Source organism: Chelonus insularis, unplaced genomic scaffold, assembly GCF_013357705.1.
Source record: "Chelonus insularis isolate UGA/USDA-ARS -01 unplaced genomic scaffold, ASM1335770v1 contig_137_pilon, whole genome shotgun sequence".
NCBI lineage: Eukaryota > Metazoa > Arthropoda > Insecta > Hymenoptera > Braconidae > Chelonus > Chelonus insularis.
The window spans coordinates 1-70,288 of record NW_023276377.1 but is presented as its reverse complement, the minus strand read 5'-3'; the positions used below and the strand labels follow the sequence as shown (position 1 = coordinate 70,288).

The window sequence follows — 70,288 nt, the reverse complement described above, 5'->3', positions numbered from 1 at the left end:
CCCCCCCTCCCCCCCCCCTCTTGCCCGCGCCCCCCCCCCCCCCCCCCCCCCCCCCGGGGTGTCTTGTGGGGGATGTTTGTGGTGGTACTGAGCATAGAGACTAGGAGACTAGAGACTAGAGACTAGAGACAGAATATACAACTTCCTGTCTGGCACCGTTCCTACAAAGGAATCATATCACTGGAGCCATCTTACATCGGCAAGGCCGGTCTACAATAACGATAGTGTAATTAGTGTCAGTACTCCGGCTTTAAAACTGCACATCATTAATCTACGGAAGGCGTCATACAAGAAATCAGCGCACAGATGGGTCTACCCGACGCAACACGGTAATTCTAAAGCCAACAGAGAAAAGATAATTTACTGAACCTAATAGAAATATGCGGTACTTCAGATCGTTTCTCAACGTAATCACACGGATTCTACTCATAACCATGGCCGTTCTTCCACGAAAATCATATCACTACGATTTTCTACAACACGTGCATAGTTTACAAATAGATGAAAGTCTACTACGCTAGGTACGTTATGTTTTTATAAAGAAAATTGGTTTTCATAAAACCATAAAGAAATATTCCCATAGATGAATTCTCTTGAGATATTCTAACATCACCGAGAAACAATTCTGACCGTTTTTCGTATACTTTGCAGCGCTCGTGCTGCAGATTTTGCTCGCTTTCTTTTTGTCCTGTTATTGATGTTAGAGTTACAACGTAATTTCTTCTATATATGGTCATTAGGTGCGCAACTGCCCGGTTATCTGCACCCTTCTCGTCAGGTACACCTGCCAATTCCAAAATGTGGTACATTGATCGGAACAATGATCCTTGGCTATACGACACTGCGGATTTGTTGAGTCCGGCTGAAATAAATCAACATATATAATTTATTCCTTCAGAAAGAGTTCATTGATTATATATGTAAATAAATCGTAGTTATTAGGAAATATCCTTGACATACTACGAAAATATCTGTGATATACCCACCTCGTACTAAGTGTTTTCATCATGGATTCATCATGGAGCGCGTCTCGCTCTCATCATCTTCGTCCCCGCATCCTCTTCGTCGATGATTGTCACTAATGCCGACAGACGTCGTCCAGTCCAGGTCTCATGGAACGGTTCCTCCCCGTTCCATACTGCATCCCAGTTTTCCTATCCTGCCTAGTAGCTGTAACTTTGAGGCCTGGTCGACCACCTCCAAAAGCCCGCAGTCGCTGGGGGTACCCAGACAGCAGTCATGGTCGTACCAGTATCCTTCTCCGAGAAACTTGTGCACGTGAGTCCGCTGCAGAGTGCGCGTCCGTACCGAGGTTTTTTTTCCAAGGGTGTAGAGAGGGCAAGCCCTCTACTATTGACCCTACCGACACGAGACACCACTCCGGTACTACCGTACGGCATTGCTTCAGGGTGGCGCTCACGTTCGTCATTAGCAGACTCCTACATCCACGCCGACATTTCCCTACATCCCCCATCTCTCTTTATTTCAAGAGATTCGGGGTTCAGGATCTGCTTCTTCCTTCTTTCCGGACGGGTCTGATATCAATCCGCGTCGTCTCTCTCCTTCGTCGTCGACACTCTCCATTTCACGACGCTTCATCAGCGACACCGCAAATTTTACACCTGCTTCCCAGTTCTTCGGGGATCTCAACATTATCTTCACCATATTGTCCGGTGTGACATCCATCTCTCCAGTATCTTCTTTAAACTGGTTCACATAATCCATCGCTATTGGGCATCCAAAGGCTGCGTGCTCTGCATTATCGACTTCATACCCACAGAGGCTGCAGCTGGAATCTCTCCTTATCTTCATCCACTTCAAGTAATCATTAAATCCTCCGTGATTCGTCAATAATTGCGTGAGGTGGTACTCAACCTCTCCATGTCCTCTTTCCATCCATTCGCCGATACTCGGAATAAGCCGGGCCGTCCATTTGCCATCAGCTTTTTCTGCGTTCCATCGTTTCTTGTTGTAATCGTACGGTATCCGGAGATAACACGTAGCGCCACAGTACGCTGCGCGGATAATAGTTTCTCCACATATGTCTTCCGGTCTAGGATAGAACCCCACACTTCCACACCATACAACAACTGGGATTGCACCGCTATACTTATCACTCTCCTCTTGAATTGCCGTCCACCTCCAATGTTCGGCATCAGTCTTGCTAATGCAGCAGCCGTATTCCTTGCCTTGTCAGCAGTTTTCTCCATGTGACTTATAAATCTTAGCACACTATCAAAATGAACTCCGAGATACTTCAAGCTTTTCTTCCATTCCGCTTTGTGCCCTCCCACAGATACATCTGGTGGTATCCGCACCTGCTGGTTGGTGAGCAACATTGCCTCCGTCTTGTGAGCCACCAGGGTGAGGCCATTCTCCGTCATCCACGCACTCACCGCATCCAGTCCTCCTTGGACTCTCCATTGTAGGTCCTGGGTCCCTTTACAGTAGGCAACTAGGACCACGTCATCAGCAAATCCCACTAACTCCACTTGGTTAGGTATGACAAGATTAAGGAGCCTATCATACATGGCGTTCCACAAGAACGGACCTAACACCGAACCTTGCGGCACTCCTGCCGTCACCTGGTACTCTATCACTCCATTCTCCGTATTGTACAGCAGTGTCCTGTCTAACAAATAACTGCTAGTTATTCTCATCAGGTACTCAGGCACGTTCCTCTTTTTCAGGGCCTCTATTATCCTTTCCCAGCTGGCGCTGTTGAAGGCGTTTTTAACATCTAACGTAATTACCGCGTTGGCTCCTACAATCCTGCGTTTATTTTGCACCTTCGGCGCCGCCACATCCAACACATGCATCATGGCGTCAATGGTTGATCTACCTTTACGAAACCCATACTGTTTATAGGATAGGTCACCCGCCGAGCCGCAGTGATTCAGCAACCGGGTCAGAATTAAACGCTCCAGGAGCGTACCAGTAGTGTCTAAAAGGCATAACAGCCTATATGACGACGGGTTCTCCATATCTCCGTCCTTCTTTCTCAGCAAGACTAACTTTTGCCTCTTTCAGACTGCCGGGAAAATTCCTGCCTCCAGACATCCATTAAAGACCGTCAGAAGTAGTTCTGGGAATTCCTTCGCAATGATCTTCAATACCTCATTTGGAACGCCATCTGGGCCTGGTGCCTTCATTGTTGGGAGTCCTATTGCTGCTGCCTCCTCTAGGTCCTTCAAGGTCAACCTTGGAATTGCCTCCACCTCTACGACGAATTGCTGGGCTGATCTTGGATGGTGGCTTGGAGACAAAGTTTTCACAATGTTACCTATACGTTCAGGGTTCAGCAATCCTGGGATCGCTTTTGGAGGCCCGAGCTTCTTCATGACCAATTTATACGGATTCCCCCAAGGGTCCTGCTCCAGCTCTTTAATGAAGGCTAACCAGCACTCCCTTTTTGCTCTACTAATAGCTTTTTAACTTCCCAGTGGGAAGTTATAGTAATGGGTCCGATTTTGCGAATCGCTAATTTTGCGCCAACAAGCACGCGGTCGAGCACTTGTGGCGTCAGTTAGCTCCAGGCAAATCACGCGGTCATCTCTGTATGATTGTTCGCAGTCAAATCGCGGTTTTGTGCAGTCAGCTCACCTTTGGTAGTACCAAATACAGTCAAGTAGACTCAGACAACTTTCACGAACAAAAGTGAATCATCATCATTACTCTCATCAGTGCCAGTGGTCCAGTATAGTCAGTTGTAGTGTCTTTGGGCGCGAAGCTGAACTGGCGTCGACGCCATCAGACAATTCAAAAGTGTATAAACAATTAATGTACAGTCAACTCACATAAACTCAGTGATTATTAATTTCTATTGGTTAAGTTAAGTGTTATTGGTTAATAAAATCTATAAAACCCATACAATTTGGTGTTAATAAACTATTTTAAGGAACCTTCTAGCATCCAACCTTTTTCTTCATTCTGCTCTTAATTATTACAGTCCACTAGTTTTTAGTTTGCTCGTCCGGCCGACTCGAAGTCAGAACATTTGGTCCTTCGAGCCGGATGAGAACGGCTTGGATGCATGTCGAACAATTCTAGAAAGTTCTAGTGCTTCATAATTTTGTGAATATTTTGTGAAATGCTCTGTATAAAGTGCTTGGAATTTAGATAGACTCAAATAACTTTCAGTGTCAGTGTGTAAACAACCTTACAGACAAAAGGTGTTTACGCATTCCAGTGCCCAGTGACACTCATCTTTGTTGTGGTGCTCAGTCTGGCCAACTTGGACTTCTCTTTAGACGCTTGGCGCGCATTTTGGTCAGAGTCAAGATAACCTTGACGCAGTCAACTCACGTGTATATAAACATAGTTCGTGGTAATTATTTGGAAGTGGGGTCCACCCTATTTTTAGCTATAAAAAATCGAAAAATTGACATTTTTACATATTTTTTTTTTCCATTTAATGCGTTTTCACGGCGCATTTATGATAAAAATTGAGATAAGTACGAAAAATTAATATTTCAATAAGTTTTGAGCACTTGAAATCGTAAAAAAATTAAAACTTTCATGTTTTTCATGAAAATTTTAATTTTATCATTTTTTTAAATATTCTAAAAAACTACAGAAAAAAACAAACAATTATTAAAGTATTACAGTTTAAACATATTCCATCAAACAGAGAGCTTAGAGCTCTCTCTATAGGCACGATAAGTTACGTTCATCATGCCTGTGTTATATAAAATAATATAAAGATAAATTCAGAGCTAAAAAAAATCCTTTTTTTACTTGTTTTCAGAGAAATTGTGGGTATCATACGATTCAGAAGTCACACAGGTTGTGTTTGTTTTTCAGGAAAATTGTTGGTGTGACACAATGGAACGATTATACTAAAATCTAATTTCACCCACAATTTCCCTGAAAGACAAGCATCACCTGTCTAACTACTGAATCGTATTATACCCAGAATTTTCCTGAAAATGTCCTGAAGAATGAGCAACATTATAATTAGATAAAAAATAATACGGTGTTTATTTTTTAACAGTATAATAACTTAACAAAACAATGAGAAAATTATTTTTTAACAACAACGTAATTCATATGTTATTGAAAAACAAAAATACATTATTCACTTATAAGCTCATCATGAAATTCACGTAATGTAATAAAAAATTCATGAAGCCGATCACGGTGATCAATAATTTTTGATCGGAAGAACAATTCCGCTATGTAACCCGACATATTTTTTTCACGACGTCCATAATTAGGAATATGAGCTCTTGCGGTTCGCCATGTACGCTCAATATTCTGGGTGTAAGCGCCAGTGTCTGGATCGACGAAATTATGTTTGTGATTGACCCTAAGGTGTTTGAAGCCTAAAAACCAAATATTTTCTTTTATCTACTGTCACACATTTACAGATATTTTCACTCATTAACTTATTCACACACACTTTCACTCACTCACTTATTGACTCATTTACACACACTGTCACTCACTTACACATATTCTCACTTATTGACTCACTCACACACTCACTCCCTCACTCACACACATACATACTTAATTACATTTACTATACCTTCATCACTCAGACAATCGTATGCCTTCCAACAGTCGGACATGATCGTCGTATTAGGCCGGATTTTCCGCTTGATGATCGCGAGCAAAGTTTCTTTTGTACGGTTGGGAACAGCTTCTATAAAAAAAGTTTTACTTTCCCTTTCAAATCCGCCAAATAACCATTGGCCATCAATGATGCGCCCTTTATGGTATTTTCGTCGTCCAAACTTGGCCTTATCAATTTCAACAACCTTATTCCGCCCACCGATCTTTGCGGCTGAGTTTTTGAGTGCCCAATATTCCAACACTTCGCGAATAAACGACGACCAATCGCAATATGTACTAGAAGATAATTGCATATCACGCATTATAAATTCCTGGTGAGGCGGATTAAGGGGCAAATATTCTGCAATGAATTGGCAGCTTATTTCTGGATTTAAATGGGCATTGGCAAACCCACGAGCCTGTACGGAGGGACTGTTTAAAGTTGCATCTCTTCGTTTTCTTTTTCCGATTCTCCGAAAACGTAAATTGTTTACGACACTCCCATTTCATACTGTCGGTATTCAATTTGCAAAAATTATTACACGATTTACATTTTACCTCTGATTTTATTGCATCATGGCTCATTAAAAATTTTAATGATTCTTCTCTACTTTTAAAAATAGTAAATGCTGCAATTAAATCAAGAGAACATTGTTTACAAATCATTTTCAATAAAATTGTCAATAACAACACTAATAGCTATAATAATAACAACACAACACTAAGAACAATAACAATCACTATAGTAATGACACACTAATAACACGGTTAATAACAATAGTAATTGAACACTAATAAATTAACAATAACAATAAATAATTAATTAATTAATATTGTTAATCAAAATCATTAACATGTGAAACAATTTGATCACTGATAAGTATTGCAATTAATATAAGTATATATTTATATTAAAATATGAGCCAAAAAAGTCCCTCGTCCATTCTAAAAACATACAACTAGCACCAATCGATGAATTAGCATTCAACATTACCCATAACAACGAAAAATTAGCTAGAAACTCGGTTAATGGCGCTAGTATTCAAATTTGATATTAAAAGTTAAAACTTTTTTTTTATAACTTTGTAAATTATAATACCTACATTCTTGTTATAATTCTTTTGAAAAAAGTTCATTTTTCAATCTTTTAATTTAATTCCCGAGTAAAAATATATAGGCCCGAAAGAAGCCCAAAACACGCCCAAAATGAAAAATAAGCCCAATACAGGCCTGATTGAAGCCCATTACAGGCCTAAATTTTGGAAGAGCCCAATTGACGCCCAAAAACATTTTCTAGGCCCACAACACGCCCAATTCGAGCCCAAAAATATTGTCCAGGCCTAAAACGCGCTCAAATCAGGCCTAAAACTATTTTGCAGGCCTAAAACACGCCCAATTGAAGCCCAAAAATATTCTCTAGGCCTAAAACACGCCCGATTCAAGTCCATTTTCTAAGATCATATTCGACAATGATGACAATAAATCATTCCAAATGTAAATTTGTAGCACGAAAGTTAATTTGATGATACGTTTTTATGACAATTTTTTGTTTTTTTTTTAGATTTTTAAAATATTTTTGGGCCTGGATTGGGCGCGTTTTAGGCCGAGAAAATATTTTTGGGGTTGGATTGGGCGCATTATGGGCCTCAAAAATATTTTTGGGCTTCAATTGGGCGTGTTTTCGGTCTTGAGAATATTTTTGGGCTTCAATTAGGTGTGTTTTAGGCCTGCAAAATAGTTTTAGGCTTGATTTGGGCGCGTTGAGAGCCTAAAAATCATTTGGGCACGAATTGTGTCTCCTTTGAGCGCGCCCAAAAACTGATGATTTTTACTCGGGTTTTTAAAATTCAATAATTTGTAAAAATGGTTAGAATCATCATATTCAATTTTTTTTTTTTTTAAATTATTCGTTGTTTAGTGTACTTTTTGAAAAAAAATAACTCGATAATGTTAAAAAATTATATAATAGAAATTTTAGCTAAAAACATAAAACATTTGTCATTTTTTCAACTTTTGAGAACCAAAAACTGTTTTAAATTTTGTTTTTTCGATATAGCTCCATTTTTTATCATAAATGCGCCGTAAAAATGAATAAAATGAAAAAAAAAAAATTCCTATATCATAATTTTTTGATTTTTTATAGCTAAAAATAGGGTGGACCCCACTTCCGAATAATTACCGTTAGTTAATTTGTGTGATTCTTTTGGTGTTGAGACTTTATTGAAACCCCACCATTTGTATCAAGGTGACATTAGACAACTCTAGCAACATTTTTTGTGCATTTTCTTAGTGATAAGTGTAGCGTTAGTGACATTAGACAACTCACTCAACTGAACAATGGCAGACAAACGGTTAATTTCGCCTGCAAAGTCGGACTACGTAGATGTAGCCGAAGACAATGAGTCAGTTGAAGGGATTAGTGAGATATTAGAGCAAGTGAGTGTAAGCCAAGCGCCATCACCAGTTCCAGTCGACTCTCAGGCAGAAGGTATCAGTGGACCAACACTCAAGGTTCCCGAAAAAGCCACCACATCACGTGAGAGGTCGAAATCACCTCCTGCCCTGGCAAACACCACGCTGTTTAAGCTCACATCTCAAATGTCCAGGTATAAGCAGCTTCAATTCATGCAGCAAGATGTGGCTGACCTTGTGCGACAGCCTGCTCTCGTCACAATGTCTATGATCGAGGCTAAGCTATCCCAATTGAACGACCTCTGGACATACTTTGTAGTGGAGCATGAGGCATTAGGTGTAGGATGTCGGTTGACGCTTTTCAAGCACAAGTACATGACCGATAGAGTGTACGAAAGTGCTTGAAGGCTTCATTATCATATTGAGTCAACTCTCCATCGTGTTAAATCAGAACTACACGAGAAGGACATCCAGAAGGCCATCGACGACTACAAAGCCTCAACTCAGCAGACGACTCCAATGATCTACAGACAGGCAACTCTCCCAGAGATCCCCCTCCCAACATTCGCAGGCGACTCATCAACGTGGACGCAGGGACATGTTCACATCCCTCGCTCACGATCGGGAAGATCTCAGACCAGTGGCAAAGTTACATTACCTTAAGGCCAATGTATCAGGTCCCCCACTTCAATTGATCCGTCATGCAGTGATGAACGACGATGGATACGAACCAGCGTGGAATCAACTCAAGTCCAGGTATGATGATCCAGAGCAACTCATCTTCGCCCACATCAAGGACTTGTTCAGTGTGACCACACCATCATCAAAGTCAGCTGAACAACTCGATAACCTGGTAGGCGTGGTACGCCAAAACTTAGATGCCTTGAAGGCACTCAATGTCCCAGTCGACTCAGCAAACTACTTCTTGGTATACTTGGTGGCCAGTAAACTTAAGCAGCCGCTACGTGAGTCATGGGAACTCGAGCGAAGTAGGTCTCGCTCACCGACAACTCTAGACAGTCTACTCAAATTCATCTCAACCAGGGCACGTGCGATGGAGTCAGCTCAAGATGCAGCCCGTCAAGCAAAACGGTGGCCTACTCCAGTGATCACCAGAAAGTCCAGATCACAACACCAGTCCACTCGCCAGCAGACACTCAATCGCAGACGACTCGAGCCTCCAGGCATGGGGCTCAAAAACGACAAGCAGATTACCCGTGTGATCAATGCAGCAGTTTGGATCACTATTTGGTTGACTGCAAATCATTCGCAGGACTCTCGCAACAAGACCGATACAAGCTGGTCCTCGCAGCACGGCTGTGCTTAAATTGTTTAGGCCACCACTCGATCCAGGTGTGCCAGTCTGACAAGCGGTGCAGTGTATGCAATTAAAAGCACCACACAATGATTCACACTCCCCGAACAGCATCCTTACGGAAGAGAGGATATGGCCCAGGCCAAGAACCGCAGCCAACTCAACCAGGTCAAGAGCCATCAACCTCCCAGCAGTGAGGTGATGACGTGCCATTTCCACAGCCGACTCCAGATCACACTCATTCATCTACGGAGACTTCTCACCAGGTAACTCATCATCACAGTCAACTCTGATTATGCTTCAGTCAACTCATCAAGTGGTGGTGTGATCACTCAACATGCAGACAACTCAACAATCAATGGTGATGAATCATGTCAATCTACATGCGCTAACAGGAGTAAAGAATGCTTCTCTGATGACTCGACGGAAAGGATGACCTCAGCACATGAGGTTTCAGCCTCAGAAGGGTTGAGAGTCCTGGAAGAAGAGTCAAAAGGTCTCGTTCGATCTCCTACAGCTGAAGAAAAGAGTCTCACTCACACTAGTCAACTCTCAGACGACTCACATGATTCAACAATTACCAAGAACAAGACAGACAACTCAGAGATTCATGGACGATTCTCTTCAGCACTTAGAGCAGCAGAAGAGACACGGACTAATGAGTCTTCAGATCAATCAGACAGCTCAGCAGTCTTACACACCACAGCCAATGCAGTATTACTCTCAGACTACTCTCAGCTTCCAATAAGACTCCTGATTGAGTCAGGGTCTGAGCTGACGTTCATCTCATCAAGTGTGGTAAAGACTTGTCATCTCCAACGTCGTCCATCAGTGATATCGGTCAAATACTTGAACAAATACTTCGGGACTCCCTTCTCCCTCAGAGCTTCCAGTATTCTTAACCAGCTGGCACTATTGAAAGCATTCTTCACATCCAACGTCACAATAGCACTGGCTCCAAATATCCTCCTTCTTCCTTTCACTTTAGGCGCCACAATATCCAACACATGTGTAACCGCATCAATGGTTGACCGTCCTCTCCTGAAGCCATATTGCCGATCTGACAAATCCCCCACTTCCTCGTAGTGCTCCTGTAGTCTTTGGAGTATCAGTCGTTCCAGCAGCTTTCCTGTCGTGTCTAACAGACAGATCGGCCTGTACGATGATGGGCTTTCCAAATCACCAGTCCCCTTACTCAACAATACCAACTTCTGCCTCTTCCAGATATTCGGGAATACTCCACATTCCAGGCAGCTGTTAAAGGCATCAAGCAACACTACTGGATACTCCTGCGCCACTAACTTCAGTACCTCGTTTGGTACGCCGTCAGGTCCTGGCGCTTTGTTGTTCACTAGCCCCTTGGCAGCCATCTTTAGGTCCTCCAGCGTCCATCTTGGGGGGTTCTCTTCCACTGTGTTGGCCTCCACTCGTCTCCAAGGATGCCGAGAGAACAGCGTCTCAACTATATTCCGCATCCGATCGGGGTTTAGCAATCCTGGAATTGCTTTAGGCCCTCCCACCTTCTTCATTACCAGCTTTTATGGAAGCCCCCAGGGATCATTCTGGATCTCCTGTATGAAGGACCTCCAACAAGCATTTCTTGATCTCGAGATCTCTAGCTTCAGGTCTTTTCTTGCAGCCTTGTATTCTCCCTCCTCCCGTGCCACGTCCAACGTCCTCCGCCTCCGCCGCTGGCATTTCCTTCTACTAGCTAGGCATACCTTCCTTTTCCTGGCTATCTCTTCCGTCCACCAATACACTGGGCGTCTTTTTCCTGCTCCACCGTTCTTTCTAGGCATCGAGCGGTCGCAAGCGGTTCTAAGTAGCTTGCATAGCTCCTCCACTGTGGCCTCTCTTGAGCCGTCCTGTCCTGCGAGTGCTTTCTCCCTTTCTTTCCTGACTATTTCGACCAGGTCCTTTTTCCTCAGCTTCTTTACCGCCCAAGCATTCCAGTGTTGTGCTGTCTCCGTCTTGCCGAGCCTTCCATCCTCTGGTACCCCAATATTGAAGACGATATACTGATGATCACTCCCCGTATACTCCTCCAGCACTTTCCAGCCAGTAGCGCTGTTTAGAAGGCTTTCTGATACCATTGTAACATCAACAATAGACCCAGTATCTCTTCTCCTGAAAGTGAGAGCTGTTCCTTGGTTGAGGATCGCTAGGTCCTGACGTCAAGGTCATGAGTTCCATAGGCAGAGTGCTGATCCAGACTACTCAACTCCAAGACCCATTGACATCTTAATAGGAGCAGATTGTTATGGTCTGATTGTGAAAGCGGGCATCAAACAATGTCCTCAGTCATCGCTAATAGCCCAAGATTCAATTTTTGGATGGATGCTCATTGGAAGTCCACAACCGACAAGATGCTTAAGTCAGAGAACTCATCACGCAACAAGGGTCAACTCATACCAGCAAGTATCTGATCTCTTGACAAAATTCTGGGTTCAAGAAGAAGTTCCAGAGACTTCAGCCAGCCAACTCAGCCCAGATGATCAATCGTGTGAAGATCATTATGTTACGACTCATTCAAGAGACCAAGATGGGAGATATATTGTGAGAATACCACTAAAAGCATCACCATCTCTTCTAGGCAACTCATCAGCAAGAGCTCATCAGTGTTTACTACACATGATCAGACGACTCACAAAGAATGACTCATATGCACAACTCTACCACAATTTTATGCGAGAATATGAGTCACTGAACCACATGAAACGAGCCAAGGCAAGTCCAGTCAACTCTCCAGTGTATTATTTGCCTCATCATGGTGTCTTAAGAGAAGACAGTCTGACTACAAAACTTCGTGTAGTATTTAATGGCTCTAGTCCATCTTCTAGTGGTCTATCAGTGAACGATATTCAACATACTGGTGCCAAAGTCCAGAAAGACATTGCAGACGTACTCATTTGGATCAGACAGCATAAATTTGTGTTTACATCAGACATCACAAAGATGTACAGGCAAATCAAAGTCCATCGAGATGATTGGGATCTCCAGAGAATCCTGTGGGTGGACGAGCACTCCAAGATCATCCCATATCAACTCACAACAGTCACGTATGGTACCAGGTCAGCTCCATTTCCGGCTGTTCGTACAATGATCCAGCTAGTAAAGGATGAAGGTCATAAGTTCCCTCTATCTGTTGATCCACTACTAAAAGGAAGATATGTGGACGACATTTTTGGAGGTGCTGACACAGTGAGTCAACTGATAGACATCTCAACCCACGTCAGACAACTCTGCATGGCAGGTGGCTTCCCGTTGGCGAAATGGCACAGCAACTCACTTCAATTCCTTCAATCAATTACAGACAACTCATCAGAAGAGCAGATCCACTCATTTGAGAGCAGCAAAACGAAATTACTTGGGCTCTCGTGGATTCCAGCGAACGACTCATTTAAGTTCAACTCAAAACCTCCTCGTGAGGAGTCCAAGCTCACAAAGAGAATAATTTTATCAGAAACAGCACAACTCTACGATACACTTGGATTTCTAGCACCCTTCATTGTCAGAGCAAAGATGTTGCTACAAGAAATCTGGCTAGATAAACTTTCATGGGATGACCAAGCCCCAGATCACATCATCACCAAGTGGAACAGCTTCAGATCAGAACTCTCACACGTTTCAGACCTCTCAATTCCACGATGATTAAAGATCACTCAGAAATCTACCGTGGAACTTCATGGCTTTTCAGACGCCTCATAACTAGCTATGGCAGCAATTGTTTATATACGGGCTACTCATCCAGATCATGGAACTTGTTCAACTATAGTCTGCTCAAATTCTAAGGTTGCTCCATTGAAGAAGATGTCTATTCCTAGACTAGAACTCACCGCAGCATTGCTGCTTGCCAGACTAATCACTTATGTAAGGAACAACTTAGACATTCAGCCAACTCAAACGGTATGTTGGACAGACTCCTCAGTAACATTGACCTGGATTCAGTCTCACTCATCCCGTTGGAAGGAGTTTGTAAGAAACAGAGTGTCAGCAATTCAAGAGCTCACTCCAATCAGCGTTTGAAGGTTTGTACCTGGCAAACAAAATCCAGCGGATTGTGCTTCTCGAGGTATCAGCATATCCCAGCTTCGGAAGGACCCCTGTGGTGGACAGGACCACAGTGGTTAACAGCAGACGAATCATTATGGCCAACTCAATCATCAGTGTACGATTCAAAAGCTCAGCAGGAAGAGCGGCCCGGGCTCACTTTAGTTACTCAGACAATTCAACATGATTATCATTGGGATATGATATACAGACATTCTCGGCTAATTAAATTGCTCAGAGTGACTGCAATTTGCTTCAGATTCAGCCAACTCCTCAGACGAGTACCGCAGTCATCTCTCACCTTCCCTCTCACGCCACAAGAATTAGAGAGAGCAAGGATTTTTTGGATAAAGGCAACTCAAGAATCGTACTTCTCACAGGAAATCAAGCAGATCAACTCAAATTCACTGCCCGTCTCACACCCCCTCGCACGATTGACAGCATTTATTGACACTCAAGGAGTCATACGTGTTGGAGGGAGGTTAGCAAATGCTAGCTTGGACCAAGAAGCAAAGCATCCTGCAATCCTACCACAGAAAACTCATCTTTCCAGACTAATCATTGCAGATGCTCATGAAAGATCATTGCACGGTGGGACGCAGGCAACTCTGAACCTCATACGATCATCATACTGGATCATCGGTGGACGACTCCCAGTACGATCCTATATTTATCATTGCATGAAATGTGCTCGTTTACGTGGCGAACGAGCGAAGCAGTTAATGGGTCAATTACCGTTATCAAGAATCACTCCAGCCCGACCATTTGCCGTCTGTGGTGTGGATTACGCTGGTCCCATCACGCTAAAGACTTGGAAAGGCAGAGGCGCCAAATCATCTAAGGGTTGGATGTGCATTTTTGTGTGCTTCGTTACTTCTGCACTTCATTTGGAGATTGTAACAGATTATTCAGCAGACTCATTCATTGCAGCGTTCAGACGGTTCACTGGACGTCGGGGTGTCTGCAGAACTCTCCACAGTGATTGTGGCACCACATTTCAAGGCGCAGACACGCTCATCAGACAACTCTTCAAGCAGGGGACTCAACAGTTCAGTCAACTCGCAGCTGTATTTGCAAAGGATGGAACTGATTGGAAGTTTAATCCACCAGCTGCACCACATATGGGAGGAAAATGGGAAGCTGCAGTCAAATCAGTAAAGTTTCATCTTCACAGAACGATAGGCGACTCAAACTTTACATATGAAGAGCTTTCCACACTGCTTGTCCAGATAGAAGCAGTCCTTAACTCCAGATCACTCGAGCCTCTCTCAGCCGACTCTACAGACATTTCAGCGTTAACTCCAGCACACTTCTTGATTGGTGAACCGCTCATAACATTACCACAGCCTTCACTTGAAGATGTGCCAATGCCACGCTTGTCCAGGTGGCAATTCATTCAGCAGCGACTCCAATCGTTTTGGTCAACGTGGTCAAAACAATACCTTCAGCAGCAACTCGCCATTTCCAAGTGGAAACACCCATCACACCAAATCACAGTCGGCTCACTACTACTACTTACTGACGAGAGGTTCCCACCAACGAAGTTGCCTCTTGCCAGAGTGATTGAGGTGTTCCCAGGAGCAGATGGACTCATCAGAACAGTCAAACTCAAGACAGCAGCAGCAGAGCTCATCAGACCACTCACCAAACTAGTCATCTTACCATACACTCCACCAGCAGAAGATCAGCAAAGGCGTTGCTGATGGTGGGACAATGTTCTGACTTGGAGGGGCCCAAGTCAGTTAGTCAGAAATATTCAAAAATTGTTAATGCAGGACTTGTCCACCGGCGCGTCAGTCAACTCACTGGACCAATCATCGGGAAGTATTTCCCTCATGGCCCAGAAGGCAACTCTACGGCCCTAGTGACGCCAACAAGCACGCGGTCGAGCACTTGTGGCGTCAGTTAGCTCCAGGCAAATCACGCGGTCATCTCTGTATGATTGTTCGCAGTCAAATCGCGGTTTTGTGCAGTCAGCTCACCTTTGGTAGTACCAAATACAGTCAAGTAGACTCAGACAACTTTCACGAACAAAAGTGAATCATCATCATTACTCTCATCAGTGCCAGTGGTCCAGTATAGTCAGTTGTAGTGTCTTTGGGCGCGAAGCTGAACTGGCGTCGACGCCATCAGACAATTCAAAAGTGTATAAACAATTAATGTACAGTCAACTCACATAAACTCAGTGATTATTAATTTCTATTGGTTAAGTTAAGTGTTATTGGTTAATAAAATCTATAAAACCCATACAATTTGGTGTTAATAAACTATTTTAAGGAACCTTCTAGCATCCAACCTTTTTCTTCATTCTGCTCTTAATTATTACAGTCCACTAGTTTTTAGTTTGCTCGTCCGGCTGACTCGAAGTCAGAACAGATGGAGAAAATAGCGTTGAGGATAATAAAATAGTCAATGATTATTGTTAATAATAAAAAATTGAATCATTACGATCGAACATTGTTAATAACAAATGATTATCGATCATATTAATATTTGAATAAAAAATTTTTTAATTGTTATAAACAATAAATATAGAGATCTATGCAATATATTTGAATTCTTCCAACGCGTAATTTTTTCTTTTGCTAAAAAAAAGTTAATAATAAATAAATTCGAAAGCCTATTCTAGCATGAATCGACAGTTTTTACGTGGACGTCTGTGTGTGTGTATGTACGTATGTGCGTATGTGCGTTTGTGCGTATGTGCATATGTGCGTATGTACGTTCGGAATTATTTTTCGCCTCGATTATCTCGAGAACAAAAAATGATATCGATGTGGGACTAATTGAATTCGACGCGTAATTACGTAACTTAGAAGTGAAAAAGTTTTCAGGAAAATCGGTAAAGCCATTTTTTTGGCAGAATGAAAAAACTGAAAAAAAAGGAAATTACTTGAATTTTGCAATTTATAAATTATACCATTTTTTAGACGAAATTTTAAGATCATTGCAGAAATATGAATATTAAATGATTGGAATACTTGTATGGATATATGATGACAATATTTCATCGAAAAAAAAAAATTTAATAAACAATATCAGCAATGAAAGAATTTTAAACTCGTGTCAGGATTGAGAAAACAGCATTAAAGACGCTATAATAGTCAATAATAATTGTCAATAATATGGAATTGTGTTCATAACAATTGAACATTGTTACTAACAAGTGATTATTGATCATAGTAATATTTAAAGAATAAGTTTTAAATTGTTACAAACAATAAAAATAGGGACCCTTTCTATATATATGAGTACTTTTAACGCATAATTTTTTCGTTTACTAAAAAAATGTTACCAACCGTATGCCATAAATGAAAACATACTTTTTTCGTGTATAACAATGAAATTCGTTGTAAATAATGAAAAAAGGATCTATGAGGTACATTTGAATTCTTCTAACGCATAATTTTTTCTTTTACTGAAATAAAGTAACTAACCATATCAAATGAATAAAACACACGCATTTCGTTTATAATTAATAATCCATTTGTTATAAAAAATGAAAACGGGTTCTATTCAAATTGTTTTTCTATTTTTTCCACTGGGAAGTTGGTCGTGTGGACCTTTCGAGTCGCACCCAGACCACTGCAGAGCACTGATATTTTCAGCTCTTTTTTTGTCCTTTGATATTCCTCTTCTCGGACGTCTACGTCCTTGCACTTTCGGTGCCGCTGAAATCCTCTTCTTGCTGCCAAACAATTCCTCTTCTTCTCGGCTATTTCATCCGACCACCAATACACCGGTTTCCTGCTTCTTGGTCCAGCTTTCTTCATTGGCATGCATCTATTACAGGCTGCCTCTAAGAATTTTTTGAGATACTGTGTATCGTATCCCAAGAGGGGCTCTCGCTGCGTCCTTGCCTCTTTACGCTCTTTCTCGACGAAGGACTTCAGGCCGACTTTACTCAGCCTTTTGACGGCCCATCCCTTCTGCTCCAGTCGATCTCTCACCTGTTTTTTTCTTGATCCCAGATCTTCGCCAATGTCAAACGTTATGTATTGGTGGTCACTGAGAGTCATGTCCTCCAACACCTTCTAATTGGACGCTTTAGCCGCCAAGCACTCCGCCACCATGGTGATATCTACTATGGAGCCAGTGCCTTCTCGTCTAAAGGTAAATGTTGACCCCCGGTTAAGGATAACCAGGTCTCTTCTTAGAGCTAACTCCGTGACTGTTGCTCCTCTTTTATCAGTCTGTTTGGAGCCCCAGGCGCTAGATTTACTATTTAGGTATCCGGCTACCACTCTGCCTCCCCTTTCCTTCTTCAAAAACCTTTCCAGGGTCGCGATTTGGCTGTAGAACGTTGCCCTGGGTGAGTTTGGTGAGAGATAACAACTGATGATCATGATACCATCCACCACCACCCCGACGAAGTTATCCTCTCCTTCGATGGCTCTTCCGACCCGGATATTTCGGTTCAAGATAGCTATTGCCGCCTTGCCAATACGATCTTCGAACCAAGAGCACCATTCCCACTTCCTGTGTTGCTCGCAAATTATCGCAACATCAATTCCTTTTTACACGACCGATTGTTGTAAGAGGTCCTTTAAAAGATTTTTTTTATAATATAAAATCAATAAAAAAACCTTAGCACATCATCTAATTGAATATAAATTTTTTTGCACATTATTACCTAAATTCATAAAAAATCAAGACAAAATAGGTAAAACAACTAATAAAATAGGAGTAAGATATGAAGAATTAAGAAGTGATTCTGTCATTATTACTCCAAGTTCAGCAAGATCTGTTTCCGCACGCCGCTACGCAACCACCTGAACCGTCAGCCTTATCTGTGGACCGTCCATCCACCATGGCAATCAAAATTGCCGATTCCTTCCGTTTCCGAGCTGTGTTCTAAACGTCAACTCTACCGCCTGTTGCCGAAAATAGTGCTGTCACATCTACAGCTAGTGGGTTACCGAAAATCTAGAAACCTAAAATACCTTGTCATTCACCGAAAATCGTGAATTAGAAAGAACACTTACGGTTAGCCAACCTCCACTACACTTCCGAGATCCCTTGAGAAATTGCCAGTGGGATTAAACCAGTTCCACCATTCTACAGTCGAAGTCTGGTAGTACATAACAAGGGAAGCTACCAGTTCAAAGATCACCCCCTAAAAATTTTATACCAGGTACAACACAACGAAAGAAGGGTAACTCCAGACTCGATTACCAGGTTAAACACCAGTGGTAGCTTCACGGAGTGCTTGATTTTACTACGCTGGTATTCCAGAGTCACCAGTTCGGTCTGTGTGTTGCACTGCCATATGATATGGACAGGAAAGATTTTCCATCCATGGGGAAAAATGGTGGTGGCCTGTGGGATCGACGACATCAGCAGCGGTGTCGAACAAGTTCTCAACAGAAAAGTACAAGTATAATATATGTTATTGACATAAAGTAATGAAAATAAAAAACTAAAATCAGATTTTCAGCGCAAGCGATTGCAAAAGTGCAGTACAAAGATACATTAAATCATTCAGGTTACGCAGGTGGAGCCATTGCTCCAAAGTTTCACGTCCTTGACGTGAACCCGCTTGGTTCTACCATCATTATATCTTAGAATTAGAATTTTCGCTTGCACCAGTTACGACGTTTGTCATCAAGATGTTTGTGCTTATGAAAATCTCGAGCAAGATTCGACCTGACTATTTCGTAGACCTGCTGAAGAACACCAAGATCTTAAAAATGACTTTTTGAGGATAAGCCATCATGACCAACACAAAAACACAATGAGCTAGGAAGAATCAGCTCACGGCCAAAGCTCAGGAAAGCAGGTATGATAATAGATATGAAAAAAACGAAAATACATATTTTTGTAAAGAAAATTTTACGTAATTCAATTTTAATATTATAAATTAATAACAATATAATGGTATAAGAATTTTTCTGCCAAAATCACTAAGTGTTAACAATTGTGATAATTGAGATAAAGTATTTTATTGAATGCACTCAACTCAGTTATCTAAGATTGTCCCAGGAAGTTTAATTTCCCCCTCCAGAACAGAAATAATTAATCAATGAACTAATCACCCTCAAAGTAACTTGGTAGCAGGTATTTCAATCGAGAAGACCAAATTTGTGACATAAAAAAGTCTATAACAATATTTATTAACTTCCCAGTGGGAAGTTATAGTAATGGGTGCGATTTTGCGACTTCCGAATTTTGACATATCTCCACGTTTTAAGATCCCCAGAGTCGAATACGATCGTGTTCCAGTGGACGTCTGTGTGTGTATGTACGTATGTGCGTTCGGAATCATTTTTCGCCTTGATTCTCTCGAGAACAAAAAATAATATCGATGTGGGACCACCCGCATTTGACACATAATTATGTAACTTAGAACTGATTCGGTTTCCAGCAAAATCGGTCCAGCAATTTTTTTTTCAAAACAAAATAACTAGCAGAATGGAAAACGACCTGAATTGTGCTATTTATAAATTACACCATTTTTTAGACAAAACTTTAAAATCTTTTAAAAAATATGAATATTAAATGATTGGAATACTTGTATGGATTGTGACGTTATTTTTCGATAACGTCCCATTGTCAGCTCTAGAATTGTTTTATTAAATATTTAAGGCTGATAATAGCCCATTTAGAGTGTTCTAGTAATGATTTATAGAGAAAATCTATTTGCTTAAAGCTCATTTGAGCAGTACCTTGACTTCTATAGTCGAATTATGCCTATTTTCCATGTTTTATTCATCATAATTATTTCCTGTACGCCAAAATACTTAATGGCTTAATTATATTATTGTTTCATTTAAATTTATAAGTTATAAGAGTTATTTTCAATTGATTTTTGTATATTTTTCTTATTAATCTTATTTGTAGAGAGTAATTATTATTTATCAAGTTATTAATTATTATTTCATGCAAACCAAGGCTAAGGGATTTATTTAGTAATTAAAATTGGTTTGTAATCTCAATAACACAAAAAGAAGCAGAGTTAAAATCAACAAGTAAAGTTATCAAGAAATATGGACCGTTGTGAGGAGAGTTGGGAGGCTGTAGTGGAGAAGAAGACCAAACGAACGAGTCACCCTACAGTTTTCCCATGCTGGGAGACGTTCCAGCCCTAAGGGTTGTAGTCACGGGGCTGTCGCCAGTGAAATGGGACTCCAAGGAGAAGATGGAAGTGTGGATGTGGTCTTAGGATATAGTTTTGAGCCTAGGATTAAGTTGTTGAGTCTAGAAGATAAGTTTTTGAGTTTAGAATTAAGTTTTGGGTGCACCTTAGAATTAAGTGACCCCTCCACATGAAAATCTGGGAGAAGTCACGTGAAGATAACCACCAATGGGAAATGTGCCTTGATAATTTGAAAAGAGTTAGTCCCTGGAAGGGAAAGAAGGAAAAAAGATTAAGGATTTTGGATTTGAGATTTTTGGAAGGGAGTCGAGAGATAGCCAAGCTTGGAGTCCGTCGAGTGCCAGCCACAGGAGAAGGCAGTCAAGATCAAGCCAGGACTGGAGTTGGAGGAGATGGAGATCCAGTGAAGGTGCAGTCAGCAAGCTAGAACACAGGAGAAGTACTGCTCCTGTGAAAGGAGGTCCAGAACAACTAGGACCAGGTTCAGTAGAACTATAAACATCTAGAGCTCTGCTGAAACTGTAAGTTATTGAAAAGAGATTTGTAATGGGTTTATAGGTAAATTTGTAGCTAGTAAAAATTATTTTTGTTGAATTAAAGAAAATCCGTGAGGCTTGGTTTGCTCTCGTACTCGTTAGTTTGAGCTTAATTGCAGATTTTGATAAAGAAGATATGATTTAGTTTAATTGATTCGATTTAAAGATTTGTTCATTGTGGAAAATTAAAATATTGCGTTTGTGAGTTTAGAATTTTGAGTTACGATTTATTGAGAAACATTTTGTTAAGAAATAGTCTGTAGTTAGTAAGTAAGGTTTATTTGAGCTCCAGAATTGTAACAAGTCGGAGTTCTAGTTGATTCATTTTGAAGATCGTGATAGTGTAACTGTTTATTTGATATAGAAATTTGTGATGATGATTTGAGTTCTAGTAATTGTTAAGAAAACCTAATTGAGAAAATTATTATAATAAATTTGAGAGTTAAAAGAATATGTTGAACTTGTTAGTTTATTTCTGGTAGTTTGGGGACCTTCAACCCAGTACATTAGTTAGTTTATTTCGTTTGGTCTCTTATTTCGATTATTTCTGTTGTGTAATTTTATTTTGTTGGCCGGATACGACCCCTCTCCACAACCTACACAACTGAGGGCCAGGACATGCCCTGTTCAGGAGGATCCTGATTTTTGTAGAACCATCTTAGTTAAGTTAGATATAAGTTTGAGATTTAGTTTTAAGTATTGAGACTTTGATATAAGTTTGAGATTTAGTTTTAAGTATTGAGACTTTGAGATATTGTGTAGATTTTGAGTTAGTTAGTAAGTTGAGATCTGGAGTTTAGATTTAAGTTTGAATTAGTTGTAAGTTATACCAGTTTAGTTGTTCTGATGAATAAAAATAACTTGGCGCCCTAGGTAAAGTAGTATTAGTCTCCCAGGGATGGTTCTACTCAGGATTCCCACCTGAGGGAAGGTGCGTTATAGAGTATACCCTTTTATGGGGGGGTAGAAAAATAACGTTACAAATGGCGCCCGACGTGGGGCTGCGCCGAAAATTTCCGTTTTTTTTGTTAGATGATTTCTGAGATTCAGATTTATTAGTTAGTTTTTTTTGTTATTGAGTTATTGAGATTGGTTAATTGAGTTAAGATAGAATTTAGTTGAGTATTTGATGATTTTGTAGTGTTAGATTTATTGAGATTTATATGATTAATGTTGAGTTTTTGTTCGTTAATAATATTGAGTATAGTTTAGTTAGTTTCTTTCTTGTATGGTTGAAGGTTCACCTGTAATACATTCATTTTATATAAAGTTATTTTCTTTGTTACAATTCTGGAAAGTTCTTGGGTTATTAAAATTTTCTTTTCACGTTTGATTTGATGAGGATTCGAAGAAAGAATTTATTAATCTTATTACTAAAATTCCACGAAAATAATAGCTCTTAAGCTAAAAGAAATTTTTTTTGTTTGTGTGCTCTAGTGAAATGATGAGATCCAGTATAAGCATGCAAAATTTAAGAAATAAACATTCTTCCCTTTGTCCGGTATTAATAAAAGTTCGTAGGATTAACGTTTTTCTAGCCTATTGAAAGGAGTTAGTTTATTAACTGACAAGAACATTCCTTTTGTTTTGTCTGTCCATATTAAGTATGAAAAAGAATAAAGTGAATTCCCGGAATTATCATTGATAGAATAGCGACGATTTAGTATAAAACTATCGAATAGGGATTATGAAGGAGTTCTCGAGATTATCGATGCGAAAAATAATTCCGAACGCACGTACGAACATACGCACAAACGCACATACACACACACAGACGTCCACGTAAAAACTATCCTATTCAACTTTGGGGACCTTAAAACATGGAGATATGTCAAAATTAGCGATTCGCAAAATCGGACCTATTACTATAACTTCCCACTGGGAAGTTAATAATAATTGTCAATAATATGGAATTGTGTTCATAACAATTGAACATTGTTACTAACAAGTGATTATCGATCATAGTAATAGTTAAATAATAAGTTTTAAATTGTTACAAACAATAAAAATAGGGACCCTTTCTATATATATGAGTACTTTTAACGCATAATTTTTTCGTTTACTAAAAAAATGTTACCAACCGTATGCCATAAATGAAAACATACTTTTTTCGTGTATAACAATGAAATTCGTTGTAAATAATGAAAAAAGGATCTATGAGGTACATTTGAATTCTTCTAACGCATAATTTTTTCTTTTACTGAAATAAAGTAACTAACCATATCAAATGAATAAAACACACGCATTTCGTTTATAATTAATAATCCATTTGTTATAAAAAATGAAAACGGGTTCTATTCAAATTGTTTTTCTATTTTTTCCACTGGGAGAAAGATTCATGAAAACTTAACATAGGCTCAGTATTGCTCTCACTCAGTCTTCTATTAGGGCAATCGTCTATACTTGAAGAGTCACCGGAGTAAGGGAAATAAGTATTGCTCAGCCCTGATATGCCGTAGAATTTACACCGAAATTGTGTTATTTCACAGGTAACAGCAATGATACTAAAAATCTTTTCCCTCTCTCCTTAGCTGGAAAGTATCGATAGCTATTGAAATTCCAGGCTTCAATGAGAAGTCAAGCAAAATTAGACATCATTGACGAATTGGAGTTCATAGTTTTCATTTACATTTTACTAGAGATAGTAAGACTGTACGTATAAGTGCTATGGATCTTGTGCAAACAGGGTTTGATATGATGAATAATATTATCAAAATTATAATGGATGATGATGAATCTGGATTATCAGAAGAAGGAGAATTAATCAATTTTCAAGTTTAAATTTTCAGCTGACAGGGACTTCGGCGGCCATCTTGGGACATCTAGGTCGATAACCAATTGACTTAATAATCAATAATTCTTAATCTAGTCACTCATTTGACTAATTTTTAGTGTCCTCTTTGACGAGTGACGTTTTTGTCACCAATTCTTTCTCCGTTCTCGTTTGTGTTAACAAGACATTCTAAATCATGAGCCCTGAGTACAGGGCTTGGCCTCGCGAACAACGATTGAGGACTGTAGACAGTAAAAAGCTGTGCAAAAACTGTCTTGAAAGACACAATACACCCGCCTGCACCAACAAGAACAGATGTAAAGAGTGTAACTCCAAACATTATACAATGTTCCACTCACTGTTACATCGAAAATCATCAGGCAGCAGCAATCAGGCGTCTTCCAGGGCACAATCATCACAATAATCATCATCAGACACTTAGCCTTCCAGTTCACAGCAGTGAGAAGACGAAGTAGTCTTCGGAGAACATTCGACCAATTCATAGACATTCAACTTGCTTATGGACTTGCTCTGGAGGGTCAAACTGACTGGATGACCTTAGCACATGAGGTTTCAGCCTCAGCAGGGTTGAGAGTTCAGTTGGAATGGTCCAAAGGACAAGTTCAGAAGCAGCACAATCATCTAGGATAATCAAAAGGTCAGAATGACCACGAGACAATCAATCAAAATGTTAGTGGTGCTAATAGCATACAACATTGTTGCGAAAGGTTAATCGCAACCTGTCAGCTGGACTCGCTCTCGTCCCAGCTCGTGCTCAGTCGAGCTCGCCCTATCCTAGCTCTTCTTTTAGCGCTCAACTAATTACAGCTCGTCTTCTTCAACCAAGCCAATGATAGGTGTCTTATTATTGTGGTAGGTCTACCGACGCCGGTTACAAAGTGTTTGCAGCTATTAACGCTCACGCGACGCTCAAGTAAACGTGTTTTATTACCGCTCTTTCTATTTTTGCATAAAATAATTGTTACAAGCTCTTGACAAATTCTATTCAGGCTCAATAACGTTCAGTTAAGCTTTAACATTGTTAATAAGCTATTGTTAACGTGAAAAATAATTTTATTTTTATAATGGAACAATCATAAAGCTCAAGAAAAGTGTCTTTTGTGTGTGTGTACCTCTCCTAACTACATCCTGCGGCGTAGCTCATCTGTTATCGATTTTTTGGCTCTAAATAACTAAAAACATCTCAGGCAATTTATTCGCATTAAAAATAGGTTGTGTGGTAGAATTGGCCACAGGGAAAAAGAGTGTGAATTTTCTTGCAAAAAAAAAATTACGGAAAATTAATTCATAATTTTTCTTCAGTTAATTTTAGAAATCATATTAAGTAGTTTTTATTTTGATTTTAAAAATCAATCAATTAGTATTTTGCTTGAAAAGATCAAAGTAAATGTCCAAAAATTCAATCAATTTGGGAAGGTCCGTATATGATTCAAAACTTCGAATGGTCAATTTAAAATAGTTCATATGAATAGACTCGCTTCTTACGATGATGATTGATTGTTGACTCTTTCTGAATTCTGTTGAATTCAGAGTTTTTGTAACTTCTAGTTCGAGAATTTTCCTCTTGAAGTTACCGTAGGATATACACGGTTAGAGTCTTTGTACTGGAATCTTTTTCTTTATTTATTGGCCAAAGTGAAACAAAGTGAGATCCTAGATGCCCATGGTATCCTATTCTTTTTGTTCGAATAGTATGCGTAACTGTGAGCCTAATTTTTGATAATTTAGTTTGCACAGTGAGCAGAAGCTATTGAACTTATTTTTGAAAATTTTTCACGCAAGGTGGAATTGATCGTTTTTTTGATATTAGATCATTTATTTGAGAATCACATTTGAATTTTGAAAGGATGCGTAGTCAGTCATTTATTTGGAGAATTTTCTCCAAGAAATAAGACCATTCAACTAAAAGAATTTCATTATATTGAAATGTTATTGAGAACTTCGATGCTGTAATCATCTCTAAATTTGTTTAGCTTCATGACCTCCCAGTTTCTTGGCATTTCCAGCTCTTTTTGGGTTTTGATTGGTACTTTTCAGGCTCTTTCCAATGGAAAAGAAAGAAGAAAAAAAGACTAATAAAGTTGATTTGAGAATTGAAATTTTGACGTTATTAATTCATTTAGATTATTAATGTGATACTTGAAACTCCATCACACAATGATGCTGATTTAACGCCTTTAACTCTATGTACAATTGCCCTTATGGCATTTGCCAGTAAAATTTCATCCCAATTTCATTTATTACTTTTTTATAGTTACGCACCATGATATTATTTAATTACAAAAATCTATTGCTGAACTGATGCAATTTGAATTTGAGTACAACAATGTTCAATTTAAGGCCGATATACCCATAGCAACTCGATAAACATTGCTAACGCCCTCTATAAATTTCAAATTACCGCGTATTACGAATTTTATTAGTGCTGCGAACCCTGGCCATTTTTGAAACTAGTGGCGCATACGTTTAAAGAATTATGTCAAGTTATGCAATTAAAAAAATTTAATTCTACCAAAATCAAGAGATCCGTCTTTCCCCATTTATTAAAAAAATCTAGGGATCCGTCTTGCCCCGGGAACTCCTATATAATGTGAAAATGGGAAAAAGTGACAGCTCAAATTGATAGTAAAAATATTTCCGAATAAACTAATAATCTTTAGATCTACCGATATTTTAGCAAATTTAAAATTCACTGAAACATTCAGTGACTATTCACTGATTTAGTTTAAGAGAGCGGGTAAATATGTTAACTAGTTGTAATTTAATTAAGACAGCCTCGCTGCGATCATCTCATTAGACAAACCATTAGACAAACCAGTAAAGTCTCCACTTTATTATAATCCCCTACCTCATATTTTATTCCCAGTTAACAATATCCTTACGTTATGTCCGACATTTTCGGACGTTAACCAGTCATCCTGAAGAAAAGTTTGCGAACTTAAACTCGAGCTAGACCGAGAACCAGCAGACATAACAAAGTTCATTAGGAAAACGATCCCACAATATTATTCGTTGATGTTAGAATTGATTCTAATATCTACAAAAACCCCATGTTTGCTCAAGTCTCAGAAGCTCTTTCCGCTGCTACCATACCAAATTATATTTTATTGTTATAATATATTTATTAATAATTGATAACACTTAACAATGAATAACATCATTAAATCCTTATTAATTGTAAATTTTTTTTACTTTAATTTTTGTATTGTTACATTTTCGCATGATACAAATTTTTATAAAACTTCATTTTTGTTACTACGAATAAATGAAGTTGAGACTGTCATTATATTAATAATTAATATCAATGGAATAAAAGTAAATTTACAAAATTGATCGGATTCCCCGAACAATGGAAGACTTAAAACGCCAGATTGTTGTATAATCAACATCTAGTCCTGGATATTTCTTGCTAACCATTTCAAGGATTTCGTTTTTAAGATCTTCTTGCACTGTTCCGGTAACCTAAAAAAAACGTATATCTATTTGATCCATAAAATTGAAAGTTTAATTTTTACCTTAGTATACAATATGAAACGAATCGATTTTTAACATTTAGGCTGCGGGGGTGGTCAATATATAAACCAGCAGTCAGGTCAGCGACTCTATCTAAGATATCCACTGATTTTATGCATACATTTCACATATTCTAAGAGATCAATTCGTACTGAAATTTTCCCGCACCCTAAAGGTCAAGGATAAAACTTTTTTCTTACTTACATCAATGTAATGACACTCTGCAGCTGCATAATGACAAGATATAGCTTTTCTTGTACGATTCGATCTATTAACTCCGGAGCCGTGAATTAATAGAGGATGAAAAAATGCCGTATCTCCCGGTTCCATTTCTAAATCAATCCATTTGGTTGAATCGGGGAGTTCCTATAATGATATGTAGTATTAAGAGAGAAAAAAAATATTATATTATTAATAGATTTTCAATAACTTACTTGAATTCCATGGTAAAATTTATTATTTGCATCTGAATCTCGAGGATAAGTATGAGGAAGCAATTTATTAATAGTATGTGATCCAGGTGAAACGAAAAGACATCCATTTTCAGTATCACACCGTTCAATTGCTGTCCAAGCAGCAACTATTCGATTTGCTGGTCGAAAAGGAAAATAATACAAATCTTGATGAGGTGGATGTCTGAAAATATTTATTAGCTAATTTGATTAAGTATTTATATAACCTATTTTAATTGTTTCATTTAGTTTTAATATTAGTCCTACTTGAATGTAACTAAAATTTCATTATGACCCCAGCTTTGCCAATTTTATATGATGTTTTCAAACAAATCTATCATTCGGACGAAAATCCAGCCTTTCAGCTAATTATTACTTATTAGATTACATAAATTAGTTTTTACAAATAACGAGATAATTAGAATTGTTCAAACGACATGATAGTTATTTATACCGACAATGTCAAAGACTGATATAAGGATTTTTAAATTTAATGTTATTATGCATGGATTGATGATTTTGAATATTACCTACTACTTCTGGAACCTGCATCAGGAGGTTTAGCAATTAACATTGTGTGAGCAGCAATAATGTTAGGTCCAGTAAAAGTTTCGACAATATCTAAAATTTTCTTATATTCAATGTATTGGCGAAATACTTGGTCGAAATTGAGGTCTTGAACTTTATTTACGGATTTCTTATCAGTAATATCTTTCATTACAGTTATGTGCCCTTTATCCACTCTACCAGAAGCAATATCGTCAAATCTCTGACTGCATTTCCTTAATATTTCCGGGAAGACTAGTTGAGGAATTACTATGTATCCATTTTTCTCATAAAATAAACGTTGATCTAATGTCAATCGTCCTATATCTCGAGTATAAAACAGGTTGTCACTGATGGAAGACATCTTGATTTGCGTTTTCTGTAAAAATATATATTAATATTTATTACCTGATTTTAATTAAAACTATTGACAGAGTAAAAATGTAAAAACGTATTTATTAACGTAAATTTAGATAATAAATAAACGCCTGATAGTTTTTTGGAAACTTATCACTATATTTTGAACATAGAGAGGGATAAAAGTTTTTTTTAAAAAATTAAGACAAAGAAACACCGTGTATCACCGTGAGGAGACCTTGCAAGGGGGTCACCGTCGATTTAGCTGAAGCTTCTATATAATAATCTACATTAAAAATGATGAACTAAGTATTTTTTTTTCCACGGAAAAACTTTTTGAAGGGATGAAAATAACCCCCAAACTTGACGCCCTTTAAAGGTGATTTTTAATTTTCACATATTTCAAATCGAAATTCTCCAAAACGACCTTATGCGTTACAAACAACATAAAAAATGATGAAAAATACCTTCATTTAGATATTTATGAAACTTGCGGATATACATTCTTTTTTATTAAAAATAACAAACTATAACTTAAAAACTAAAAATTATTTTTTAATGGAATCAACTTCAATCGAAAGAGTATAGAAATTTACACTATACGTGTCTTTGCAATTTTCGAAATAACATTAACGACAGTAAACAAAATCGCAATTTAAAAATTCCAAATTGTTAATGATTAATTATTTATAATCACAATATTCACCGAATGAAATTCGTCGTAATTAGAGACTGAATAGTTTATGATTATTTAAAATAATATGTTTTTGTTGTCGTCATGTAGGCGAACATAGATATCATTACTATTACAGTCACTGATAAACTATTTTTGAGGAAAATTATTTCTATAATTGTAATATACGGATTTTTTAATGCGAACATTTCGCAGCAAAACTTACAGTCAACACTTGACCATTGAAAATGAAAGTTAAGCCCCTCAATTTTTTTCGGTTACTTTACGGAGTAACACTTATTACATACAAAAGAATCATATAAGGATCGGAAACCAGAAATTATAGAAGACGAAGAATATGCATCCATGAATCAAAAGTGTCTGATGGAGCATGAACTATCAATGAAGAGGGCTTAAGTTATGATTATAAATTACGAGCAGTTGAGTATTGGCATATTGGTAAGCAAAAAAATTTAAGTATCGATAATAATGAGCAAAAATTTAAAAAAGTACAGTCTACACGACAATTAAAACGCTGGGCACATCAATTTGATGATCTTTGTTTTCAAGCATCTTCAACGTGGTTACTATCATTCAAAAGAGCTTATCGTATTGTTTCTCGTATAATTTACACATTCATATCATCAGGAACGATTAATGATCGTAAAATATTAAAACAAACATCAGAAGTGTTCATTGATGATGTAAAATCGAAAATTCAATCATATGGTTTAGACAACATATATAATTCTGATCGAAATAGCTTTCAATTAGAAGTACATTCAGAGAGGACTTTAGCTCCAGAAGGAGAAAAAAAAAGTGTACAGTTCAAACGGTTTCTTCGACAACTCACAGTTATACCACACAACCAACGTTATCAACCGGTAAAAAACTCCTCACCCCTTTTTTTCTTGTGTTAAAAGAACCAACTGAAAAACTTGGTCCACGAGTAGAAGCATCGATGTTAATACCAAATAATGTACACGTAGACATATCGAAATCTAGAAAACTTTCTTTAGGTAAAAATTTCAATTCAAATATTATTGTTACACGAGGGATCGAGGTTCTGTTTCTTCTCCTAAAATGGCGACCTCTCTCAACCCAGGCATTCACTTGCTACCGGAGAAGAGAGACCAGTATAGAAGTTCAGTCCTTATGGGAGCTAAGAAAAGTAGTCAGCATTTATAAAAATGACCGCAAGATGGCACGCCAACCCGGCATCTCGCCGAGCTGAAGTGAAGGGCGGAGCTTAGTCTCGTTCTCGGGTAGTAGGGAGCGAAAAAAATATAGTTTTTTAAAAATTTTTCTGGGGCAATAAAACCCCTATTGTCCCAACAGCCTTTATCCCACAAACAATAGGGCCTTCTCGAAGTCCTATCTATCACAGTAAGTAGAATCTTCTGAGTAGATAGAAATGAGACAAATGAAAAAAGAAAACGTAACATTGATAGGCTTGACCACAAAACTTACGTTTCTGTAGTCGAGTGTATTACTTCTGAGTTGTTACAAGAATATCAAATTGGTATTATAGCTTCTATGTATGTTGCGAACATTGCTGGACCTTTTCTATTTAAAAATTTGTGCTTGAAAATAAACTGGCTTAGGATTCTTGTAATGAGAGTAAAAGAGAACACAAATCTTATTTCTTTTCTCTCTAAGATCGAGGGGCGTGGCTGGAATAAACTGTTGCAGCGCCATCGCTCGATGGGTTCACAGAAAGTTTCATATTGTGACCTGAGATTACCGACATGTTGACCGAAACTTCGTCCGGATCTCTAACACAGCATTGGACTTCTATACTGGTATCTCTTCTCTGCAAAGGGGCAAAGCCTTGCATGCACCATGTGGGAGCAACCGACACCAGCTAGCTCCGACGCCACGCAGGAAAAATATAGTCGTCAATCAGACGTAGACTAGAACAGTCAACTGGTAAGCACCTGGTGCAAATGGAAAGACGCAAGTAACGCGATCAGCCAGGATCCAGGATCCAGAAAGAACTCGAGATCACCTGAGTACAGTGTGGAGGAGCAGTCTACATACCGCTAGACGAGTCGTCGAAGGAGCAGACTACCTCTTCGGTTATCCACCAGGACACCAGAGTCTACAGGATTGGGTGAGCTGGGTGTTTTATCCTCTAACATAGACTTTAGGGTGGTGCGTTTTATTATGTATAAAACACTACGATCGTCCACTATATAACCGCCGAGCGAACCTAATGAGTTTATCTGTAAATTTCTCTAAAGTCATTCAGATCTATCTATCACTGCTTGAAGGTCAAGTTTCAATATTTGAGGATAATCTCTTTTCTTATTGTATAATTAATGTAAGAACCTACTCGCGGGGAAGCGAAATAAAGTTTTGCATTATCTACAATCATAGAATTGGATGCAATTATCTCGAAGCCCTAGGCCTCCCTTCTACCCGTAGTCTTAGTGATTTGCATGCAATTACAGAGAGAGGATACTCGGAACGCGCGCCGCAAGGTACCGACGTGACCTCTGACCTTTGTGAGGCCACACCATCACACTTGTTTCTGGAGAGATCTGAGGGAGTTTCCTCTGCGTTGTCTCTATTGCTAAATCCGGATAATTTGGCTTTGCTGCTTGTTGATTAATTCGTCTGACTCAAATTTCAATTGCTTTTCTCATGACATAGAAATAACATCACATCTAGTCATCGCACAGACCAAAGGTAAGTTAACAAAGAGCAGAAATTACCCCATCCGCATACCCTGCAATAGAACCCGAAACAGTTCACCAAAAGGAAGAGAACCCAACCATCACTCTCATATTCCTACAATAATCATTAATAAAAAATCCCTTATCAACCCCAAACCAAATAACTATTCTCCTTTCTATTGTGGCGACATAAACCTTTGCCACAATTGTTTCATTATACTATATGATATATTCTGGACGTTTACATACTAACTGTTTTTCGAACACCTAAAATCGGATTGAAAAATGTATTTCTTCCGAATATTGAAAAAAAATTGTACTTTTGATGGATTTATGGACTGGACATTGTTCTGAAGCTGTCACGTGTGCCAAACCACCAGATACAGAAGTTGGAATAATGATGATTCCTGAAAGGGCTACTGGACTACTTCAACTATTAAATGTTTTTGGGTTTAAAACATGGAGAAACTTTGTGACACATCTTTCGGACAGTATCCTATGACGAGATGATTCAAATTTACACTTGAAAAATAATATTATTACATTACAATCACTGACTGATAATCAACTTTCCTCTTCACGATACATTAATTGTTTGAGTGATACATGATTTAAAAATAGTTATACATTTATTAAACCATATGAATTTAAAAATCTAGTCGATTGTGAACTTGGATATAACTGTAAGTTTTGCTGCAAAATGTTGGCATTGAAAAATCCGTATATTACAATTATAGAAATAATTTTCCTCAAAAATAGTTTATCTCCTTCTGGAGCTAAAGTCCTCTCTGAATGTACTTATAATTGTAAATGGTGTGTACCAATTAATGAATTCGATCGTTTTTTTTTCTTTGCTTATTCGAATATTCTTGTTTATAAAAGAAGTATTAAAATAGTTAAGTGGGTTGATTTGTAGGTTTAAGTCATATGCGTGCGAGTAGCTATAGGTTCGAATCCCTGAGTGGACAAAATTTTTTAGGAAAAAAAATTCAATTCAAATTTAAAATGTATCAAATGATAATAAAACAAATATAATTCTGATTAAATGAGCCATATAAATCAGTGAGTATAATTTTTGTTTTAATTGTTATAAAAAGTTTATGTGATTATTATATTATGGCCACAATGTACGATTTGTATACTCCTAGTTTTATGTATATATACATATATTATGTCGAAAATTTTTTAATATTATTAAAATAAATGCAACATTATTATAAAGTCATTATTATATTTACCCTAATAAACGTAAGAATAAAAAAATTGAGAAATACATTAATGTATAACTTCTAATTGACATAAATTAAAGTGGACTTAGCGTGTAAAGGGATTGGTCCTTTACGGTAAAGTTGAACCGCATAAATATTTTGACTGGAAACGTAAAGTAAATTTTACTGTACAGGCCGACCGTCTCTATTTTTGCTCGCTTGTCTTATGGCTACTACTAGAATTCCAGTTGCTCGCCATTTACTTTTTTCTCTGTGTAAAAGAAAAAGAAATAAAAACTCAGTGGTCATTGAAATTATAGGGAAAAGTAGTTGACAAGTTTGATGTTATGTGCATCATTGTGAAAGAGAAGAAAAAGAACACACATATTACATGAAGTTCATTCCCACAAGTCATTTGATGCGCGCGGCGCTAGACTGTCAGGTTGCGTCGGCGTCGTTTTCTATTCGCCATCAGCACGTGGCATCAAAGGAACTATTCATTGTCGACTGGTAGCGTTCCTGACCAAACGTCGAACAAACGCGTCCGACGTTTTATTTGTGTTTCAATTTAACTCTATTATACAATTTCTTTGTTTATTTATTGTTTATATTCTGTATGAAATAACAAGTAATTTAAAAAAAAAAATTTTTTATAGAATTATTGAGAAAAGGTGTATAAATATTTGATTGACTTACTTTTAACAAACGATATTCTTTGAAAATATTATATTAAAATACTAACGTAATGAAGTAAATTATTTTGATCGGTGAATTTTACATATAATGAAGAAATAATATAAATAAAAGTACCATCAATTGTTAATGAATTACAAATAATTAAAAGTTTTATACATATTTCTTTTATTAATAAACAATCTGAAAATTTTATGACGAAAACTTAGAAGGGATTTTTAACGAAAAAACGAAAAGGTAAGTTTGGAAATATCTTAAAGAGACTTGATTTCAATTAACATTTGAATAGTAGTTAAAAATTTTTTATAATTATAAAAATACATAATATTAGCGAATGAAGGTGATAAAAAAATGAGATAGACAGTAACGAAGAAACTTATTTACGAAACGAAGTAGACACAATCGATGTACGATGTTAATAATTAAACAGAAAGGTCTATAACCTTACTAGTAAAAAATGCGTGGGATCGACCTTTGGATATATCGACAAAAGCCACATCCGTAAAGCTATTGACAGTGTATATTATTTTCCATTATACAAATAGATAATCATTTGAAAAACTTTATTAAGTTATGGAAGATTCAAATTCATAAAATTTATATTTAACGTAATAACAAAATCAAATAATGGAATATGATAATTTTTCTCCACAATAAGTAATGAAGAAGAAATTACTAATCAATATCTACGAAATAGGAATCACTCTTTAAACTAAGCAGTACTTGCAAGTTTACTAGAAATAAATATTCAAGTTTTTAATTATTTTTATAATTGTCGATATTCTGAGGTGATCCTCGGCCTGTTCGAATGCTTATACTTTTTTTCAGTATTATAAACACGAATAATATTTTCTTAAGTCTTAATTTATAACAATTTAAGTATATTATAGGATATATGATATTTATTACTGTAGCTCCAGTTACTTTTAATTTAACTCTCTTTAATTTTGATTCATCTTCAAAAAAAGTATACACTTTTATTTCAATTGAAGGTCATCTTAAGATAAAAATATTTATAATAATAATCTGTGAAAATTTTTTTTTTCTAATAAATGTAAAAATACTGTCCAACCTAAAAGGGATTCCGTTGATGTATCCTGCGTAATAATTATTCAAAGCTCTAAAAATAATCAGTAATAGTTTAATACTTGGTCACTTGCAATTGGGTAATAAAACAAGAAAAGTGAAAAAAGTTTCTTACAATTTATTTTATGAATCGACACAATAAATGTTCAGAAAATTTCTTTTTTTTTTGCCAAATTACATTATTTCCGCTCGAGACTTTAGTTTTTGTATTTTGATAGGAATAATTTCTAAAAATCTGATATATAAGTTCTATTATTCTTAAATGTTTTTATACAATATTTATTTGGGGACAAAACTACGATTTAATTGAAATTCCATTCAAATTGAAATATGATTGAAGTGTAGAGAATTTATCTATTAGAGAAGACCGGTTCATTATACATAGTATATAATGTGATTGAAGGAAAGACATTTGAATAAGTTCAATATTTTATTGATTCAGTCAAATTTTACTTTATGTTAACTATCGAACATAGTTGATTTAACGACGTAGTATTAATCGACTAAACTTTGTACATATTTGGATCTCTTTACATCTGCTGTTGGTATCACTCTGCTAATAGCAATAGATTTATTAAATGAATAAACGTGAATATTTGTAAATATTATTTACACTATTATTTAACGCAAAATGATTTAAATTTCAACAAATTTGACAATTCTTTGGTTTCTTGTAATTTCATTTCATATTTTCAGAAAAAAAATGCCATAAAAGAATGGATGGCAAATATTTATAATAATCAAGTTACCAAAATTCTTTGTTAATTGAACTATGACGGTCAGTGTTTCAATTATCTTACAGTTAATTTTTAGCTTGCATTCCTATTTCAATAGATAGAGTTTATTATTGACAAATTTCTACTCAAACCAATCATTCACTTGTGTCAATAAAAGATTTTATTCGTTGCAATTGATAATAAGAAAATTAAAAATTCTAATCTAAAAAAAAATTATCAGCTTTCGTCCTCGTATTTAATATACATATATACAATAAGAAAAGTATCATTTTTTGGCCAGACCTCCTGGCGTCCAAGTTTGGCGACAGTAACAGAGACTATGAATCGTGCCAAAAATATTTTCTGTTAGCTGTTTTTTAATCTTTTAAAATAATTAAACTTTTTCTTATAGTATTACATTTCTTTTTATAAATTAATATTTAATTTTCTTTGTCTTTCAAATTTTTGATTATTACATGATAGTAGTTCTAACATACATATATGTTTAACAGTAGAAAATGTTGTTTATATAATTTGCGACCTGAAATAATTCTAATTTTTCCAATACTAAAAACGTTTTCTTTTCATGGAAGCAAAACCATTCGAACGCATCACGGAAACCTTTTTTTTGTCAACAGAAAAGATCTATTATAATGCTGCATTCAACCTTGTCCTTAAATATTTTGACCTACCACATAAATACTCTCTCTCTCTGTTCTTGCCATTCTCGCTCTTACTAAAAACGAATAGATTCTGACAGAGTAAAGAATTTTAAAAATTAGTGTATAAAATTCAAAACTCTGTGTTTGACTCAGCATTACACGTAAAGCTTTAGCCGAAAGCTAATATTTTCATCGTAAATGAAATAAAAATGTTTGGTATTAATTTTCATCATGTACACGGAGAGAATTTTTTCACTAAATGTAAGTGCAAAAAGTGGCATGTCTATGTTTCGAACTTTAGAAGTAAAAATATTTCTATTCGATAGAAAATTTTGAATTATTGTAAGTTAATTTGATACTTAAGAGGTGTCTTAGTAGAATAATTGCTTAGGATAACCCAAAATTCACTGCTGAACAGAAATATTTTTACTTCTAAACTTCGAAATGTGGACTTGTCACTTTCTACGTACGGTTGGTGCAGATTATCTCCGTGTACATAGAGAAAAAGATTCATAAAATTTTACTAGGGTCGCATAGTTATGCGGAACCATATGCGCAAGCCTACCCGAGTCGAAAAATAAGATTTGATTTCGACTTTAAAAAAAGGTAAAAAGTAGATCAAAACTAAAAATTTTCTTGACCTTATTTGGAGCTACATACGCAATAATTGATCAAAAATTAAGTCGTATTTCCCAAATCCAAACCAGGTCTAAAAATTTTTAAAAGCTGATTTCAACTTAAACATATGTCTTTCTTTAAAAATGTATTAGTATGTGTATAAGTACATTGCGCCATGTCAACTGTCTGAGCCGAATAACATTTGATTTTAATCGAAAAATGATTAAAAGTCAATTAAAATTATTAATCATTTAAAAAGAAATATTTTATTGGTATATTATTTCATTCATGTTGTATTTTAATCGTTTAGAAGAACTATCAAATTAACTGATGGTCCTAAGGAAAGAACAATTAGAAATGAAATACTCTTTCGTCTTCTTCCAATGGATTCGAAACCGGGGATGGCTCAATTTGAAGAATTGTGCCTTAACCCGCATAGCTATATCCAAACCAAGTTCAAATTTTCCAAATCAGATCTTATTCTAACTAATTAGAAAAATTACTATAATGTTAATCAAATAAGCAACATCATATAATATATTACTTTAAATTTGCGACTTACACTAAATGCATTCAAATAATTATACATTAAGAAAAAAATTTTGTTAAATGAAATAATTTTTTATTTAATCAATAAAAGGAACTTAGAAAATTCTCAAGATAATATTTTATTCAATCCAATAATCTTATTATCAAAAGCACAATTTGTTTTTTGTTTTAATGTTACGACAAGTATAAAAACAAATGTTATTTTATTTATTTAATTAAATGAAATGATTTCCCGAGTGAAAATAAAGGACGGCAAAAAAACTGAAATAAGACTGAAAACAGGATTTTGGACGAATTTCGAACGGAAACAAGACGAAACCAATATTAGCCACTGAAAATTATCTGAAAATGTACTGAAGACATATGCTAGTGAGAAAGTTCAAACGGAATTGAAACTGAAACAAGACGAAAAAATTTTTCAGAAGAAAAATTTTATGGAATATTTGTCATTTCGAAGAAAAATTTCTTCGCGGCTGTTTAAAATTTTGATGTTAATGATCGAATTGAATATTTTTCGTATAAAGTGAATTTCTTTCTCCGTGTAGTTATAGATATTTGAATATTAAAACTCGAACTATTATTTATGTCTTAATAAATTTTTTAACATGATAAGTGGTAAATGGCTTTTTAAAAGAAATAGATAAAGTTTCAATTAATAAACGTGAACATCTTAAAATATCTCTAAATTTAAATCTGATTTAGTCTAATCTTTTTTTCATAAAAAGTTAAAAGTGTGTATTATAAAGCTGTGATGCTTTTACAAAATATTGTTGCATATACAAATATACATGAGTATTTTTTTAGATATATTATAATTATTTAAGAATATTAAGAGTTGCGTAAAATTTCAATATTCTGTATATCCATGTTAATAATAAATGTAATTATTTTTTTTAAACAACTGTCGACACTACTTAATTTTTTTATTCAATTTTTTAATACAAGAATATTTTATAATTATTTCCAATATATTTTTAAAACTTTTTCAAATTTCGAGATAATTTTTATTAAAAAAAAGCATTTATCATTGATTGTTAATTTGATTAATTCTCTATTAGAAAATCATCGACCAATGCTGTATGAATTTAAAAATCGTAATTAAAAATTTGAAAATATTCTTATGCTTCAAAAGTTACTTTATAACGATATTTAAGTTTATACATATAGTATGAATATATGTACGAGTGTATATTTTTTTTTAAGAACAATTACTTGCCAGAATTAAATAATATTTCGCTTACTAAAGGACTGACACATTGACACAGACAAAATGTTACATGATTCTAGCATGATTCAATAAATCTAAATGTTGGTTATACTATATGAGAGATAGTAAAATAAAGAATATATCTGCAAAAAAACATCTTTTTTAATTTTTTTTTTTTTATCTTGTTAAAAAAAAAAAATAAATATTCTTGTTATGAATAATAAATGAGATGTATGTTTCATAAAAAATTAGTCATGACAGAAAGTAATCGATATTTATGAGAGATTGATAAGTCACAAAAGAGGAGGGTTATTCTTTAATGTTGAGGGTCATAGTTGGAGAATGATTGTGTCAAGGTCACAAAAAAATGTATCGAAATCAATAATAAATTTCAAGTATTTTCTCGATCTAAAGAAAAAAAAAAGCAGTAGGGCGATCGTTAAATTTATAATATCATGCAGATTTAAATTATCTATTAATTCCTGTAGTATTATACATAAAAAATTATATTGTCTTGTTGAAATTCAAACGAATCATTCCAACAGGTAATTTTTGAGTCCATCAAATTTGACTATGTCACACTGAAATGAAATATTAATATTAATGTAAATAAATAACGCGATTAGTATGTATTATGCTATCATAAAAAATATGAAACTCTTGTAGTGACCTATTTTTTTTGTTTAGTAATTTCATTTAACTCCACCACATCTAATAATTCCTAATAATAGAGAAGGGTTTGAAAGACTGTTTTAACTAAATATGACTAAAGAGACTTTGATGATTCGACTGGGCGTTAATACTGTGATGTCGTCATAGGTAGTTATGACAATCATTAAGTTGATTAAATTATTTTCACACTAAAATCAAATCACAATCTTATTGGAAAAAAATTGTTCCAATTTTGTACCTAAGTATAATAAATGCAACGTTATACAACAATATATTCAATATATGTATACGTTACGTTTGACCGACGCGGTGAACTCATGGATAAGCGTCAGCTTGTCACACAATGAGTCGCGGGTTCTCGAGTCCCAGCCGAGACAAAAAGTCATAAACATGATTTTTCTCGGACCACCGTAGACCACAATAGTGTGTCGGGCAGGTAGGAAAAGTGGGTGAAACAAGGTAAGGGGAGAGTAACTAGTATGGGAAAAACAAAAAAAAAGCGGTCTAATGATGGAGGGAAGATTGGATGGGAAAAATATGGGGAAAACTAAGTAGTGAGGCAACGGAGAGAGGGAAAGAAAGAATTGGAAAAAAAATATTGTAAAACGCAAAGACTCAATTGGCATACAATAAAAATAAATGAGTACATATATATTTGTTACGTTTGTATCATTTGAAAGTGAGAGTCGGTTTCGTGATAAAAAATTATTTATAATAAATAAAGAATATTGTAAATTAGTCATATAATAGAATGCACGGATGCATAAATAATAAATTTCTGAAGTAATTTTATTATTCAGCCATTTTCGATATTTAGACCATAATTATATAGAACAATTAATGTTAATCTAGTAAATAGGAAATAACTGGATAATAATACCAATTCAAAAATACCCTATATCAAAAGCCATAGAATAAAAATAATATGATGAAAATTAATGATTGAATAAATAACACAAACAAAAATTCACAAATAAAAAATGTAGCAAGGGGTGATGACCCCTTTGTTAATATTGAATTTTAATGCTTATTGCTGTCGTTATGTAAAATCATGTGTTCCAAAAAAAATTTCCTGAGGGGAAGACGTAAGTTTAGAAAATTTCATTTATTAAAAATTATTATATCATAAAAATAATTATTTCATTCCTTAATAATTTAGGGTTTTAACCCTAACTGGACGCGTGGCGTGTTTCATCACCCCTATTCATCATCAATTGTTGAAAGTGTTTCATTCTAACACAAGTGAAACATTTAACGTGCGAAAATAATATATAACATTTAGATTCATAGTAAAAAAACTTGATTGGCCGGACCATCATCACAATTTACTACTTAACATACTCAAAATCAACTAGAGTTAAAAATTGATTTTATTAATAAAACTAATTTACACAAAATCCTAAACTTACTGTTATAGCAAGTATAGGATCGTTCTTAACTTCTCGATTGATTGTTTAATTGAATTATGTCCGGCTCAATAGTTGAACAGTTTAAAATTTTTATAAGTGAGGGACTGGCACGACGATAGTTTGTATACGAAATTCATATCTTTTTAGATGAAATTAATGTGTACATTATTCAGATTTTATAATTACACATATAATTATTTCTTATTATTCTATAATAAAAAATATTACATAATAAGTAGAAAATCATATTTATTCACCATTGTTTGGATCGATCGATTTTTTCGCTTAAACAATAATTCCATAAAAATTACAATAGTATTTTTTTTTCAATGCAAATTATTGACACCAACCGTAGAGAATGATATAATATAAAGAGTTAGATACAAAAAAATGGTAATTTTATACTATTGCGGTCCCCTCGTTTTTTGGCTGTAGAAATCCGCCGTAAAAAACAAAGATTTCAAAACAATAATATGTCAGAGCACACTTTGTCTGTACTAACACGAAGAACTTCCCATTAGTAATTGTTTATAACAAATTAAAAATATCAGTGCTCTGCAGTGGTCTGGGTGCGACCCGAAAGGTCCACACGACCAACTTCCCAGTGGAAAAAATAAAAAAAAAATTACGCGTTAGAAGAATCCAAATACATTGCATAGATCTCTATTTTCATTGTTTATAACAGATTTAATTGTTATAAACAAAAAGAATGAGTTTCCATTCATGTCATACGGTTGGTAATTTTTTTTTAGCAAAAGAAAAAATTATGCGTTAGAAGAATCCAAATATATTGCATAGATCTCTATTTTCATTGTTTATAACAGATTTAATTGTTATAAACAAAAAGAATGAGTTTCCATTCATGTCGTACTGTTGGTAACTTTTTTTTAGCAAAAGAAAAAATTACGCGTTAAAAGAATTCAAATATATTGCATAGATCTCTATTTCTATTGTTTATAACAATTAAAAAATTTTTTATTCAAATATTATTATGATCGATAATCATTTGTTATTAACAATGTTCAATCGTTATGAACACAATTTCTTATTATTAACAATAATCATTGACTATTTTATTATCCTTACCGCTATTTTGTCCATCCCAACACAAGTTTAAAATTTTTTTATTGCTGATTCTGTTTTTTAAAGTTTTTTTTCCTATGAAATACTGTCATCATATTTCTGTACAATTATTCTAAACATTTGATATTCATATTTTTCAAAAGATCTCGAAATTCCGTCTAAAAAATGGTATAATTTATAAATTGCAGAATTTAGGTAGTTCACCATTTTTTCCAGTTTTTCATTCTGCATAAAAAATGGCTGGACCGATTTTGCTGAAAATCTAATCAGTTCTAAGTTACATAATTACGTGTCAAATGCCGTTGGTCCCACATCGATATCATTTTTTGTTCTCGAGATAATCGAGGCGAAAAATAATTCCGACCGCACGTACGAACATACAGTAGAACCCCTCATCTGTGACTCTCTCTACTGTGACTTATGGTATCGAACACACTTGGGTGTTTTATTACTAAACACTCAAATTTTTCCGAAAATCTCTTCGCAATTCAATGCTCGAAGAAAAGCGTACAAGAGATACATGGAGAAAAATGATAATATTGATTTTACTTTAAATATTATGAATTGTAATCGTTTTTGAAGGATTGTTGACATTATGGTGAAGTTAAAAAACCTTTACAATCAACAGAAAAAATTTTCGGGGTTTATTATTTTAGTGGATTTAAATGAAACCTCACAGCAAAGGAATTTTTTTTTATCTCATATTTAGTTATAAGAATTTGTTGTCGGCGTACAGATTTCTAAATATTGAAAAATTGACATCAATCGCCGTGATGTAAATGCTGTGTACCAATTAATGAATTCGATCGTTTTTTTTTCTTTGCTTATTCGAATATTCTTGTTTATAAAAGAAGTATTAAAATAGTTAAGTGGGTTGATTTGTAGGTTTAAGTCATATGCGTGCGAGTAGCTATAGGTTCGAATCCCTGAGTGGACAAAATTTTTTAGGAAAAAAAATTCAATTCAAATTTAAAATGTATCAAATGATAATAAAACAAATATAATTCTGATTAAATGAGCCATATAAATCAGTGAGTATAATTTTTGTTTTAATTGTTATAAAAAGTTTATGTGATTATTATATTATGGCCACAATGTACGATTTGTATACTCCTAGTTTTATGTATACATACATATATTATGTCGAAAATTTTTTAATATTATTAAAATAAATGCAACATTATTATAAAGTCATTATTATATTTACCCTAATAAACGTAAGAATAAAAAAATTGAGAAATATATTAATGTATAACTTCTAATTGACATAAATTAAAGTGGACTTAGCGTGTAAAGAGATTGGTCCTTTACGGTAAAGTTGAACCGCATAAATATTTTGACTGGAAACGTAAAGTAAATTTTACTGTACAGGCCGACCGTCTCCATTTTTGCTCGCTTGTCTTATGGCTACTACTAGAATTCCAGTTGCTCGCCATTTACTTCTTTCTCTGTGTGGCTCGATTAATAATCTATTCAATTAATTAACTTTTATATTAATTACAAAGAGTGCAAGTGAAGGTTGTCAATACTTTTGATAACTTGAAAAAAGACTCACCGAAAGAAGATAAAGAAATTTTCATTTCAGAAATCTCTTATAGTTTATATTCATTTAATAGTAAGTTGTAAGTGTATTGACTTTACCTGCCGAATTGGAACTGGACGACTGATATATCGATTTTAACAGTCATGTTCTACTTTCTTCAGTCAAAATGTCAAGATATGATACTGATACATAATATTTCACATACCATGACGAGGATAGAACTTTTTTGTTTATAATACATATTGAGGTTTATAGTTCACTTCGGTTGAATTGAGTCTGTGAATCTCCAATTGAAAAAAATAACACCAAAAAAGAACAAATTTTTTTGGTAATTTCATACTTTCGTGGTCCCCCGTTTTTTGGCTCTAGAAAATCGAAAAATAATCCGATTTCAATGATTTTTAACTTCCCATTAGGAAGTTATTGAAATTGGGTCGATTGGTGAAATTTGAGTTTTCATCATATCCCCATGAAAACGTGCACGTTTCGGATTAAGATATCGACTTCAACCGAAATTAATTCGGAAGATATTATCAAAAAGAAGATCTCAGTGAAATTTGAACAAATTCGTTCGAGCCGTTTTTTTTATAACAAATAACTAATAAAAAAATGAAAGGTTAGCTATCTAAAATACTTTTAAGTCAAACAATAACAATTTTATTTAAAAATTAAGTCGATACTGACTATACATAATTGTTCACAACTAAATATGACTTTTAACAATTACGCATTATTTATAACAATACGAATTTGTTATAAACAATTAAAAATTGTATTTACTGATTAAGTAATGTGTACATCACATGGATTTGGAAGGATTCAACAAACATTGATTATAATTAACTTCCCAGTGGGAAGTTATAGTAATGGGTCCGATTTTGCGAATCGCTAATTTTGACATATCTCCACGTTTTAAGGTCCCCAGAGTTCAATACGATAGTTTTTACGTGGACGTCTGTGTGTGTGTATGTACGTATGTGCGTATGTGCGTACGTGCGGTCGGAATTATTTTTCGCCTCGATTATCTCGAGAACAAAAAATGATATCGATGTGGGACCAACTGCATTTGACACGTAATTATGTAACTTAGAACTGATTAGGTTTTCAGCAAAATCGGTCCAGCCATTTTTTATGCAGAATGAAAAACTGGAAAAAATGGTGAACTACCTAAATTCTGCAATTTATAAATTATACCATTTTTTAGACGGAATTTCGAGATCTTTTGAAAAATATGAATATCAAATGTTTAGAATAATTGTATAGGAAAATGATAACGATATTTCATAGGAAAAAAAACTTTAAAAAACAGAATCAGCAATAAAAAAATTTTAAACTTGTGTTGAAATGGTAAAAATAGCATTGAAGACAATATAATAGTCAATAATGATTGTTGATAATATGGAATTGTGTTCAAAATAATTCAACATTGTTAATGACAAATGATTATTGATCATGATAATATTTAAATAACAAATTCTAAATTCATATAAATAATAAAAATAGAAATCTATGGCTTTCTTACTTCTACTCATACTTTTTTATGTGCGCAGAAAGATGGAATGAGTAAGACTGCGACAGAAGAAATAACACTTGTCTTATAATAGGGCCCTCAGTAATTTTGATGCACACTATCGTAAAAATCAATAATCATTCCATGTCTTTCAGAGACCATTGCGGCGCCACCTGTCGAGAATGGAAAAAATACGATTCTGTGAATGATTACCTGAAATTTTTCTCACGAAACTGTGTTCTATTTATTCGTTTTTTTATTATAAAATATTTTTTTAAATATCCTGAACAATAGTATGGACATCGGAAAACAACGATTTACAGTATAGGTACAGTGGTTATTTTGAAATAAATCATTTTCTCGTTGATGGCCGATGACCGCGGTATCCGCCATGACACCTCTAAAATCTAGTGAAAAATGAGTGCATATCTTCATCTTCATTTTAAATTATGATGAAGTAATTAATGTTATTATATTGTTGTTTTCTGATGTGAAGAATAAAATAAGCTTTCGATTGAGTCCTGAATTAACTAAATTCATCAATTTTCGACGCCGTCATTTGTAGAGATAAATTTGCTAGAAACTTTCTAGGGGGAAATCTGTCTACAGCCCAGCTGAAGGATATTTTCGGACAGAGTTACTAATAAATTTTATTTCAGATGTATATTTAAACAACAAATCCATATAAACAAAAAATTTCTAGAGCGAATTAAAATTTTTATTTATAATTGAGATCGTAGGTGAGAAAATCAATCGAAAATAAAAACAGCAATTTTGCTCAAAATTTTTTTTTTCGTTTATATTGCTCCGAAGTATAATCACCCCTTCCCTAGCTCCACCTACTTCATAGATCTTTTCTTTATTTATCTGTACAATACGTATCCTATTGTACAGGTATTAGTCCAGTCAAGTTAGACTTGAAATGGAAATTTTCCAACCTTGGTCAAACTTGGCTGAAATATTTCTAGGCATACTAAATTTGCCAAGTTTGACCGAGGTTGGAAAATTACTATTTCAAGTCTAATTTGACTGGACTGTATATTTCGTATGAGAGATTTCGAGAAGATTAGAATCGTAGAAATCGAAATAATTAAATTTTTATATATATATACACATATTCTTGATCAGCATCATTAAAAGTACAATATACTTTATTTCCAACGAAATCGAAAGTGACGGAGTAATACTATATAATTACCAAATTTTTTACAATACTAGGTAATGTGATTACCCGCAATATTTCTGTCATTTTTACGACGCCATGGTACTTATATTATATTATATTGATATTATTGATAATTTCAAATTTTTTCATAGTCACTTTTTAGGAATTCAAGAAAGAGATTAATACAACCATTTATTTAAAAGTTCAATACACTTAAAGACTCTTGAATTGTTATTTAGTGTAAAATATGATTTCTTGATGACTATTTATTTTTCTGACCTCCAAACAACTCACACAGAAAAAACCTTTTTCTTTGTACTAGAAAAGATTTCATTAATGCTAAAATCACTTTAAAAAATTTTATATTCAAATTTTTGTATAAATTACATCAGTCACTAAATTTATTATTATTAAAGAGAATCTTATCATTTTATAAATTTTACTATCTTGTTTCTCATGATATTAAACATAGTTTTAAGAATACTTGAAAATTAATTGATTCTTAACTTTAATCATTCAAATAATTATAAAATCCAATGCTTATTTTAACTAAGATAACAAAAGTATCCAATTGCAATAACACCCATCATAATAAATAGAAAGATCATAAACCCACACATAAATACAATCGAGCGATAAATGATGTTTTGCACGTATCTCAAGTCATCATTGTCGTCATCATTACTTCTTCTTACTATCCTTTCTCCTCCTTGATCTTGAACTCTCATCATTCCTTCAGGAATTTTTCGATTTATTTCTTCAATGCTTTCTTTATTGATTCTAGGTTTTATTTTGGTTTAAAGCACACATTTATTTACTTTTTTTTCATTTATCTTCATTTCACATTTAAAATCACCTACTCAATATCCTTTAGAAAATTGATTAAATCATTGCACTCAATATTCAACGTCATATTTTTTTTAAGCAAGAGGTTAGATGTGAACAAAATTGTTATGGCTTTTTGTATCAATAGAGAGATGGCATTACATTTACTGTAGAAAAATTTGTTCATTGAGATATAATAGATGAATTATTTACATACATACTGAAAAAATATAAAGAGTCAAGTTTTCAAAGATGAATATAATCACTCTATACGTAATATTATTCCATCACTACATTAAGAAAAAAATGAGCAATGACTATGTTACGCTTACTGCTACAATACAATCAATATACCATATGTGTACCTTTTTCCTATACAATAAATTAAGAAATAACATATTTACAAATAGCTGCATTGTAGTATAATTTAAATTTAACATATTTTTAGCAAGGATTCAATGGGGTGGAATCAATTCCAATTGCCTGATTTTTATCTAACATGACTTTGATTGGATGAATCTAACCCGAAAAGCTCAATCAGGCTCAACTAGTAACGTAACTAGGAAGACCTTATCAAAACTCGGCTGAGACTTTACTCGGAATCGTAGAACGATTTCTACCAGAGCTCATGAAAAAGGTATATTTGTACGTAACAAAGATTCTTACAAACTTGAAAAATGAAATTTTCAAATAATGACTAAAAAGAATTGCGAGCACCTAACCGCAACCAAATGATTTTATTACTTCAACAGATGAGTTCATAGCTGAAAGGTAATATTAACGAGTAGCTTATACAGTACGGGCACTAGATTCTGAAAATATTGATTATATTATATTTGGAAGTATTTCATGCTGGGTAATGTTATTTTCAACATAGTTAAATTGATGAGAGTAACGAATTTGCTGAGAGAAAATGTATATAGTGCTCTCGTAAACATACTGTTCATAATTATCAATTCTAACGAGCACTTCCGCGAGTAGTGCTTAAATAGGTTGACATCGAGACTTTGTTAATAGTCGATAATGGAACCAGTATCGACACACTAATTAAATTACCTACATAGGATGACATACTCTGAAAATTCAAAACATCTTAATACAGCAATAACATTGCTAAAAAAATTGAATCATATCTATATGAAATGAATTCCTCACTAAAAATTTATCTAAGATTGGAAATATATAAACAGCCTATCGAAAAATGGAAAAACCAAATATCTCCAAAAGTCTATTATTTTTTAGTAAAACAAATATTGTCTCAGCTACAGTGATACCAAAATGCACAAATATCTTGGTCATGAATCTTCGTCTTATTTTATGTAATTAGTTAAATAATCAAAAAAGTTTTAAATAAAAATTATCCCAAAATCTGTAATCATTTCAATACATAATGAAAATTTGAAAAATAAAACATTTTACGTATCTCTAATGTTAAAATAGTAAAATTTTATTGTAAATTCCAACCTCACGTGCGAAAATGAAGGAGTATCAAAAATTGCTTTAAATGATGAGTGGTGAAGATTGAAAGCTCATATAATTAGACATAGTCATTCTTCTCTTTAATGTATTTATCATTTGTTTAGAAAATAAAAAACAAGTTGATTATTTTATCAAGAGATACGGTAGTGTCTCGTGCGCCAAGCATAAATCGCCGCCATTTAACCCTTACGTCACGACGAGGCACTACCGTGTCTCTATACAAAGTATAAGATGATTTTTGCAGGTTATAATTTTTAAATTTAAAATTTTTTTCTTATTATAACATAAACATGGGCTGAAATTAAGAATTTGCTCGGAAAGCGATCGTTGACTTTCGATCAAGCATACTATGAAGTATTATCATTGCTTCATTCATAATATACGAAATTGAAAAAATTTCGTTGCACAAAAATTAAGGAAAATGAGAGTTTATTCATGGAGCAATCATACGTTTTTTTTATCAAGTTGGTGATCAAAGTTTTTAATTGCTATGAAGTTCTCTCACTAACAGATTATAAAGTCTGGTAACAAGTTAATTTTGCTCAAGCGCGAATATACAAATAATTAAAATATTTTCTGAACAGATAAAATACCTTTTCAGTTGATATGTACAAAAAATGGTGAAATCTCATCAAAAACAGCCCCCTCCTTCTGGGCTGTACAAAAATGTGCGCCAAACATAAATAACGACAATGATAAAATGACAAAAAGTCCTAAAATAATTAAACGCCAATTATTTAAATCTACAAATCAACAATATTTAAAATGAATTATTTTCTTCGGTTAAATTTAGTACGTTTAATGACACAATAAACATAACAACCAAAAACTTGGCGTAACTGTTATTTATTAATTGGCTTAAATATTTTAATATTTTCACAATTTCATGCTTTTATAAAATCTTAACAGTCACGCCAAGTTTTTGGTTGTTATGTTTATTGCGTCATTAAACGTACTAAATTTAGAGAAAAAAAAACCAAAGAAAATAATTCATTTTAAATATTGTTGATTTGTAGATTTAAATAATTGGCGTTTAATTATTTTAGGACTTTTTGTCATTTCATCATTGTCGTTATTTATGTTTGGCGCACATTTTTGTACAGCCCAGAAAGAGGGGGCTGTTTTTGATGAGATTATTATGACGTTATTATAATGTATGTAAAAAATCTTTATCAAGTATTGAAGACAGATTTAAGTAAACATACATCATATACATTAAATATATTTATATGTATGTTTAATATGCATAAATATGAATAAAATGTGGTTACCTTGTATTCTCAATACGAACAATAAAATAATCTAAGTGCCCACAACATGACGCATTTCGCTTCATAAAAAGTGTTAATAAAAGATTAGTCAATATCTTTTTTATGATATTATTGAAAAAAGCGTCATTCCAAATGTTAATATTTAGAAGTAAACGATTTTTCAATAAGTATTATATTGTAAAATATATGAATGTCTCCATCTATGGATTGAAATAATTATTATTTTTCGGAGATATCTTTATTATTATGAAAAAAAAGATTAAATATTTGGGATTCGAAACTATAGCATTTCTTAATAAATAAGTATTTTTATCTCCCAATTGAAACAGTGCAATTCACTTAACTAATTTTACTCAATTATAAATAAATATTAATCAATCGCGATATCAACAAAATTGAATATTTTTTTAAAAAGTTAAATTGAAAAAGAAAAATAGAGAAACATTTAATTGGCAAAGAAATTTTGAATATTTATTTTAATACAAAATATAGACATCAAGAATATAGATATAACACTGTTTGTAAATTAATTGCTTCTGTTACACAATATTGAAAATAAGTATTTTAGATGAATAAAATATACTCTTAAAAAGGATTATTTTAAAATTTTCAGAAAAATAAAAATGCAATTCAAATATTTACGCATACCAAAATGAAAATGGATGAAAAATTAAATTGAAAGTTTTCTCTAACCCGGAGGAAATAGAGGAATGGGGCTTTGGATGTTTGGAATACCACTTATCATAGTCTCTACTCTGGGTCTCCTTCTTAATGCTTGTGTACTTCTGGTAGTAGTTGGCCTTGGCAAGCAGGTTAATAATATATTTTAATTAATCGCATAATAAAAACATAATTGATAAGAAAAAGTTTAATTATTCAGCCAGTTTTTCACAATTTTCCTGGTTTTTTAAAAAAAATTTATTGTCTAATAATTTATTCATATTTTAAAGACGCAACAACAACAAACTTCTAACACTATTCTCCTAATTCATCTTGGAGCTGTAGAATTCGCTATCTGTTTTATTTTTCTAATATCTACGACCGGCTTTTGGCCTATCACTAGTACCTGGTGTATGCTACATGGATTTTTACTCACATTTTTGCACCCTGTTGCTCTGTGGACAGTGACTGGACTTAATGGTGACAGGTAATCAAGTATAAACCTAGAAAAATGGCACTTTCTCAGAAAGTAAATTTTTATCAATACATGCATATGTGTATAAACTTTACACAAAATACTTCGTTTAACATATGTACATTTACCAAATAAGAAATAATAAACCATTGAAAATTTGTTAAAAAACTAATTAGCTTGTTATTTTTTTAAATCTAAATTACATATTTAAAACTCAACAAAAAAGTTTTTTTCATTCAATAATAATTCTTTTCTAGTTAGTGAATATCATTTTGCAAGAATTCGAATGTATTGCTTAAATTGTACGAAATTGAATAATATAATTCAATAAAAACTTCATCGCCGTGATAAACATACTTTACAATTGTTAGAAAATGAATTGAAGTTTATTTCAATCAAACAAATTCCAAATTCTATGCTGCTGTATTATAGACATAAATACTTAGAATAAATAAATAAAAGCTATAAAAAGAATGAATTCCATATCAGAAAATTAAGTTTTAATATAAATTTATATTGGTGCTGTTTCCGAACTAATCGTCAAAGATTACGAATTTTTTTGAAAATAATTTTAATATTTGAACTTTTTATGTTTTTAGTTCGTAGAAAAATGATCAGTTATATATGTTCTTATTGTACTTGGAATTGCTATCTAGTTAAAAAAAAAACTTTTCATTAGTTTTATCAGTGCTTGTGGAAAAAACATCAAATTAAGATTAATCGTCAAGAATTTCTGTCTTTCTTTAGAATTAATTAATATTTATGTCATAAAGTTCATATTTTTATTTTTTTTCAATTTTTATGTATTTCGTTCTAAAATTAAAATTAGAAATTAATAGTATATTACATAATATTTACTTTAAGATGGTTTAGAAATTTTACTTTATCATAATTGAATTATAAAGACTTTTCTCATCTTTTGATTCTTTTAGAATCTATTTACACCTGTTCTATATAATTTTCAATGCTATTATTTCGACTATATCTACTGCAAAATATTTTTACTCAATTACGAGTCCCTAATTTTTTTTACGGAAAGTTGTTTTTTAATAATAATTATATTCGGATCTGTTTAAATGAAAAATTCATTATGGTAAATCCTTCATTGATAGATAAATAAAGATGAAATCAATTATTTACAATATGATTTTATAGACTGAAAAAATCATTCGAGTGTAACTTAAAATTTTTCGTGCCTGTTAATAATATTTATTTTAGCCAAACTTAAATTGTTTTTTTACTGAACAACAATATAGAAATACTTATTTAAAGTGGAACGTAAAGAATCACTGTCGATATACAAATATCAAAAAATATCTTACCAAAGAGAATTAACTGAAAATTTTCTTTTACAGATATTATGCAATAGCTGCACCTCTTCACTACACCGCAGTGGTTTCACCAAGAAGAGTTATTCTGGGATTAGCTGCATCCTGGACGGGTGCTTTATTACTCTGTCTACCACCACTCTCAGGCTCTGTATCTCCTTTCAAATACAATTCGCACTTTGGTTGCTGTATTCCTGACTTTGGCCATGATTTTAAAGTTATTGCTAATATCATCTATGCTGTCGTTTATGTATTTCTGGGCTTAATTCTTCCTGCTATTCTAGTAACAATTTGTAATCTTAGAGTTCTTGGAATAGCTCGTTATCATCGACATCGAATAGCTAGTGCAATTTATGAAGTCACTCTCAGTGCCCAGGTGACCATTACTCATCAGAGAAATCCATTTTTTATGCCTACTGTAACTACACCAGCTGCTGGAGGTCCACCTAAATTTCATAGTGCTGCCAGTACTGTTAGTAATTCTTTTAGTTTATTAATTTATTAATTATTAATTAATCCTTCATTGACATGTTTTTAATATTTACTATTAAATTGACTATCTTTAAATTCATTTTATAATACAAATTTATTTATTCATTATTTCATCTTATCGAAATAGAAAAAACTACTTAAAAAGTAATTATTAATAATCAGAAGAAAACTAAAAAATCTTGAAATGAATGAAATTATTAATGAAAAAATCACCCCAAGAACGTCTTTGTAAAAATGAATTATTCAGTTATTTTACATTTTCTATTTTTCTTCATGATTAATTAATATTTTAATTAATTTTAATTTATCAACAACTTTGCTACAATGTTAATAGCGTTTTATAACTAAGTAACGACTGAATATTGATAAGAATGTATTAAGTGAATATTTAATACAGTTACGTCAAAGTCTTATGTGTAGTACTTTGGTGATAGATTTGAAGTTTAAATATCATATATTTTTTTCCATCTTTAAGGTATTTTAAAATTTTTATCATTTTTAATTATCTTTTCCCACCTACTATTCTCTATCACGTAAAAAAATTCTATACTTTATTAAGTTAATGAATAAATACTTTAACAAGTTATATCCACAATAATTATTTGTCTTACATTTTTTAACAAATGACTCAAAAAATATACTATCTCTATTCAAAATCTGTAAACAATGTTTTTATTTTTTTCAACCTTATGAGAAATTGAAAAGAAAAACTATACCAAAGTATCAATTATAATGCAAAATATTCCATGAATTGGAACATGGTGATTGAAATTTTCAAAAACAAAAAAAAAACAAACAAAAATAATCATAGCAACTTAATGAATGAACCATTATATTTCTAAAAAATTTTCTAATGAAATAAAAAATTAGAGCATGTTACTCAAAGATTAATCACTTTGAACAACAGTACTGTATTAAAAAATTTTTAGGTCATGCAATTAGTTGGATCACTCTATCTACTTTATTTTCCTTATTGTGGTCTCATCCTGTGGGAAGCTTGCAGTGCCGCAAGTCGTTTCCACGTACATCCTCAACTCGTGTCCTTGGCCTCACTTTTACTAGCTAGTTCGCCACCGATTAACGGCTTACTCTACGGCCTCAAGTCACGAACTCTTCGTCGTTCTGTTCAGAACTACTGGCGTAAAAAAGTGACTAAGTCAGAATTGCAGCAGGTAAATCCATCATAAATAATTTTTCTTTGATTTTCCTTCATTTTCATTACTTCTTACTATATCGTCTCTTTTTATGTCTTTTACCAAGATGAATTATAATTTTTTTTTATCAGGAAATTCAAGCAAGAACTCCGAGCGTTGCAGGTTCTAGAAGACCATCGGGAAGCGGACCAGTATCTCTGTTTCCGTTTCCTCCACTCCAAAGACGTCTGAGTGAAGCTCTCTTAAATTTAGGAGCAAATTCAAGAAATGGAATAGGTTTTGAAAGTGGAAATATTAACAATTTTAATCATAGACTTCAACCTGCTGCATCATATAATACTTTGCCTGTTCCAACTTTTGAATCAGGTAACTCGAATATCTTTTTTTCTTCGTAATTAATGAAAAGTATTTTTCATAACTATCTACTCCATGAAACTCTCACATTGTCAGCTTGAATGATAGTCAAACTTCTGTTATGATAATTTGTTATTTTAATTAAAAATAGTATTTCAGTTAGTGATAGCACACATGGACAAATATCGAGATTATGAATGTTCAACTGATTTCAGTCAACTTAAGAGAGTTATGATTATTGTTGACTTTTCTGATTTGTCGTATCTTCTGACATTTTTTTCTCATGTAGAGAAAAAAAAATTATTTAATAATTTTTAAGACACTTTTTCATTTTATTCAATGATTTTCAAGTAAAGTCATACGACTTTACTTTTGATAACTTTTTTTAATTTCTCAGCACATTTTTTTTCTTTTATTTTGATGCGATTCTTATATTTTATTTCTTGTATTTATAGATAGGAATGAATGCATCGAAAAGATTGAATAAGATTAAAATATGATGTTTCATCACTTATCGAATCTTGTTCATAGTACGGAGTCGCTTTATGTTGGTTTTAAAGTATACTTTTCATCTCATTCGAAAACTTATTCACGATAGAAAGTCAGACATCCTTTTCGAATAAAAATATCTAATATTCAACTTATTATTTATAGAAATGATTTTGTCATTAGAAAAAATCAAATATATTTTTAAAAATTTTGTTTAATAAATATTAAAAACTCAAATAAAGCAAGATTCTATATCAACATAAATATTCTTAGAATTTTTTATATATATAAATATGTTGTAAATTTGTCAATTAAATATGGAACCCTTTTTACATATAAATGTCAAAAATGAATATTTTTACGAATTTACTCCAATCTTTTTAGGAATCGATTAATTTTATATCTTTTCATTGTACAATGTAGTAATTATTACTACAGAAACTTCAATGATAAATTTTCGATCAATTATATTTGGAAAAGTAAATATTATGAACTACAGATTTTTATTATTTAAAAAAACATCGTTAGGTGTACAAATAATTTTCCGTCATTTTTAATTGGAAATTTAAAATTTATTGTAGAATAACAGTACATTGTATTTTATTGAAAGTATTGTCCATCACTAGCTATTACTTTTTTCCATCTTTCTAGCAGTGTTCAGATACCACGTCAAAGGAATTCTTTATTTTTGGAAGCTATCTACGAATCGACCCAATTTTTAGTATCTCCATATGATGTAAAGTGCTTCTCAAACAGGCCATGTGCCATCGACCAGAACAGGTTCAAATTTTACAAAACAAAACAAATCGACAACTATGTTCGAAAGAGAGCTCTAGTAATTATTTCGCCCAGTTTGAGAAACTTCTAATATATAATACCAAATTGATTCCACCAAATACACAGTGTGATTTTTTTTCCAAAAATATTCGGTTTTACTGTTAATGTTGAAGCATGGACAGGTGGTCTTCATAGTTTTCCCTTTTTGGGTTATCAAAATTGATCCACTTTTCATCACCAGTAACTATACGATGTAAAAACTCACTTTTTTTACCTATCAAGTGAAATCTAATTTCCTTGTTTCTGAATCAATTCGAATGATTTTAAACAATTTGGAATTACTTGTTGAGTCACTTGTAATATGAGTGCAAATTTTTCTTGCGTTTGGCACGAATTTTCCTTCAATAATGCTTTCAATTCTATATCAGCATACGATTTCAGCTGTCCACTACGTTCTTTGTCCTTCACATCGTTTCTAAATTTTTCTACACACAATCGATATGGATGTCCATACTTATATTATTACATTTCATATCGGACAATTCGAACGTAACCTTTTAGTAAAGGCGTTTTTCATTAAACGGTAGAAAGTTATTTGCATATCTAATATCTTTCACTTCAAAGATATAACGGTATATAAATTATAAACATGTTGTTTATAACTATATATACATATATATTTATCTATACATACATATTTTTTATACATAAATTGATGAAGATCCCCTAGTAGTTCTAAACTTCGAAACGTAGACTTGTCACTTTTTGCACTTACATTTAATAAAAAAAATTTTCTCCGTGGAAAAAAAATATTTGCTAATTTATAATAATGAAAATATTATGTATTAAAAAATCCTATAACTATAAACAGTCAATATACCATTTATTCATTCCTAGAAATCAATAATTTCAAAAACTAGCGGTATTTCAAATTTTAGATGTGTGGAATGTATTGAAATAACACACCTAAAGGGTATTTATTTTCTCATTTCTATTAATTAACTTTAGATTTTAGTACTCTTTGGTAATGAGAAAAAAATTATTACAAAGTTTTTTGAATTGATATTATTTTATAGTTTATCAAACGAAAGAAACAGTTTTTGATATTTATTCTTTCAAACATAACTTTTTTTCAGAAAGATTCTAATTGAAACTTGTTTTAAATTAAAGTAGGAAGTGGGAAATTAGTACGAACGAGCGCAAGTATCACCAATCTCATGGGTTATCGCGAATCATCAAACACTGCAAGTGAGCCAAGTCAAGTATTAGCATTAGATCATTCAAAACGAAGTCCTAGAATATTAATAACTCACGCACACAGCGTAGAAAGTCCAGAAGGTGGTAGTCCTTTATTAAAAAGATTGGGTATTACTTCAAGTAATTTTGCTGGAATAAATGACAGTGAGTAAATGGGTTTATTTATTATATTCTGTTACAATATTAATATGATAATTTATTTAGAAAAACGTTGGCGTCACATTAGTACTGGGAGCGACAGTAGCACAGGAAGTAGTGACGCAAGTGTATGGACAACAGGAATAGTTCAAAAAATGACCAGAGGAAATTCGAAGAATACCACCGACAGTTGGTCAGCGGGTAAACGATTTATTCGTGTTTGCACTTTAGAAGAAGGAGCTTTATTGTTTACTGGAATAAGAGTTAATAGTGAAAGTAGTGATACAACGGATACAACACTAACCACTGGAACATCTACTTTCATTTCTAAAACGACCTCTTTGGTAGGTAAAAATTTATTCACCTAGTAATGCACTACGGAGTAAGCAGTTATAGCAACATAAATTTTACTGATAATGTCTTGTCAATAGATACTCAAGGTTTACAATAAATTTAAGTATTATTTAATCAAAAAGAACTTTTTACTAATATTGATGCTAATTTTATCGAATTGATCAACAATCATACTTACATACATCCATATTTTAACCTTTTAAATGTCTCAAAACATAAAGATATGAATTTCTACAATCGACTATTTATTTTCGTCAGATATCGCATGTATATTAAGTGCTAATTTTACGCACACATATTTCAAATATTGCGGAAAAGGCTGATTTAGTAATGATCTAGTAAGATTTAATATAGAATACGCTATTGAGGAGATTCGAACTTACGACCGCTTAACCTACACGCGCAACGAAACCGAGACTTTAGCCCGCTTGAATATTCAATATAATGCAGCATAATTCGAATTTTTGAATGCGCAGAATTATCTCAACCTCATTGTTCTAATATTATTGATCAGCAAGTATGAGAAATTGTCTCACTCCCAAAAAAAGTGTCTCAGAATTCTAGTAATATTTTCTAGAACCCGAGGTGAAATTTTCGTATTTAATTTAATACTGAATATTCTGAACATTCAGAATCATCAGTATGAAGGACGATACCGATTCTGTGTTAATAAGATCTTGATTTGGTCCTTGAGACCTCAGCATCAGTCCATATTCTATATATTATAAATGAATTTAAGATTTTATAAAAATTAAAATTCACTGCGACGTTTTACCGTTTTGTGGTGTTCCCCGGCGGTCACCATCCAAGTATTACCCACAATGAATATTGTTTGATTTTGAAGATGTTGAGTGCTGGCTTCTATACGCTCGTTCGATGTTAGATGTAAATATTTTTTCGTACTTTATGTTAATCAAGTGTTGGATTATTAATTCAAATAGTACTAATAATAAATAATAATTCTTATCAAATATTCAAGTTAGTGAATAACCATTAAATCTTGTTCTAGAAAAATTAATATTGATTAGCTACTGTCTAAAAACGAAAGAGTAGAAATAATAACACCGACTGCAAAATCAGTGAATATAATACAGCTGTTTTAAATAATTGTTTTATTTCAACTGCAAAATTAAATCAATCAATATTCACTGATTTTTCAGTCAATGTCTGTTCTGACTTCGGTAAGCTAGTGGGAAAAATATAAAACATGGATTACAGGTGGACGGTAATCAGAAATTATGTGGACTGTACACGGAGACAATTTTTTCACTAAATCTAAGTGCAAAAAGTGACAAGCCCACGTTTCAAAATTTATAAGTAAAAATATTTTTGTTCGATAGTAAATTTTGAGTTCTTGTAAGTAAACTTGTGACTTAATAGGTGTCTTGGTAATTATTTTGTTTAGGTTGCATACGCCCGATTTCCTTGAAATTTCAGTATGTTATACAGTTCTTTATGCTGAATAAGAATATATATACATATATATATGTTGGCCGCGGAAAACATTCCTTCACATAATTTTTAAAGTTTGAAAATTGGGAAATGTACACTATCTTGAATAGTTGGTATTTTGCAAATACTTGATGTTGGAGAGGGGCTGTTAAAAATTTAGACTAGCTTTTTAACACCCCCCTCTGCCCCACACTCAATTCTCTCCAACATTAAATATAATTAGTTAGTTGGAGCAAGCTCCAACAATTGATATTATGTGATCATATTCGCTTCAATATTTCAACTAATGATATATATCATACTTCTAAATTTTTGACTAAAATGTTGAAGCAAATCATAGAAGCAGACAATAACAAAAAAATGTAAATAAAGAAATCATGTGTTGTGCAAATTCTTGCGTGATGACATCATTATGATCGAATAAAGTGCTACTGAGATAAAATCTAATGCACGTTATTATCGAACTTTCAACCTTGAAAAAGTATGTGAAGGAATGTTTTCCGCGCCCCATATATATATATATATATATATATATCAAATTAATTAGCATAATATACATATATGTATATATATTCTTATTCAGCATAAAGAACTGTATAACATACTAAAATTTCAAGGAAATCGGGCGTATGCAACCTAAACTGAATAATTACCAGCGTGACTTTAATTTAATTACAACAGTTAATTAAGTATCAGCGAGATTGTACAATAAGTTTCTCAGATATAAGACAATAAAATATCAATCAAATAATTAGATCAATCAATCGTTAATCAAATGACTACTCATGAGTCTAAGAAATAATCAATTCCAGTCTCAAAGGAGATCTGGAGATACAGTACGATAAATACGTGTCACTGCCAAAATTCCTGACTACAGCGTTCCTTAATCACTCAATAAATTATACAATAAAAATTACGCGACACACGCTCGCTATACCATAATAGTAGGTCCATTAGCAGAAATAGAAATAAAGCTTACGAGTGACGTTCCACGTTACATCGAGGGTCAGCAAATGGCTCTCTTTGTAGCTGTCGTTGATCTGTTCTACCACTAACGGCTGGATATCCAGGCTTACTGAGTACTTTTCCCAACGATTTTTTTTGGCCACCAACTGCTTCCCTAACAGTGAGAATAAACCCAATAATACAATAGATCTTCTCTCAAACTTCACGAACGTTTGCTTTTGTATAATTAACTGTAAGACTCACAAAATACAGTGATGTCTTTTCGGCCCAACAAGCAATGCCGATGGATGTCTTTTCAACTAGACAGACAACCACCGAGTGAAGCTTCTGGTAAGGAATTGTTTATCCATTGCTTCCTCATTAAGAGTAGGGCGAAGGGTTTAACTACGCCTTCACCAATAATTCGAATTTTTAATCAACCATTAATCATTTCATTGATTTTAAATTGGTCAGTCGGTAATTTTGTCGTGACCTCCCATAATAACTTTAAGGCAATTTCAAGTGTCACATTTCAGCCGACTATTTTCTCAGTCAACTAATAAAATACCGAGGGGATATGAGGCGGACGATTCTTACAATGAAACGTCGTGTTACAAAGAAAACAGAGAGACTTTCAATCAGAGATATAAAAAAGCAAATGATTACAAGGTTAACGACATTGTAGTAATCCGAAGAACATAGTTTGGGACGGGACTCAAATTTCATCCTAAGTTTTTGGGTCTCCATAAAGTAACTTCAGGTATGAGAAATAACAGATATCGAGTTGAAAAAATAGGTGAGCATGAAGGACCCATTTGTACAAATGCTTCAGCCGATCACATAAAGCCATAGCCAGCTCTAGAAGATCCTGACTACGAGACTGATAATCCAGAAGTGGAATTCAACGATGAAGAATGGAAAGAACCTACTGTGGAATACGAAAATGATGAATAAAATGACAACTAGGGTGTATCGAAGCGATACAATCTACAGAATAGCCGAATGTAGAGACATACTATTCAATTAAAAGGAGTTATAGTTACTAAGAATGAGTATTTGGAATGATAGCAGATAAGAATGTGTAGAATGTGTGTATTTTTGTTTATACTGTTTTGAGTAAATGCGTATTAGTTTCAGTTAAAATTATAAAGTGTGAGAGTAGAAATTAAAAGGTAGCGAGAGCAGTATGTGATGAGCTGTACAAACGGATACACGCATAAAACAGTGAAAGTTTGAACATCTTTTTTTTAAATATTGTATCAGCATACTTTTTTTAATATAAATTATTCCTGAATTTAGCATCTCAGGGTTTTTTCATTTAATCAAAATATTTGCATGTGTCGACCTACATCCTTGTTGAGATATCAAGTACTAAAATAGACGAATAGACAGTCATAGGTTCGAATCTCTCTGTGGGCAAAATATTTATTTACAATAAAAAATTAAATTCAACTAAAAAAATACAGAATTGTGATAAAATAAGTATAATTTAATGATGTTAGCAACATTTATCATTAAACAATTTTTTTTATGCAATATAACGAGTATATCACTTTATATCACAAAGTGATGTCACATTGTCAAAGAAGAGAGACTAGTCTCTCTTCTCTGACATTGTCTAATTTCTGAGTAGGAAATAGTGACATCTATATTACATTCATGTTACATTGCGGCAATATAATTATGTTACATTAGTAACATCACATCAATATTACAACGATATATCAGTGTTTACTGAGAACGGGACAATATTGTTATCGATAAGTAACATTAAAGTTATATTTTCCTGAAACGTAACAAGAACATAAAAACGTTACGTCTCAGTGTTACGTTTATGAGTGGGAAATTGTAAGTTACATGTGAGGCACATGAGACTCACATTTTATGTAACATGTGACTTTGAGTTCTCTCACGGTGACATAAAATTTACAGAACAGTGTTCTCGAACAAATATCTCGAAAATTATTAGTAGTAGAAAGTTGAGACTAGTTTCATTTCCGCATAAAAACCTTTTAAAATTATGTACACCATGTCCTGTTCTACGATACGTTGTTTTTAAGATATTGAATAAAATAGAAGCGATCTCTTTGTAAATAAAAAATCTCATTTTGCCATGTGGTCCCTAACTTATACTGTCGTCTGCTATTACTAAAAACGACTCAAATAATTAAATCGATTAATGTTCTACGGATTTTCAATTTCTGCTGTTTTTCAAAGCATATTAACTGCACTATAAGATCAATTTTTTCCTATTTATAAATCCACATTTAATTATCAATTTCTAATTGATTTGTCATAGATCGAACAACTTATTTATAAAGGAATTCTCTCGAGCTTGAAATTAAAAATAATCATTACGTTATATTTTAGCCGCTTCCCGCCACTTTGTTCCCATAATTTTTATAATTGCTTACATCAGAATAGATCGATTATGATTCTTAAGTATAGTACAATAAAATTACATTACAAAATCACTTGTTATAACCAAAAAAAGATCGTTTCTACTTTTTTTAAATTGTAAGTAATTCTTTTTCCGTAGAAGGAAAAATTTTCGGATGAAAGAAATAAATGCGTTACATAGATTCCGTTTTCAATTATTTTGTACCAATTCAATTGTTATAAATGATTGAAATAAATAAAAAGTAGCCTATGTTACTCCTGACATTCACCTCTTCATGTCTGCAAAGTTTCATCAAAATCAATTCAGCCGTTTCCGAAATTACCTCGGACAGACAAACAAACAAACAGACAAAAATTTTAAAAATGATCATTTACGTTTTAATAACACGCAAATAAATTTTTGAGCTAAGTTTGAGGCAGTTCTCTCAGAATCACAGACAGACTCTCTAATTTCATTTATATAGATGTGTTTAATAGAGCCCAGTTTTTTATAAAACAATTAATTCTTACAGAGTGAAGAAAGAAAAAATGGAGAAGCAATAAATGACGTCAGAAAAAAATACGAAAATGGGAGTGAAAGCGAAGCAAGTTGGAGCAGTATTGACGAAGAAAATGAGATAAAATTAAATAAATCGAGCAGAAGAAATGACAATACGAATTTCAGTAGAAGTCTTTATAGCAGTAGCAGTCCTGAAAGAAGAAAGACTGTCGATACCAAAAATCTCAGAATGTCAAGAAAATGGAGAAAAAAAAGAAAAGACACAGGACATAGAAATTTAATAAGTATTCGGGACAAGAGAAAATCGAATGAAAATCAAGATAATACTCTACAATTACAACCCCTACTGGTAACTTCATCTTAATCTAGCTCAAAAATACTTAAAAATAATTCTAATAATACATTTCACACCTAGGGAAGGAAAGTAGTCGAGCTCAAACCACGTGTAAAATTATAACTCGAGCCGAAGACGAGGGAGGTAAATATGTGGTTTAAGCTAGTTTGATTGTCCTCCTTAGGGCTGAATATGATTATTCGTCATACCTGCGTGGGAGGTTCAACCCTTCTCTAATGGAAAAGTGAACTTTCCGCGCGTGTATGATGAAAAAAATATTTTCCAAAAAATAGTCATAAGGGTATTTTCAGTTTAATTGCAGCTCTTCATACTGAACAAAATAATATAATTATAATTTGTTTTTGCATCAACTTATACAACATATCCTATAAATTATATTTTTCTATAATCACATTCAACTAATGTTAAAATAAGAAAAAATAATTTATTTAATAATATTAGATTTCGTTACAAAACTTGAAATTATATAAATTATTATTATTATTATTTAATGAAATGAAAATAGTAAAATTAAGTATATATTTATGTAACTGGAGAATATCACATCTGTAAACATTGATTGTTACTGTTGTTGTTAATTCATAATTTTCAGTGTATCGATATTAAAATAATAAGGAGAAAAGTGCAACCTCAGCAAAGTAAACGTCTTCTCGAGTAGCAATCTTTTTTTTGTTTTTATATAAATAGTTCTATAGTATTGAAAAAAAATTTTTTGATAATTTTTTAAATAAAGTTATACTTCTCCGATTTCGTTGAAATTTTAGTATGCTATAGAAAAAATTAAACTGAACAAGAATATATATATAGGGCGCGGAAACCGTACCTTACAGTATTTTTTTGCGTTTGGAGAATCAAATAATTGTAATTTTTCAGTGGTTGTAATATTTAAATTAAACATTGAAAGGAATAAAAGAGACAAAATAGTAGCAGAGTATTGATAAATTTCAAAAATAACAATGAAAAAAGGCTTCCAATCTCTACAAATGATGTAATACATAGGAGAAAAAGAACAATGATCAAATTTTCCGATATTACGTTAAGATATCGTTTTGAAATCGATTGCAAAATATTCTGTAATACCAACAAAATGTCATAGTAACTGTAAAATAGTTAGCACGATTTTTTTAATTTTTTGCGATCAAATATCTTCAAATTAGGTCGAAGATAAGAAAAATACGGTGACAGAAATCTTCGTTGCACTGTAAAAAATAAAAAATGTTCTATAAAATATTGTCGATTATTAAATATTTAAGAAGTTATTAGTTAAAATGTGCGGGCTCGAGCAGGCAAAAACTGTATATAACAAAAAAACACAATGACGTGTACATGTTTTTTCCACGAATGGTCTTTTCTGAATTTTCGTGTAATTTTACGTAAAAAAAACCTTGGTTCAAAATGGAATGTTAAATTTTCTATTACCCCTGTCTCTAATTGCACGATACTGGACTCATAACATACTAAAATTTCAACGAAATCGGAGGGGTGCAACCTTTTCTAGATAATTACCAAAACTGTTAATTTTTAGTTATTATAGACACTAAAGAAAATTATTATTTTTTTTACTTTATCAGAAAAATAGAAATGGAGAAAAATATTTTAAAATATTTATTTATAATTTTAATTAACTTTACTTGATTAGTAAAGTTGTTTTTCAAAACGATTATTTTCTAACAAAATTTTAATTTTAATTAATAAATGTTTAATGCATTTTTCATTATACTATACTGAAAAAACTATGACTTTCACAATACAAAAATATGTTTCCACCAACTGGTGAGTTGCATAAAACTTTCCCATTTTTCCTATTAAATAAGTTCCATTTTTTGCTCATATTATTCCATAATACCATCGATCGTTAAAGTGTCAAAAATGAAATTTTGTTTTCATTCACTTCGCAGTAGTTTCGACGAGACTCTTGTGGTGTATAGACGTGTTTACAATACAGTTAATTATAATTCAAGGTAGTCCAGTCAATATGCATTTTAAATACGAACTTTCATGGCATCCGAGGATGAGCTACAAGACATGGAGCTTGAGACTCATAGAGAAGACGAAACGACCCATTAGGGAACGCAAACCAGGAGAAACAACATGCGTTAATATCTCTATTATTTTTCTTGCTCCTGCAAGAGCAACCTGTCTATCACACCTACTAACTCAAACAAGAACGAGCATTCAGAGTAACGATAAAATCTCTTCATCCATCAGTCCCTCTCGATGGCATTAAATCAGTCCTCAAAGAAGTAGGTCATAAAACCAGAAATGTCTTCAACGTATATAGAAAAGAAACACATGACCTACTCCCAATATTCTTTGCCAACTGTGAAACAAGTTCCAACAACAAAGGAACGCTGCAAATAGGTATATCGTGCAAATGGTGATCGTACAAGCTATAGGATTCAGAACTTTCCTATTCAAACAACTGAATAGGATTATGATGATTTTAAAAGGTAGTTAGCAATTCTATAGGCAACGAAAAATCTCTATAAGAAATGATAGAAGATATTTGAATAGGAGACTGAGTGATTAAATAGATAATACGACTTAGAAATTTTTTTTATTATCAATGAAACCTCAATAGGATTTTGCATTATTCAATAGGTTTGAGCTCCTCTAACATCCAGTGATCTATACGATTTCTTTTGTTCCCAGCATTGTATTAATTGGATGCCGAGATTCTAATGGGAAATATCGCGTTGAAAGATTATTCTCTAAGTCACATTTCCTATTTCAATCTATTTATTTCCCTATAGAATCTTGGAGAAATCGTCTGTGTAAAAAAATTTCAAGTCCTGTTAAGAAATATTGGCATGAGAAAACACTAAGTCGTATTTTGTTTTTCAATTTATTTCCAACGAATTGATGATTAAGATATAGCGAGCATTTTTCATGAAAGTAATAATAATACGCTACTTGATATATAAAATAAATACACATACGACTAGTAAATACAGTCAGATTTCTCTGATTTCCGAAACTCGGAGAACATATTTTCGTAATTGAAAATTGAGAGTCATAGTATCGCTTCATGCTGAGCAGTGCAAGTGGAGAGTAAAGCTTGTCCAATGGAGATTGAGGGTCAAGAAATTAGAGGAGTCTGACTGTAGCCTTTTTTTTGTTCTGAGCATTGTGCAAGTTAAATGAATATTTCGAGTTTCAATTTTTTATTTTTAACACGGCCATCAATGAGAAGAACACTTTGATCAAATAATTAATATTGATGAAATCTTAAGATAATGGTATAAATAGCTGTACGGATTCATGAAAATATATAAAGTTAAATAATAGAAAAAAATATCAGTGCTCTGCAGTGGTCTGGGTGCGACCCGAAAGGTCCACACGACCAACTTCCCAGTGGAAAAAATAAAAAAACAATTTGAATAGAACCCGTTTTCATTTTTTATAACAAATGGATTATTAATTATAAACGAAATGAGTCTGTTTTTATTCATTTGATATGGTTAGTTACTTTATTTCAGTAAAAGAAAAAATTGTGCGTTAGAAGAATTCAAATGTACCTCATAGATCCTTTTTTCATTATTTACAACGAATTTCATTGTTATACACGAAAAAAGTATGTTTTCATTTATGGCATACGGTTGGTAACATTTTTTTAGTAAACGAAAAAATTATGCGTTAAAAGTACTCATATATATAGAAAGGGTCCCTATTTTTATTGTTTATAACAATTAAAAACTTATTATTTGAATATTACTATGATCAATAATCACTTGTTAGTAACAATGTTCAATTGTTATGAACACAATTCCATATTATTGACAATTATTATTGACTATTATAGCGTCTTTAATGCTGTTTTCTCATTCCTGACACGAGTTTAAAATTCTTTCATTGCTGATATTGTTTATTAAATTTTTTTTTTTTCGATAAAATATTGTCATCATATATCCATACAAGTATTCCAAACATTAAAAATTCATATTTCTGCAATGATCTTAAAATTTTGTCTAAAAAATGGTATAATTTATAAATTGCAAAATTCAAGTAATTTCCTTTTTTTCCAGTTTTTTGATTCTGCCAAAAAAATGGCTTTACCGATTTTCCCGGAAACATTTTCAGTTCTAAGTTACGGAATTACGCGTCGAATGCAATTGGTCCCACATCGATATCATTTTTTGTTCTCGAGATAATCGAGGCGAAAAATAATTCCGAACGCACGTACGAACATACGCACATACGCACATACGTACATACACACACACAGACGTCCATGTAAAAACTATCGTATTCAACTCTGGGGACTTTGAAACGTGGAGATATGTCAAAATTTGGAATTCGCTGTGTGTGTGTATGTACGCACATACGTACATACACACACAGACGTCCACGTAAAAACTGTCGATTCATTCTAGAATAGGCTTTCGAATTCATTTATTATTAACTTTTTTTTAGCAAAAGAAAAAATTACGCGTTGGAAGAATTCAAATATATTGCATAGATCTCTATTTTCATTGTTTATAACAGATTTAATTGTTATAAACAAAAAGAATGAGTTTCCATTCATGTCGTACGGTTGGTAACTTTTTTTTAGCAAAAGAAAAAATTACGCGTTAAAAGAATTCAAATATATTGCATAGATCTCTATTTCTATTGTTTATAACAATTAAAAAATTTTTTATTCAAATATTATTATGATCGATAATCATTTGTTATTAACAATGTTCAATCGTTATGAACACAATTTATTATTATTAACAATAATCATTGACTATTTTATTATCCTCAACGCTATTTTCTCCATCCCAACACAAGTTTAAAATTTTTTTATTGCTGATTTCGTTTTTTAAAAATTTTTTTTCCTATGAAATACTGTCATCATATTTCTGTACAATTATTCTAAACATTTGATATTCATATTTTTTAAAAGATCTCGGAATTCCGTCTAAAAAATGGTATAATTTATAAATTGCAGAATTTAGGTAGTTCACTATTTTTTCAGTTTTTTGATTCTGCATAAAAAATGGCTGGACCGATTTTGCTGAAAATCTAATCAGTTCTAAGTTACATAATTACGTGTCAAATGCAGTTGGCCCCACATCGATATCATTTTTTGTTCTCGAGATAATCGAGGCGAAAAATAATTTCGACCGCACGTACGAACATACGAACATACGCACATACGTACATACACACACACAGACGTCCACTGGAAAACGGTCGTATTGGATTCGCGGGACCTTAAAACGTGGAGATATGTTAAAATTAGCGATTCGCAAAATCGGACCCATTACTATAACTTCCCACTGGGGAGTTAAAAATTATAGTTATTGAATTATTTATTGAAATATTTTAATTTTAAGTGACAAAAATTCACGAATTTTAAACCGTAAGATGAAGAGGAATAGATTTGGCAACGTCGCACAGTTATACGCTTATCATTTGAAAGCGCGCCAGTTATTTGCTGTTTAAAACATAATGAGTAACATAATGTAATGAATAATGTTTATTTTTTTTTACATTGAGAATCAATCATATTATTAAAATTGAGCAATATGGATTTTAAAATTGTCTTATTTTTTGTAACACGAGGTTTACCACCTACATCTTCTCTCAGTAATAATCTTACACCTTCTCCTCCACTTTGGGTGTAAGCTTGTTGAAGCATATCTAAATTAATGCCAGCTTTTGCAATTTTTAATTTCATATTATTTGAAACTCCTTTTAAGGTCACTAATGAAGCCCTATTTATAGATGCATTAATTGACAGAATTTCTGATTTTAAAATGTAAACTACACTTTTAGCATGTCGTTTAATTGTATCTGTATTAATATTAACTTTCTCCAAAAGCATTGCTAACACAGAAATATCAACAGAAGCATCATGTAGATTTTCAGCGGAATTAGGACCAAGTAAATCCAGAGTAAGCTCTTTTTGATATATACATTTTTTTTTTCCTATCCGGTAGACTTATTTGGAATATCTGCAAAGTGTCAGTGAATCCTTCAACAATATCTTGAAATTCTTTCAGAAGATTAAGTTTTTTTACTTGTTGAAGTATTCGAAGAGCATCAAATCTATTGAAAAAAGTTAAAGAACATGTTATCTCAGTATACAATGTTAATTATTTGTTTAAATTCGAACTTGTAAATAAAATCAATTATATACATCACAGAACAATTATTTTTGAAGTAAAATAGAAAAGTATACTCAGAACGAAATACCTGATCCTATTATGAGCAGTGAGAATAGCTTTACCACTAATAGATTGAAGAAATGTAAATAGGTAATACCTTCTCGATTTTCAACGGTAGAATCTTTCGTACTCCTGCGTTGCTTTGTAGAAAGTCTTTTACGTTTAATTTCTTTGGTTTTCTGAATTTTTAATCTACGTTGATGAATTATTTCATTATTAGCACGATATTTTTTTGTGTAGCTACCAGGTGAAAGTAAAAGTTTTTCGTTTACTTTAACTATGTACTGAAAACCAAGATTCTTGTGGCAAACAGCACTAGCTACTCTAAAATCTAATAACTCTGATGCTGCACAGTGTCGGTTCTCCGGATGTTTATTAGCAACAATGTTACTGAATGACTCATTGCCTTGAGATGAGCTACAAGGTGCCAATTTATCTGCATTATTTGCAAATTGTCCAAAAATGTGCATTGATGAAGCTTGTTGTTCTACATCAGATAGTGTGGGACTACAAAAGGGCAATTTTTCTTTAGTGTCACGGTGTTTACACCACTCCCCACATCTAGCATGCTTATCATAAGCATGTGGAACAATAGTTAATAAAGCTTTCTTTAAATTTTCTTCATTATCCCGATTCTGTTTTAACGCAAAAGTAAAACATTTGAACAAGTAAAAAATTACTTGAGGTTTTAGATGAATAGAGTTTAATGCACTCGAAAGTGATTTTTTCGCGTGATTCACGTCGGACCACTATGTACAAGAATCGTAGATTGTCTGCGTACAGCAGAAATAGTGCTGCTATCATCGTCACCAATCAATACAGAAATTATGGCATTTTGATCCTGCAGAAGTTGATTGTGATTAACCAGTTCAACTGCCATATTGCACTCCATTGCTTTAGCAGATCCACTGTAATTTTTCCTGCAATCATGATCTTCAGACTTATAACCTCGCTCACATTTTGCACATCGTTTGCTTCGCGTTGTGTAAGATAAAATTTTACCAGTATAATAACCTATGAGAGAACTATGACCTGCTCTCCCACAGAAAAGATGATAAATGTTAGGGATAACAAAGAAAAGAGAATAAAAAGTAAAAAAAATTAAAATAAATAAATCAATCAATCAAAAAAAGTCATTGAGCTAACCAGATAATGTGTTATAAGCGCTACCAGTTCCTCTTCGTTGCCACCCAGCATCAAATGATGCTCGTAATTTTACTGGAGAATCAACCTTCACAATGTTAATCTCACATTCATTACCATTCATATCAGTCTGTCTATTATCCTCTGTACATTTCTTATCACTTGAAAATAAAAATAATATCTCTTA

The 70,288-nt window shown here is 33.2% G+C and overlaps 6 protein-coding genes and 1 long non-coding RNA gene across 8 annotated transcripts; 5 read left to right on the top strand and 2 right to left on the bottom strand.

Moving 5' to 3' along the window:
- Positions 1-5,073: 5,073 nt before the first annotated feature.
- LOC118074637 (uncharacterized) lies at positions 5,074-5,879 on the bottom strand. Its single transcript, XM_035096016.1, has 2 exons — positions 5,531-5,879; positions 5,074-5,324 (listed from the first exon to the last, which is right to left on the bottom strand). The coding sequence occupies exons 1-2, from the start codon at positions 5,877-5,879 to the stop codon at positions 5,074-5,076; spliced, it is 600 nt and encodes a 199-aa protein (XP_034951907.1).
- Positions 5,880-8,566: 2,687 nt separating this feature from the next.
- Positions 8,567-9,295, top strand: LOC118074636 (uncharacterized). The gene has a single exon (XM_035096015.1). The coding sequence runs from the start codon at positions 8,567-8,569 to the stop codon at positions 9,293-9,295; it is 729 nt and encodes a 242-aa protein (XP_034951906.1).
- Positions 9,296-11,620: 2,325 nt separating this feature from the next.
- On the top strand, positions 11,621-12,934 carry LOC118074635 (uncharacterized). Its single transcript, XM_035096013.1, has one exon. The coding sequence runs from the start codon at positions 11,621-11,623 to the stop codon at positions 12,932-12,934; it is 1,314 nt and encodes a 437-aa protein (XP_034951904.1).
- A 257-nt stretch (positions 12,935-13,191) lies between these two features.
- LOC118074634 (uncharacterized) lies at positions 13,192-15,036 on the top strand. Its single transcript, XM_035096012.1, has one exon. The coding sequence runs from the start codon at positions 13,192-13,194 to the stop codon at positions 15,034-15,036; it is 1,845 nt and encodes a 614-aa protein (XP_034951903.1).
- Positions 15,037-26,933: 11,897 nt separating this feature from the next.
- On the bottom strand, positions 26,934-52,282 carry LOC118074631 (phytanoyl-CoA dioxygenase, peroxisomal-like). The gene is made up of 6 exons (XM_035096010.1): positions 52,132-52,282; positions 50,771-50,837; positions 28,255-28,649; positions 27,707-27,908; positions 27,477-27,638; positions 26,934-27,221 (listed from the first exon to the last, which is right to left on the bottom strand). The coding sequence occupies exons 3-6, from the start codon at positions 28,632-28,634 to the stop codon at positions 27,081-27,083; spliced, it is 885 nt and encodes a 294-aa protein (XP_034951901.1). The 5' UTR covers positions 28,635-28,649; positions 50,771-50,837; positions 52,132-52,282; the 3' UTR covers positions 26,934-27,080.
- On the top strand, positions 34,084-50,813 carry LOC118074632 (uncharacterized). 2 transcript variants are annotated; one of them, XR_004691220.1, is made up of 3 exons: positions 34,084-34,116; positions 50,288-50,486; positions 50,625-50,813. It is a non-coding gene; the product is annotated as an uncharacterized lncRNA (long non-coding RNA). The 2 variants fall into 2 exon arrangements; XR_004691219.1 differs by lacking the exon at positions 34,084-34,116 and adding an exon at positions 47,379-47,561.
- On the top strand, positions 51,225-64,381 carry LOC118074633 (uncharacterized). Its single transcript, XM_035096011.1, has 8 exons — positions 51,225-51,232; positions 52,165-52,609; positions 53,559-53,801; positions 53,915-54,149; positions 56,574-56,804; positions 56,865-57,142; positions 62,462-62,797; positions 62,864-64,381. Exons 1-8 carry the CDS (start codon positions 51,225-51,227, stop codon positions 62,903-62,905), a joined length of 1,818 nt encoding a protein of 605 aa, XP_034951902.1. The 3' UTR covers positions 62,906-64,381.
- The last annotated feature ends 5,907 nt before the right edge of the window (positions 64,382-70,288 follow it).

Bases quoted from the DNA above. Each gene is read 5' to 3' on its own strand.
- LOC118074637 (XM_035096016.1), bottom strand. From the start codon at position 5,879: ATGCGTGATATGCAATTATCTTCTAGTACATATTGCGATTGGTCGTCG. The intron at 5,325-5,530 runs GTATAGTAAATG...TTTGGTTTTTAG, and splicing joins CGATTGTCTGAGTGATGAAG to GCTTCAAACACCTTAGGGTC.
- LOC118074636 (XM_035096015.1), top strand. From the start codon at position 8,567: ATGTTCACATCCCTCGCTCACGATCGGGAAGATCTCAGACCAGTGGCA.
- LOC118074635 (XM_035096013.1), top strand. From the start codon at position 11,621: ATGCTCATTGGAAGTCCACAACCGACAAGATGCTTAAGTCAGAGAACT.
- LOC118074634 (XM_035096012.1), top strand. From the start codon at position 13,192: ATGTTGGACAGACTCCTCAGTAACATTGACCTGGATTCAGTCTCACTC.
- LOC118074631 (XM_035096010.1), bottom strand. From the start codon at position 28,634: ATGTCTTCCATCAGTGACAACCTGTTTTATACTCGAGATATAGGACGA. The intron at 27,909-28,254 runs GTAATATTCAAA...AAATATTTTCAG, and splicing joins GCAGGTTCCAGAAGTAGTAG to ACATCCACCTCATCAAGATT. The intron at 27,222-27,476 runs GTAAGTAAGAAA...CGTTTTTTTTAG, and splicing joins CAGAGTGTCATTACATTGAT to GTTACCGGAACAGTGCAAGA.
- LOC118074633 (XM_035096011.1), top strand. The intron at 56,805-56,864 runs GTGAGTAAATGG...TAATTTATTTAG, and splicing joins TTTTGCTGGAATAAATGACA to AAAAACGTTGGCGTCACATT. The intron at 57,143-62,461 runs GTAGGTAAAAAT...TAATTCTTACAG, and splicing joins TTTCTAAAACGACCTCTTTG to AGTGAAGAAAGAAAAAATGG.